Below are 72,089 nucleotides of genomic sequence, written 5' to 3'. Positions count from 1 at the left end.
AAAATACATTTGTGTGCATGAGCCCAAAGAGATACATATGGTGTGAAATGTCGGTATAATGTCCTGCACTATCTAGAGATCTAGCTATACATTTCTATGAATTTACAAGCGGGGATGAATGTATGGTACCTGGTCTTAGAGGAGGGGTGAGGAGGCAAGTTACTGAGAATGTTAGTCCACCACTGAATGCAGAAGAATGTGGACCAGAAGTATTCACAACGGTACAAGTCTACGAGACATGATATTAAATAGTATATTACTGAAATGAAGGAAAACAATTTGCATAATTTAAGAATCACTATGAATAATGTGTTCAATATATTGTACAGCTTATTATGATTGCAGGGATACCAAATACTGGCTTGTAATATTTCATACTAAGAATGTTACAAAACCTGTAATGTAGTGACAACTTTCACCATGAAGATTATTTTACAGGTCTTGGTGAGATTTGAACCCTAGACCTTCTGTATTAGACAGGAGCCCTACTCATTTGTCCATACAACATATCAGGAAAGAAAGGTAGGATTTTTTTATATCTAATAGCATTACTTTTTTTCTTCACAAGCACAAAATTAAACAAATAGTTACACTATGGCTTTTTAACCCTTTCATGACCAAGGGTCATTGATGCCCCAGTGTCCAGGTCAAAATTTACAAATCTGACATGCGTCACTTTATGTGGTAATAGCTTTGGAACACTTTTACTTATCCATGCCATTCTGAGATTGTTTTCTCGTGACACATTGTACTTCATGATAGTCATATATTTGAGTCAATATATTTCACCTTTATTTATGAAAAAAATCCCCAATTTACCAAAAATTTTGAAAAATTCACAATTTTCCAAATTTCTATTTCTCCGCTTCTAAAACAGAAAGTCATACCTAATAAAATATTTATTACTTAACATTCCCCATATGTCTACTTTATGTTGGCATCATTTTTGAAATGTAATTTTATTATTTTAGGACGTTAGAAGGCTTAGAAGTTTAGAATTCTTACAATTTTTAAGAAAATTTCCCAAACCCACTTTTTAAGGACCAGTTCAGGTCTGAAGTCACTTTGTGGGGCTTACATAGTGGAAACCCCCCATAAATGACCCCATTGTAGAAACTACACCCCTCAAGTTACTCAAAACTGATTTTACAAACTTTTGTAAACAAGAGTTAAAGGAAAATGGAGATTAAATTTCAAAATTTCACATTTTTGGCAGATTTTCCATTTTCTAAAAAAAAATTCTTTAACACATTGAGGGTTAACAGCCAAACAAAACTCAATATTTATTACCCTGATTCCGCGGTTTACATAAACACCCCCACATGTGGTCGTAAACTGCTGTACGGGCACACGGCAGGGCGCAGAAGGAAAGGAATGCCATATGGTTTTTGGAAGGCAGATTGTGCTGGATTGGTTTTCTGAACGCCATGTTTTTTATTTTTCAGCCGATCGTCTTGTGCAGGGGCTCGTTTTTTGCAGAAAGTGTGGAGGTTTATATTGGTACCATTTTCGGGTACATAGGATTTTTTGATCATTCATTAATACACTTTATGGGGCAAGGTGACCCAAAATCGGTAGTTAGTCTTACCGGTAACGTTCTTTCCAGGAGTCCAACATGACAGCACATGGGAGGATGTCCAATCCAATCACTGTTGGGACAGGAAGTGAAACAGATTAAAAGCCCCCCCCATCCCTCCAATCTCCAGTGTCTTCTAAATTACTACACCGGATGGATGCAACACAATTTTATTACTAATATGATAAGCAATGTTAACATCACACTGAATCACATAATAGGGAGGGAATTAGTAGTGCTGTCATGTTGGACTCCTGGAAAGAACGTTACCGGTAAGACTAACTACCGATTTCCAGGACGTCCCCCATGACAGCACATGGGAGAGTTACCAACTTAGCCATCAGGGAGGGACCACAGCCTGTAGAACCTTACGCCCAAAGGAAAGCTGGCGATTGGACGGTAGGTTCAACCTGTAATGTTTACAAAAGGTGTTATAACTTGTCCAGGTGGCTGCCTGACAAATCTGATCTATAGAGGCGTTCGCCTTCTCCGCCCAGGAAGCTGCGACTGCCCTAGTAGAATGTGCTCTGATAGAGATAGGACAGGGACTATCCAGAAGACGATATGCTTCCACAATTGTTGACTTGATCCACTGTGTCAGAGTCCTTCTAGTCACTTTCTTCCCTCTTCCTGCTCTACCAAATTGTACAAAGAGGTTTGAGTCCTTCCTATCAGGATCCGTTCGGCGAAGGTATTCAAGGACTGCCCGACGGACGTCCAGGCAATGGAACTTCTCCTCTTCCGGATCTCTAGGAGAGGCGTAAAAGGAAGGTAAGAATATTTCTTGCTCCCTATGGAAAGTAGAGACGACTTTAGGGAGGAACGCTGGGTCTAACTGAAGAATTATTCGATCCGAGCAGACTCTTAAGAAAGGTTCCTTCATGGATAAGGCCTGAAGTTCACCAATTCTGCGTGCTGAAGTGATGGCTACCAAGAAGGCCGTCTTCCAGGAGAGCAATTTTAATGGAATGGTGTCCAAGGGTTCAAAGGGCATCTTACAGAGGGCATCTAGAACTATAGATAAGTCCCAAGGAGGAACAGTCTGTCTCAGAGTGGGTTTTAGTCTGGATATAGCCTTTACGAACCTCTTTATCCAACGATGTTCTGCTAGTGGGTAGTCCAGGAAGGATGATAAGGCAGATATCTGCACCTTGATCGTGCTAGGGCGTAGCCCTAGGTCAAAGCCTCTCTGTAGGAAGTCAAGAATCTGCGCGATGGAAGGAGTTGATCTGGATGGATGTATATCAGCCAACCAGGAATTAAATCTGTTCCAGATTTTCCTATATATAGCGTTTGTAACTGGTTTCCTACTTTTTTGTAGTGTGGAGATTACAGCATGTGACAAGCCCTGCCTGCTCAGCATTCTCCTTTCAGGATCCAGGCTTTCAGATTCCACTTTTCCAGATCCGGGTGGAGAAGGGACCCCTGAGTGAGAAGGTCCGGCTGCAGAGGGAGGGATATTGGTTCTTCTACCTTTAGCCTGTCTAACAGGGGATACCAGCTCCTCTTCGGCCAGGCTGGGCCTATGAAAATGAACTTCCCCGAGCTCTCGCTGATCTTCCTCAAAGTGGCCGGGATAAGCGGGATTGGCGGGAAGGCGTAAGCTAGATCCATGTCCCATGATTTTGACATGGCATCTATCCCCAGAGGATCCCCGCTGGGATCTAGGGAAAAGAACTGAGACGCCTGGGCGTTTTCCTTGGAAGCTAGGAGATCCACCTGGGGGTACCCCCATTTCCTGCAGATCTGGTGAAAGACTTGCCTGTTCAGCATCCATTCTCCCGGATGGAATCTTCTTCTGCTCAGGTAGTCTGCTGTAACATTGTCCTTCCCTCTGATATGGAGGGCTGAGATAGATAGGATATTTTCCTGTGCCCAAAGGAAGATTTTTTCTGCGACCTCCTGAAGGCCTGGGTTCTGAGTTCCCCCTTGATGCCTTATATAGCAGACTGTAGTTATATTGTCTGACAGAACTTGAACGTGGTTCCCCTTTAAGAGAAGTTCTGCTGCTTGGAGAGACCTTAGTACCGCCATTAATTCTCTTATGTTTGAGGAGCGCTGACTCTCTGCCAGGGACCATGAACCCTGAAAGAGATGATCTTCTATGTGTGAACCCCAGCCGGTCATGCTGGCATCGGTCACCACCGTCAAACAAGGTCTTCTCAACCAGTGAACCCCTCTCTGTAGGTTGTCGGGAGTTATCCACCAGTTCAAGGACTCCTTTATGGACATTGGGATCCTGATCTTCTTGTCTAGAGACCTCTGGTCTTTGTCCCACCTGGTGAGGACTAGACCCTGAAGTGGCCTTGAGTGGATCTGGGCCCACTGGACCATCTGTATACAGGATGTCATCAGGCCTAGTATCCGCATAGCCTTCCTGATGGAGCAGAGGTTTTTCCTTTGGAAGGAGGATATTTCTTCTATGAAAGCGTCGCGTTTTGAACCTGGAAGGAAGGACATCTGTCCCTGGGAGTCCAGAAGGGTGCCAAGAAAGATCTTCCTTTCGCTCATGCAAAGATCTGATTTCTCTAGGTTGATAATCCAGCCTAAGTCCTGTAGAACCCGTAACGTCGTCTGCAGATGGTTCCGCAGAAGGACCTCTGAGGATGCTGTCAGGAGGAAGTCGTCTAAGTATGGGACTATTGTTATTGTCTCAGGAACGCCATTATCTCTACTATTAGTTTCGTAAAGATGCGTGGGGCACTTGAAATCCCAAATGGAAGACATTGGAACTGGAAGTGATGCACTATGCCATCTAACGTCACCGCGAACCTGAGGAACTGATGATGGCTTGGATGAATGGGGACATGATAGTAGGCATCTTTGAGATCGATGGTGCACATCAATGCCCCTGCTGGAATCAGTGGAACCGTTGAACGTATTGACTCCATCTTGAATCTGAAATATTGGATCCAATTGTTCAGGAACTTCAGGTTTATGATAGTTCTTAGTGTACCGTCTGTTTTTTTTACCCAGAACAGTTTGGAGTAGTGGCCTCTGCCCTGTTGGGGTCCTGGAACGGGAACTATTGCTTCCATTGCGCAAAGTTTCTCCAAGTCCTGAACCATCTGGTTCTTTAGAGACGGAGACTGGGGAGTGGTAACACAGAATCTTTGAGGGGGAGGACGACGGAACTCTATCTTGTACCCCTCTCGAACCGTCTGCAGTACCCAGGGGTTCTGAGTTACTAAAGGCCACTGATGACTGAAGAACCGAAGTCTCCCCCCCACAGGTCTGTCGTCATTTACTCTGGTAAGAGGAAGTGTTGGGTTTGAGAAGGAACCCCCTCCCCTTCCCACCTTTGGGGTAGCTCCACCTGCCCGATTTGCCTTTCCCTCTACCTGGAAAATTCTGTGACTGACCCTGGCCTGAATCCCTCCGAAAGGACTGAGTCTTCTTAGACCTCTCTTCCGGAAAGCCCTTTTTTCTGTCCGCGGCACTCTCAAGGATTGTATCTAGGACAGGGCCAAACACATGTGAACCTGAGAAAGGGATTGAACAAAGTTTATTCTTTGATGCTACGTCCCCTGACCAACTTCTTAGCCAAAGGGCCCTTCTTGCCGAATTCGCCAGGGTGCTGTTTCTAGCTGAAATCCTGATGGATTCGGCCGAGGAGTCCGCCAGGTAGGCCGTAGCCATTTTAAGAAGGGGAATAGATTCTAGAATGTCTTCCCTTGGGGTTTTTAGTCTAAGGTGGTTCTCTAGCTGATTCAGCCATAACCCCATAGACCTGGCTACCGAGGTGGCAGTGATGTTGGCGTTAATAAGAGCAGATGAACACTCCCAGGCCTTCTTAAGTAGCCCCTCCGCCTTCCTATCCATAGGGTCTTTTAAGTTTGAGGAATCTTCAAAGGGGATGGTGGTCTTCTTTGTGAGTTTCGCCACCTGGATGTCTATCCTGGGAACTTCGTCCCATAGTTTAGTATCCTCAGGATTAAAAATCAGCCGATTTTTAAATTCCCTAGGCATAACTAGCTTCCTTTCGGCCTCCTTCCATTCCTCCAGAATTATCTCCTTCAGATGGGAGTTTACTGGGAATAGGCGAGTCTTTTTTGCCCCTAACCCCCCAAACATCTCGTCCTGAACGGATATGGGAGGGCTAGCTTCCTCTACTTGCATGGTATCTCTAACCGCATGGAGGAGGGCGTCTAAGTCCTCAGTAGAAAATAAAAATCTTTTAGGGTGGTCTGAAGAACCGGAAGCAGAGATGGTGTCGTCTTCAATCTCTCCGTCCGAGACTTCCTGATTATCAGGATCAGAGTCCTCCTGAGTCCTCCTTCTTTTTGGGGGAGGGGAGTCAGGTTGAGAAGGAGGTGGCGGAGGGTTTAGGGAAGAAACCGTAGCCTGTACTTCTTCACGAACGATATTCCTAAGTTCTGTGAGAAAGGACGGCTGCTCCTCCTTCATTAACCTGGCAATGCAATCGGCACATAGCTGCTTCTTGTAAGATATATGCATCTTTTCCCCACAAGTTGCACACTTTCTCGGCTTCCTTCTGGGGTCCTGAGAAGACGACTGCCCAGAACTCTTTTTATCCTAGAAAAAATCCGAGAAACCGCGCTCAATGACTGGGGAGAGTACACCAGGGTATAAGGACAAAGACACTTACATGAGCTGCAGCAGAGGGGTCAGACGCAATCTCAGATTTGGCTGACGCCTGGGGCTCCATGGTGGCTAAGCAAACACACAGCCGCTCACAACTTCCCCACTGGGGCTTACCTCCACCTCTGCTGCCGCGCTGCTCCGTTCTTATAAGGGGAACTCAACCCCCCCGGGGGGAGGGAGTCAACCCCTGAGCGCGAGGCCGGGTTTCCAGGCCTCCAGCGCTTGTGCTGGGCGCCGCCATCTTGTTTCCGGCTGACCCGGAAGTGACGTCATAATGCGACGACGACGCCGCTGGGAGCGCGCCGCTGAGCCGAGAGCTCCCGGAGGAGAAGCGGCATCAGCGTCCCGCCTGCCGCCGTCCCAGGCAGGTCGGGACAAGCTAGAGAACCCCCGGAGGGGGAGCTAGCGGGGCCGTACGGGACGCCGCCCGATCTGGCCTGAGAGGGGAGTACCGGAACCCCCGACCCGACCTGGCCCCCTGGTGCCTAGGTAAGCACCCGATTCTCCTAAAACGATCACCTGCTTCACCCCTATCCCAGTAGGGACAGGAAGACACTGGAGATTGGAGGGATGGGGGGGCTTTTAATCTGTTTCACTTCCTGTCCCAACAGTGATTGGATTGGACATCCTCCCATGTGCTGTCATGGGGGACGTCCTGGAAAATTGGCTGTTTTGGAACAGTTTTCATTTATTTATTTTTACAGCATTCATCTGAGGGGTTAGGTCATGTGATAGTTGTATAGAGAAGATCGTTACGGACGTGGCAATACCTAATATGTATACTTTTTCTTATTTATTTAAGTGTTACACAATAATAGCATTTCTGAAACAAAAAAAAATGATGTTTTAGTGTCTCTATAGTCTGAGAGCCATAGCTTTTTTTTTTTTTTGGGCGATTGTCTTAAATAGGGTATCATTTTTTGCGGGACGAGGTGACGGTTTGATTGGTACTATTTTGGTGATCATACGCCTTTTTGATCGCTTGCTGTTGCACTTTTTGCGATGTAAGGTGACAAAAATAGCTTTTTTTTTACACCGTTTTTATTTTATTTTTTTATGGTGTTTATCGGACGGGGTCTATCATGTGATATCTTTATAGAGACGGTCGTTACGGACGCGGCGATACCTAATATGTGTAGTTTTTTCATTTTTAATAGGAAAAGGCAATTTTTTTAATTTTACATTTTTTATTTATTTATTTTTACTTTTATTTTTTTTCAATTTTTTTTATCAAGTCCCTCTTGGATCATGAAGATCCAGTGGGGCTGATGGCTGTACTATACTTTGCAATGCTCTTGCATTGCAAAGTGTAATACATTCAGATGCCCTGTAGGTGGCAACAGCGGACGCTTTTGCAAAGCGTCCGATTGCCAGGGCAACCATCGGGGCTGCCATCGCAGCGCAGCAGCCCCGATGGTGGAGAGAGGGAGCCCCCTCCCTCTATTAACCCCATGGATGCCGCTGCATCTATGGGATTACAGAATTTACAGCAGAGTGTCAGCATAGAGCTGACACTCTGATGATGGCGGCGGCTCAGGAATGGAGCCGCCGCCATCAAACAGCAGGGGGGCAGACGGGGGTCAGCGCTTGAAGGGGGGGAGGGAGGTATGTCACGGCAGCAGGGGGCGGACTCAAGGAGGGGGCAGCGCCGCAGCACTAGGAACAGACGGGGGGGGGGGCACAGATGGGCAAGCACAGATCGGGGCGGGGGGGTAAGTGTCTGCACGCACAGACGGGGGCGCTGCACAGATGGGGGGGCTGCGAGGACACTGCTTTCAGGCTCTGATCTGCAGAGCGCAGATCAGAGCCTGAAACCGTCATTTTATCACTGCCGCGACCCGATTGGTTAGTCTGCACAGACTAACCAATCGGATCGATTGCCGGCAAGGGGCCACTCTGATTGGTCCCTTGCCGGCATTACTGCACTGTATGCTGTCCGTGACAGCATACAGGGCAGGGCAGAAGCTTTAATCCAAGCGCTTTGCAGCGCTTGGATTAAAGAGCTGCCAGAACGTATATATACGTGGTAGCTGCACGGGGTATGTGCAGCTATCACGTATATATACAGATTGCGGTCGGGAAGGGGTTAAACAAACAAAATTTTACTTTTGCAGAACAGAGCAATCCTACAGACTAGTGGTAAGTCTTTTGCCTGCTATATAAAAGGTCCAGGGTTCGGATCCCACCAAGAACTAAAGTTTACTAAAAGTTATAGCAGAAAAACTTAAATTTTACTTTCCAGTCTTTTTCTTTTATAGTAATAAGTTATGTTGTACTGCAGTTAATATTACTATATACAATAAATGTAATTTTGCACCTACTATTAAATATCACAAAATACTATTTGGTATCCCTGTAATCACATTACCCTGTACAATATATTGAACACAGTATTTATGGTGATTGGTAAATGGTATAAATAAAAATGGCATAATTTTTTGCTTGATTTTACCCAAAATAAAAGATACTAGAATTTAAATCATACTGATGTGTATGGCAAAATGGCCTAATGCGAAAAAAAAAAAAAAAAATGGCTGTGATGACTATGAATGTGAGAAGGGCCAGTATGAGGCCCTAAAATACCTGATGGCAGCCCTGTCTGAGGCAACACTACTGATTGGCTATCCTTAGGATAGGCCATCAATATCAGATGGTTGGGGTTCTTACTCTTGGCATCCACATGTCCGCTGTGCTCGGACACGCACTGTGGCCTCTTCATTGTTCACATCACTCTATACCCAGGAATGCCACCAGAATGACACTCAGTGTGGGTACTGCAGCTTTGTCCTATTTGAATGAATGGGGTGCTGAAAGTTGTACCACTTGATATCGATGGTCTAAGGAGAAACAATCAATATTTTTAACTAGGTAAACCACTTGAAACACAATCTTGAGCAACGGTTGATGGCTTTTCTTTAAATATATTTTATGCATGAATATCAGTGAAACACAGTCATTAAATAAGTAGACGTGAGATTTCTGCAGTATTTCTTTAATACAAGCAGCACCCTCTAGTGGCTTTTGCTGGAAAGTAACGGGAAATAAAATTACGAGAGAAATACAGATTATACAGCGGCATTGTGAAAAGATTATTATGTGATTAAGTAATGGAAACAACATGAACGTTTAACAGTACAGAACATCTGGGAAGTGCACCCCTCAGTCAAGGAGAAGGGCTTCTCCATCAAAAGAAAAAGTCACTTACAGTAGTCACTATGGTGGCAGTGAAGGCAGTAAAGTCTAGAAGACTGGCTTTCTGTGTATTAGCAGGTGGATTACAAGTATTAATGTATTAAGAGATATATTGCTTTACTTACCAACAGCAGGAAGCACAAATCCAGTGCTACACGTAATAGGTGACTATTACAGAGGAGACTCCTCTGCAGAAGAATTATGACACAGCTTGCCTCAAGTAAAACCATATAGGATTGTATCCTACTTGTTATACCTATTTTATACTTGGGCCTCATGCACATGACTGTATCCATTTTGTGGTTTGCAAACCAGGAATCCGCAAAATACTGTGTTCATACCGTATTTTTCTACTAGAACTGGCTATACTTGCGCACAAATCACACAAAATTAGAACATGTTCTATAATTTGCGTAAAGACCACACAGATATGGACAGCACATGGATGCCAACTATGTGCTGTTCAAATTTTTTGGGGACCCATACAAAAGAACGGGTCCAGGAGAGATCAATAGAAAATGCGGACCGGATGCAGACCAAAACTACGGTCGTGTGCGTAAGGCCGTATACATGAAACCTCTCTGAAATTGCATAAGGCCCAGTATCATGAGAATGATTAGATAACTGTAGTAAGGTTTATCTACAGTAATTCAACCTATTATATGCCATCTGCTGGCTCAAATCACATTAACTAACTCTGCAAAACCTACATCTGGAACAAACCTAAGGGAAATAGAAAAGTGATGCAGATTTACCAATGAAAATTCAAGATCCAATCAGCTGACAATGTTTTGGTGGGTTATTAATACAGGCCGATGGCCAACCGAATAAATGTTCCTAGGAATGCTCATTCCTAATCAATGGCACGTGTAAAATGTTGGTTAGACACTACTAGTAAATCTACTCCAGTATGTGTAAAGTATACTGCAATTTAGGGCCCTATAGCATTTATCAAAGTTCTAATACAGAAGCTGTCAACTATCAGTTCTTAGTATGACCTGTCTTGATCATTTTTAAGAGATGACTGTTTGGAGACATAGTATTACAGGTAGTGACTTCTCTCTCTCAGAAAACAAGATATCCTCAAGGGTCCTTTAGACGGGCCAAGAATCTTCATAGAATCACTAGTTAGCGATTATCTGGCGGTGTAAATGTACTGTTGAGTGATCCGATCGTTTGTGCGTATACAAAAATCGTTATTTACTGGCAGCAGATTGTGCTGTGTAAACACAATCTGCTGCCGGCAAACAACAAATCAGTATGGTGAAGAGTGATCGCTTAATGTAAATGCAGCAGTCTCCTCCACCAGCGAGCAGCAGATTGTCGGGAAGGAACGCTTCCCTCCCGACAATCTACTGCTGTGTTATCCCATGTAAAGGGATCTTTAGTGTGAATAAGGTCAATCTCAAACACTAAGGCTGAATAGTAATGATTAGAGAAGAGGTCGGCAACCTACGGAAGCCCAGCTGTTGTGAAACTACAACTCCCAGCATGTACTCTATCTCAGTTATTCCTGTAATAGAGCATGCTAGGAGTTGTAGTTTCACAACAGCTAGCGTGCCAGAGGTTGCTGACCCCTGTCCTAGAATGTGTGGACTCCACTGAGGCTTAGGTCATGTGAAAGGGTCATGTGACTCTGAGATAAGTGTGGTGAACAATAACAATTAGAAAATCGTTGTGTTTTCAGATTATGTGGGAAGTTTTTTCTAGGCATTTTGTATTGTCTCATGTGTGTCAGGATTAGGGCCAAATTCTCATAAAATCCCATGCATGCTAGGCACAACACTGGCTGAATCCTCATTTGGTTGATAGCTATTCCTCTTGACTGTCCTCCTCCATTACACATGCATTCTTAAAGGGAAGAGAGGAATAAGCTTATCTCCTGGGAGAACATAGGATCTGCATGTTGAAATTAAAGGCTATGTACACCTTTGGGGGCATTTTTTTATTTTTTATTATTGCATTGTACTCATTATGAGGTAAAAATCAGTTTTCAATTGGTCTTTATATTAAAATATGGAGTCCTTTTCTCTGTACAGAGCTGAGATGCTCTATTAGCAGGATCTGAATTTTCTCTCTTTCGTCAGGCAGGGAGCTGACGGACTCCTTATCTCTGCTCTCTGACCCTATAAACACTTATTAAAGCTCAATTATCATCTTACTGATAAGAATTTGGCTCAAATAAGTGTTTATGTCTTCTTAGTAATTTAGAGATAAGGGTTATTAGATGACCGGCCAAAGTGAAAGTGGGATTCACACAGCTAGAAAAACTGTTGACCCTTTGTGACAGAATGGCTCAATATTTTTAATAAAGATCAATTGAAAAAAAGATTTTTAGCCCAAAATGAGTAACATGCAATCATGAAAAAAATTGCCTCCGAAGGTGTACATAGCTTTTAAATATGGTGGATCCTTCTTTCTCCTTTCTCCCATTGGCTGATCCTGGCAACTTTAACTAGGTTCCACAATGTACTTGGCAAATATGCGCAAAGGTTACCCTGCAAATATTTTTACCAAACACCCATGCTAAACAGGCATGCTGTTCTGAAAGTACTGCTGAATCCTGCAGTCAGGAAGAAACATTAAGGCACCTGTACCCTGGGCAGCTACTCAATCCCAGCAGATACTTATTAGACAGTTACAATAAAAAAGTGGTTATAAGTTTATATGTGACAACAGGTCCTGTGTAATATTGCTCAGTACAGACCCTGGTAAAATAAGATGGTTGTCATCCATTAAACAAGGATAGGCCATATGCGCACACATATAGTGCTTGCAAAAACATTCATTCCCCTTGACTTTTTTTCATATTTTGTTACATTACAGCCTTAAGTTCAATGTTTTTTTAATCAGAATTTTATGTGATGGATCAGAACACAATAGTCTAAGTTGGTGAAGTGAAATAAGAAAAATATATAAATAAAGCTATTGTTTAGAAATAGAAAACAGAAAATTGGCATGTGTGTATGTATTCACCCCCTTTGTTAGGAAGACCATAAAAAGCTCTGATGCAACCAATTACCTTCAGAGTCACATAATTAGTGAAATGATGTCCACCTATGTGCAATCTAAGTGTCACATGATCTGTCATTACATATATACACCTTTTTTGAAAGGCCCCAAAGGCTGCAACACCTAAGCAAGAGGCATCACTAACAAAACACTGCCATGAAGACCAAGGAACTCTCCAAACAAGTAAGGGACAATGTTGTTGAGAAGTATAAGTCAGGGTTAGGTTATAAAAAAATATCCAAATCTTTGATGATGCCCAGGAGCACCATCAAATCTATCTTAACCAAATGGAAAGAAAATGTCTTAACAGCAAACCTGCCAAGAGACGGCCGCCCACCAAAACTCACGGACCGGGCAAGGAGGGCAGTAATCAGAGAGGCAGCACAGTGACCTAAGGTAACCCTCGTGGAGCTGCAGAGTTCCACAGCAGAGACTGGAGTATCTGTACATAGGACGACAATAAGGCGTACGCTCCATAGAGTTGGGCTTCATGACAGAGTGGCCAGAAGAAAGCAATTACTTTCAGCTAAAAACAAAAAGTCACGTTGTGAGTTTGCAAAAAGGCATGTGGGAGACTCCCAAAATGTACGAAGAAAGGTGCCCTGTCTGATGAGACTAAACTTTTACTTTTTAGCTATCAAAGAAAACGCTATGTCTGGAGCAAACCCAACACACACATCACATCACCCAAAGAACACCATCATGGTGTGGTGGTGGTGGCAGCATCATGCTGTGGGGATGTTTTTTAGCAGCCAGGACTGGGAAACTGGTCAGAGTTGAGGGAAAGATGGATGGTGCTAAATACACGGATATTCTAAAGCAAACCTGTACCACACTGTGCGTGATTTGAGGCTAGGATGAAGGTTCACCATCCAGCAGGGCAATGACCCCAAACACACTGTTAAAGCAACACTTGAGTGGTTTAAGGGGAAACATGTAAATGTGTTGGAATGGCCAAGTCAAAGCCTAGATCTCAATCCAATAGAAAATCTGGGGTCAGGCTTAAAAATTGCGCAAACCATCCAACCTGAAGGAGCTGGAGCAGTTTTGCAAGGAGGAATGGGCAAAAATCCCAGTGGTAAGATCATAGAGACTTATCCAAAGCGTCTTGGAGCTGTGATTGCCGCAAAAGGTGGCTCTACAAAGTATTGACTTTAGGGGGTGAATAGTTATGCACATTGACTTTTTCTGTTATTTTGTCCTATTTGTTGTTTGCTTCACAATAAAAAACATCTTCAAAGTTGTGGGCATGTTCTGTAAATTAAATGATGCAAATCCTCAAACAATCCATGTTAATTCCAGGTTGTGAGGCACCAAAATACGAAAAAAGTCAAGGGGGGCAATTACTTTTGCAAGGCACTGTACATTTACATTCATATGATGACCTATACCTGTTATTTTTGTACTATCCCCAATCGCACTCAACCACACATCATGCCAGTAATTCTTAATCACATTCTTAATTTAGAAATGATAAATCTAGCCTTCCGCTAAATTCACTACCACACACAGGACACAGGTCCTGCTCGGCTCAACATGTGAAGGCACTTTGGTTTCTTGGCAAATATTTCTTGCATATCTCAGATACGTCAGCAGCAGTGGTAGAAGATACAAGAGATGATGCTGGTCCATGCAGGCGTGTAGGCATTGGGTAGTTCTTAGGTAGTCTGGCGACAGCATGAAGATGTGTGGAGTGCTGAATACAGGTTCTCCAAATAACTTTAAATGCTCACTCAGCTGAAGAATCCACCATTGGCGGTACAGTTTGAGTATATCGGCACATAATGGCTATGCATAAAATTTTGTACTTGAGACCTTCTTGCTAAACTGTCCCATAAATAAGGCAGTGTGATTTTGGACAATTGTGTGGGAAAGTCACAGGGTAGAATAGATTTTCCATTCCTAGTTTATATTGTCACAGGCCATCTACCTCATCAATGCTGAAGCTGCTTCGTCGGCTACTGGCCTTTGAAGTGCCGGGAGAAAGGGTTGACAGGAGAGGATCACAGGTCATCATGGGATCAGAACCTAGCATAGTGTCCTCCATCAGCATGAGGTCTAGTTCTGTCCTAGAGAGAGCAGGAAAAGAGTTGTCTGCACAGGCAGTGTTTTGGTAACTGAGCCCTGATGAAAAGTCCATTTGCTGTTGGTATTGTCCCTGCTGTGGGACTGTAAGTTGCTGCTGAACCATAGGCATTGCTTCAGGTTCCTGCTTGACTGGCCCAGCATTCATACTTCGAGGAGAACTTGTGGGAATGCCATGTGCCTGTGCTTGCAATTCTAGCTCCTGAAAGACAGAAGAAAATATTAAAGAATGATTCTGTCTGATGAAGAAGCAGATCCGGCATTGAAACACATTACCAATGAAGATTTCTTGCCATATGAAGAAATACAGCATTGAAACACATTACCAATGAACATTTCTTGCCAAATGAATTTTGTCATTGTTGGTCCGATGAGCACCGTTTCTCCTTGTGGAGAGCAACTAGTAGGTGTGAGGAGTCCTGTAGGCCATAGTTCATAGTTATAAAACCAATTGTATCCCATTTATAATAGTAATGCCCATTGTACCCCCCTAATACTAGTAATTCCCTTTGTAGTAGTATTGCCGTCTGTGCCCTCTTTGTAGTAGTAATGCCCCCTGTGCCCCTTTTTAGTAATAATGCCCTCTGTGCCCCCTTTGTAGTAGTAATAATGCCCTCTGTGCCCCCTTTGTAGTAGTAATAATGCCCTCTTTGTATTAGTAATAATGCCCTCTGTGCACCCTTTGTAGTAGTATTGCCCTCTGTGCCCTCTTTGTAGTCGTATTGCCCTCTATGCCCCCTTTTTAGTAGTAATGTCCTCTATGCCCCCTTTTAAGTAATAATGCCCTCTGTGCCCCTTTGTAGTAATAATAATGCTCTCTGTGCCCCTTTGTAGTAGTATTGCCCTCTGTGCCCCTTTGTAGTAGTATTGCCCTCTGTGCCCCTTTGTAGTAGTATTGCCCTCTGTGCCCCCTTTGTAGTAGTAATGCCCTCTGTGCCCCCTTTGCAGACATTTTGCCCTCTGTGCCCCCTTTGCAGTAATTTTGCCCTCTGTGCCCCTCCATGGTAGAAATACCCTCTGTGCCCCCACCATGGTACAAACCAGATTCCAAAAAAGTTGGGACACTATACAAATCGTGAATAAAAACTGAATGCAATGATGTGGAGGTGCCAACTTCTAATATTTTATTCAGAATAGAACATAAATCACAGAACAAAAGTTTAAACTGAGAAAATGTACCATTGAATCAGAATTTCATGGTGTCAACAAATCCCCCAAAAGTTGGGACAAGGCCATTTTCACCACTGTGTGGCATCTCCCCTTCTTCTTACAACACTCAACAGACGTCTGGGGACCGAGGAGACCAGTTTCTCAAGTTTAGAAATAGGAATGCTCTCCCATTCTTGTCTAATACAGGCCTCTAACTGTTCAATCGTCTTGGGCCTTCTTTGTTGCACCTTCCTCTTTATGATGCGCCAAATGTTCTCTATAGGTGAAAGATCTGGACTGCAGACTGGCCATTTCAGTACCCGGATCCTTCTCCTATGCAGCCATGATGTTGTGATTGATGCAGAATGTGGTCTGGCATTATCTTGTTGAAAAATGCAGGGTCTTCCCTGAAAGAGATGACGTCTGGATGGGAGCATATGTTGTTCTAGAACCTGAATATATTTTTCTGCATTGATGGTGCCTTTCCAGACATGCAAGCTGCCCATGCCACACGCACTCATGCAACCCCATACCATCAGAGATGCAGGCTTCTGAACTGAGCGTTGATAACAACTTGGGTTGTCCTTGTCCTCTTTGTTCCTGATGACATGGCATCCCAGATTTCCAAAAAGAACTTCGAATCGTGACTCGTCTGACCGCAGAACAGTCTTCCATTTTGCCACACTCCATTTTAAATGATCCCTGGCCCAGTGAAAACGCCTGAGGATCTTGCTTAGAAATGGCTTCTTCTTTGCACTGTAGAGTTTCAGCTGGCAACGGCGGATGGCACAGTGGATTGTGTTCACTGACAATGGTTTCTGGAAGTATTCCTGAGTCCATTCTGTGATTTCCTTTACAGTAGCATTCCTGTTTGTGGTGCAGTGTCGTTTAAGGGCCCAGAGATCACGGGCATCCAGTATGGTTTTACGGCCTTGACCCTTACGCACAGAGATTGTTCCAGATTCTCTGAATCTTCGGATGATGTTATGCACAGTTGATGATGATAGATGCAAAGTCTTTGCAATTTTTCGCTGGGTAACACCTTTCTGATATTGCTCCACTATCTTTCTGCGCAACATTGTGGGAATTGGTGATCCTCTACCCATCTTGGCTTCTGAGAGACACTGCCACTCTGAGAAGCTCTTTTTATACCCAATCATGTTGCCAATTGACCTAATTTGTGTTAATTGGTCTTCCAGCTCTTCGTTATGCTCAAATTTACTTTTTCCAGCCTCTTATTGCTACTTGTCCCAACTTTTTGGGGATTTGTTGACACCGTGAAAATTTGCATCAACGTATTTTTCCTTTAAAATGATACATTTACTCGGATTAAACGTTTGATCTGTCATCTACGTTCTATTACAACTAAAATATTGACATTTGCCATCTCCACATCATTGAATTCAGTTTTTATTCACAATTTGTTTAGTGTCCCAACTTTTTGGGAATCCGGTTTGTAGAAATACCCTGTGTTGAATAAAAAACAACAACAGTACCTACTCACCTCGTCCTGTTCCTGAAGCTCACAGTCCTCTCTCCGCTACAGACACAGATCACTCTGCAGCACTGTGTGGGCGGAGCTCATGCCGATTTCTGTGCTGCAGGCTCGGCCTACACAGTCCGGCAGCACGATCTGTGCCTGCAGGCTGAATGGTGGAGCGGGGAGAAATCCTCCTGCTTCACCATTTATTGCGGGAGCTGAGTGACAGGACCACAGCTCCCTGTGCTCCTGCAATGAACGCTTCCATCTATATTGATGGAGGCGCTCATTGCTTTTAGGCTCTGGCACCCCCTGAGATCCGACACTGTGGGCAGAGCGCCCTTCCCCCGGCACGACACTGCTAGAGGCTCAGCTTTTTCTGCAACTGCCACACCCCCTGCACTTTGATTGACTTAAGGAAAAGTCAAGGCCAGGCGTGATGACGTCTAGGCTCCCTGGCCAGGGCCAATTAAATTACAGAGGGTGCGGCAGTTGCAGAGAGAGCAGAGCCTCTAGGTGTAACGGCAATGCCTCATTTGTTCCTAGAGGCTCATTTGCATACTTTAAAACTTCATTTTTCTCAATGATATGGGCACATATGAACGTGGGACCAACACAGATGCCTTCAGCTGCCAAGCGCACAGGCAAAAGGTCAGCCAGTGTCACAGGTACAAATCTGCTGACAGGTGTCCTTTATAGCAATTTATAAAGGCCTTGGTCGAACTTGTCTTTTTTCTACTGTATTAACTATGTAAAGGAGGATGCTGCATTATGAGGGACTGTGCCTTTTTTCCCTTTCTTCTAGCCAAGCTATTAGTGAATGAGACCATTTCAGCTACCACACAAACTACTGTATATATGCAGCAAATGCATGGCTAGCAATTAATGAACAGTCTACGTGTCTATTGCAAAGTGACATAAGACACGCAGAAGTCACCTGGACCCGAAGCCACAGCTGCTTATTCTCTTGTTCCAGTTGTTTGGAGTGGCTTTCCAGTTCACGGCTCCGATGCTGCTCCTTCTGCATGTGTTTGATATATTCCACAGATGCCTTCAGGATGGTGCCTTTATTCCAGCGGGTATCACTGCTAAGAATGGAGGAAAAGCTTAGTAATCGTCAAGATGTTTGCTGGCTGAAACTTATCCTCAAGAATATGTTTATACTAAGCTTCATTTGCTTTTATATTTTATGGATTGTTAATAATATAGGCTTTATGATATGATGCATTATACCCTTCATGGACACTGAAATGGAGGGTCAGTGTATCTACGGTGTATCTCACTTTATTTCAGCCTACAAACTCCAAGTATATTTAGCTATGGTCGTAACCAGTAGCCGAGTTACTGATGTGAGAAGGGAGCAGAAGGGTGAAGTATGGGGCCTGACTCTTCATCAATATGCCTCTTATTCGATAAGTTTTAGTTGAATTCCACACTAATCTAATAGAAAAAATTGCAATTTCTATTAGATGAATAAGTACAAAGTTTTCCTCCCTCATCACATTAGATCATTAGCGGATCACACCAAAATTGGTGGATTTTGACAACTTTTATCCAATGCCAGTTTTTCAAAGCTTTTTAGTTGTCTTAAATTGTTTCCAGTGAAACAAAAATAGTATGGAGCAGTGTCAGAGTGGCTCCCTACTGCTGCCAGTCCGGTACTGTCCAAGTCCCCACTACTCTCTACCTCCAGCTCCTTTCTGTCAGGCAATCGCTAGCAGTGGTGACCCGCCTCAGCCAGTGATTCACTGAGCGGCATTTCAAGGCAGGAATCCAGGCAGTGGCAGAATAGCATGCCACCCTGACCCCGCTGCATACTTTTTTGTTTTGCAGGAAAACACCTTTAAAACCCCCCAGGAAACTGCTAAAGATCCAGCTGATCAGCACACACTTTCACTGCCTCCTTACTTAAGATTTACCAGCTTAAAGGCCTTCCAAACGTTAAGAAATCAGTTTCCACAGAGAAAAATTTTTTATTTAGTTTTTATTACCAGACGTACAGGTCAGTCGTCTTCGGAATTAAAGTGCCCAGCTCCTTTATCCGATCGTTGATGTTAAATCGTCTTCTTCTCTCAACTGAAAACAGAAAAGAGTGAATAAATATTACAGCATATAATAATGAATAACTGAGGCTTTTCAGCCCTTTTTTTTATTACAAATGTTAAACAGTACTTGAAATAATGTGTAAGCTAAATGCTCAGCAAATGGCATGCCGCAGAAGGAAGGAGTTTTCAGTGCTATGACTCACTCATGTTGTGTGTGTCCTTCTTCTGACGTTCACGTACAAGGGCGCGATTCTCAGCATCTGTAAACACAGGACATTCAGCACAAACACAAAAAGAGTCAATTATGAAGCTAAAGACGTTTGGTTCAACAGCAATGCAATGTGCTTAAAATAAAAGCGCATCTACCTGCATGATGCAAAACACATCCCTCTGGCTTTTCCAACTCTCCATAGACAGTAGCTGACATGAGACGCCGTAGGTTTTACATTTGCCTTTCAGCGGCCCTTCTCTATCACTTTCTTTCTACCACATTAGAGGACTTTTACCTTTAATCCTGTGCTAGGCCCAGAGCCATTAGTATAAAACTGTTAGCCCAGGCGGTTTTATGTAGTAGCTGTCAGGAGAATGTCAAATAGAGCTGATTCTTTTTGTCAGAGCTTTAGAGGGTAAACAGCTGGGATCAACGTTTTCTCCAATCCCGGCTGTTAGTAGAAGAGGGAGATGTCAATAATGGCTGTACACCCCTTGGCAACTGCGAGGCACATGTAGAATGGGTTAACACAAATTTATCTGTATAAGGGCTCATTCCCACGACCATGGTTTGGTTCCAAATCCGAGACACATTTTTTGAGGCTTGGGTGTGGACCCATTCACTTCAAAGGGGCCACAAAGATGCAGATAGCACTCTGTGTGCTGTCCGCATCCGTTGCACCGTTCCGTGGCCCCGCAAAAATTATAAGTCATGTCCTATTCTTGTCCGTTTTGCGGACAATAATAGGCATTTCTATGAAGGGCCGTTTGTTCCGTTCCGCAAATTCCGGAAGGCACATCTGTTCGTTCCGTTCCGCAAATTCCGGAAGGCACATGGGCGGCATCTGTGTTTTGTGAATTCGCAATTTGCGGACCACAAAACACAGCACGGTCGTGTGAACAAGCCCTAACAGTTACAAAAAGTAGTGCTCAGGTGAAGTGATTCTTATTATTTTCATTTCCTTTCATACTTGCCCATACTTATCTGCAAACTCATTAAAGGGCTTCTGTCACCCCATTAAACCGTTTTTTTTTTTTTTCTTTACTAATAATCCCTACACTGCGATCTCATCATACATAAGCTAATTAATGATTTTCGTTCAGTAGAATTTGTTAAAAATCGATTTTTGAAATATGTAAATTACCTTGCTACCAGCAAGTAGGGCGGCTACTTGCTGGTAGCAGCCGCATCTTCCGATGGTAATGACACCCCCTCTGCTTGTTGATTGACAGATCCCGTCCGCTGGCCCTTTCTCTGCTGGCCCTGCCTGTTTTGATTCAATATCTGGCGCCTGCGCCGCGGCCGTACCTCTCTTCAATCTGCGCAGGCGCACTGAGAGGCGGCCACTCGCTCAGCCGCTCCATCCTCAATGCGCCTGCGCCGATGACGTCACAAAGCCAGTGCGCCTGCGCAGATTGAAGAGAGGTACGGCCGCGGCGCAGGCGCCAGATATTGAATCAAAACAGGCAGGGCCAGCAGAGAAAGGGCCAGCGGACGGGATCTGTCAATCAACAAGCTGAGGGGGCGTCATTACCATCGGAGGATGCGGCTGCTACCAGCAAGTAGCCGCCCTACTTGCTGGTAGCAAGGTAATTTACATATTTCAAAAATCGATTTTTAACAAATTCTACTGAACGAAAATCATTAATTAGCTTATGTATGATGAGATCGCAGTGTAGGGATTATTAGTAAAGAAAAAAAAAAAAACGGTTTAATGGGGTGACAGAAGCCCTTTAATCATGTGCCAATTTTTTTTTTACAGTTTAATCATACCTCTGCTTGCATCCAAAACTGTAATCTGCATATGTTCAGAATTTCTATGGGTCTGCTAAATAATTCTGCACAGTATTAGATTACATACTGGTGTAAAGTACCTGTTAGCTCTCTCTTGATAGGTAGGTCTGCTGGGCAGGAATTGCTAGTGACCCCTACTACAGTATCACTGAGGCGTGAATTATCACTGTACAGCCCCAAGTGACTACTGGAAAATGGCAACTGCAAGCAAAAAGAATGATGAGAATACATACATGTAGAAAAAATGTACAGCAAATAACTTTCAGAATGACTCATGCATACCGTGTTTGGCATGGAAAGGGCAGGTTCTGTGTACACAAACATGTCATCTAGACCTATGATGTTATCAAGGACGTCATCCATCTGAAAAGAAGCAGCAGGGATTGTCACCCACTCTGGTTTTAGTCATATTTATGTATATAAGCAACCATAGAAGCAATGTAGTCCATGCACACACTATCCATCCCCTCATATGATGGAGACTGGGAAATTAGCAAGACATGATAAACACAGAGGTACCAGGCTCTGGTATGCCCGATTATGAAATTCTGAGGGGTCAAAATTATCTCACTGTACAACTGGCAGTGATTCTTGTTGGGGAGTACTATGCAGGAATGTACCCTGTTTCCTACGGGATTCAACCTATGATTTTTGACTTTTTATTATGGCTATGAACCTAAATATACTTAGGCTATTGAGATGGCCAGACCCCTGCGAATAACTCAATAGATTCCACCACTTTTTCAGCCTTCTCCCTTACTTGGCCCCCTATTTAGTAGTTCACCTGAATTTGCAGACAATATCAATTAGATATGTTTCATTACTGCCCTCTTCCTTTTTATTTAATTTTAACATCCTAAAAGACTAATAGCACACATTCATATCTGTGCCTTTTTGTTCTGTGGGGTCATAACGAGCACCCATCAACTACAGAACAAGTTGATTTTGCCCATTTAAAAGGCCATCACTCGGGGTGATGCAAAGTTCATGGGAGAAGTTAGTTAGTCCATGACTGTTAGTACAATCTTTCTTCCCCCAAACTTTTTGCTTATTGTTAGCAGCATATCTCCATTTCCATTGGGAGATGTGTTACAGACAAAAGATGATTTTTGCATCTGCATAAAAGATCTGATGGGTCAACAATAAAGCATCGGCTGAATGCCAAGTTGTTCAGACAGACTGATTATTGGCCAAATTAATGTTCCTATGAAAGTTCCTTCCCGCTCACTGGCCTGTGTAAATAGGCCTTAACTTAGGATAAGTAATGGTATGTATTTAAAAGGCTCTTCGTCATATAGTGCTAAAAGGTAAAAATCTGCCCTATGCATACACTATCGAATAGACTTCAAAGACCTTCTTAAATCACTCACTTCTCTTTCTGTGTTGGAGCACAGGTTCATTCTGGCCATGGGACTGTTGGGTGCACTGTTTCCTGCTGAAGATGAAAGGCGTGCTGGACGGTGTGCAGGAGAAGATGGAGCAGGAGGGGGTTTTGGAGACAGTCTAAGTGGGTTTATTTGGGAGGCAAATTTGTTCCCGTAGGTGTCAGACAGGTAATCCTGAACCTTCTTGTCTCTAGACTTCTGCAAATGGTACGAGGTTGGATTCTCCAGGTAGGTTTGAACCTATGGTAGAAAAAAAGCTTTAGATGTAAAGCAAAATACAATCAATGGAGCATATTTATCTGTTGTTGGGAAGATATTGGACACTACATAAAACACTTCCATCTGGGTGTTTTTTTTTTTATATATCTCATGGCTTTGTCTTAAATATTAGGCTATTAACCAAGTTCTTTACCATGTCTCTAAAAACAATTGTCTTTGAACATGATAAATAAGCTTTTATACAGGAGGACAAAAAGCTGGCTCTCTAGTGCCACTTATTGGATGGCTACCCTGTAAGTCAATCTCCACCCTTTCAAACAGGCCTTGGAACAATGACTTTGGACATAAGACACCCAACTGCTGACAGCTGTTTCTGGGTTTTTGCTCCTCATGATTTAGCTGGGTAAGACACCTTTGATATGGAACTGGGGCAATTAATTTACTCCTTTTGGAGAACGCTAAGTTGGCAGAGGAGTCTTATAAGCCAAGGACTGCTTCTTGAGAAAAGAGAAATGAAATGTATTGTAATTAGGGATGAGCGAACTTCTGTTTTCAAGTACGGCGTATGGCGGTGGAAATATACAAAAAGAACAGTTCAATACAAATGGCAGGTTTTCTAAATCCCACTCACATGCGCTGTAGCAGATTTTTCTGCTGTGGATTTGAAAGTGGAAGCAGATTTTTGCAATGGATGTCACCCCTGCATAGAATCTCACTTAGACAAATGTTACCTTCAAGACTTCCATGGGAACTGGTGGTGGAGGCTGAAAAGATGCAGGCGTGTTGATGGCAGGCGTGGCAGTGGAAGGCATTATGTGATGCTGCATGAAGTGCTGTTGTTGCAGCTGTATTCGTTCACGTTGCTCTTCCTGCTGAGCCTGTTCTTTCATCAGCTGCATACGAAGTCCGATTCTAGATGCCATGGTGGAAGTTCACGTGTCTCTCTGTCCCCTACAAGAAATATTCACAGCATATCAGTAAAATAAATGAAGCGGATCTGTGATTAGTAACCCTAAAATCCCAAATAATCAACATTGAGAGTTGGGAAGGTGGATGAAGTAGTGGTGTATCGCTTCAGTGCATCCAATATTGTACAGACATGACCTATATGCAAGAGCCAGCAGAAAACCCAAATGTCTCACTTCAGGGAATATCCTGAATGAAGTGTTGTGGTACAAAGAAACCGAGATCGAACAACTGCTAAAAATGAAAAACGGAGAAGCATTTCAAGAAAAGATCATAGTTGTGCTGAGGGGTTATGTGACACTGGAAATAAAGAAGTGTGGATACAGGGAAAATGGATTCTGCTTGATATCAACATCTCCAAGTCCCACAGTCAGATAATATACTGAAACTGAAAACAGGCCAGTTATTGCAAGAAGCTCCAAAACATACTTCAAACTCAACCTTGAACTACAAAATAAACCACAGATTAAGGCTTGGAACAGCCTTCACATCCTTCAGGTCCTCCAAGTCATTCAGGTGACTTTTCAGAATAAGCTATCATATGTGCGATATGTGCGTACATGAGAAACAATGCTATATCAGGCCATCATGTGACTTGTATTCTGCAGTATTAGAATTTTCCCATCTGCAGACTCCATATCTAATTCAGTTGCAATAGTGGAAGGCATCCAGCACACAGGAATAAAATCTAAAAATGTATTTATTTATGAAATATCTAATTGTCAGTTTTCCCTGAGGGCAGTTTCTGAGGGGCTGGAGACTAGCTGTTATAATGTCCACATACACAACACACAGATAAGGGAAGAGCCTTCTCCCCGTCTCTCTGTAGCACATGTTCAGGAGCTGCAGCATGGAGGACATTATACAGCAGTACTGGGCAGTGTAGCTGTGAATCCAGCACTGGATTTCTGGAGCCCAAAAAACTCACTAGATGCTGCTGTAGCATCTCTATGTGTCACATAGCTGTCTCTCTCTAGCAGCTACCCCATCCACAGAGTTGCATGCTGCACTATGTTGTCCAGTAAAATGCGGGCTCCCAGACAGAATCTCAATGGACCCCATTGCGGTCATTTGGGTTTGTCGGGCACTGTTAGTGGCCACCATGTGACTGATCCAAGGCTTTTGTTCCTATAACAGAAAGAGCTGAGCTCCAGTGAGAGCCGTGGTCTCCTCACAGCTTATCAAGCACAACGCCGTCCACTGTATGTCGCCTGTGCTTGGTATCACAGCTCAGCCCCATTCACTTGACTGGGGCTGCACTGTGCCTAGACCAAGAGACCTATGAACGTGACATTACTAGCCTAGGATAAGCTGCGAGAATGCTGTGGTGCTCCCGACCTCCACTGATTAGATACCGATGACCTATACAAAGTATGGGTCACCAGTATGAAACAGTCAGAAAAACTCTTTAAAGGGGAAGGGGAGAGAGAAAAAGCAAACATTTTAAAATAAATAAAAAAAGGGGAGAAAGTCCTAGAAGACCTAATATACCAACCTTCAGGGTAATTGCAGCAACTTTGATTTGGGTAGAATAAATGCAGACCTGAATCAAACTTTTGACCAATTTGGCGAATAGGACACAAAACGAATTTCAACAAGTTCACGCAAATATTGCATCTTCTTTCCACTCCAACATCTTTACATCTGTATATAATCTATTCTTACTATACCATGCCAGACTGGAAATTCACCACTAGATGTCACCAAATCAGAACTAAAGAGTAAATTGGTTATTTGTATTGGATATTTTATTTTGGTTACATTGGCTCTTCAGACCAGCAATTTATAAATGTTTTTTTTCTTTCACTGGTTTATGAGGAGCTTCTGAAGTCAAACACTGTAGTATTGGACAGGGAAAACAATTTGCCTACTATGGAGTGACACATTTAGAGTATTTCACACCTAGAAGACAATGTAGCCTGAAAGACTTTACTATAGATTTTAATTTCAGACCCTTTTTCTTACATAAGGGACAAATTGCTGCATAATTGTAAATTTGCCTATCTGCAAAATAATTTTCTCAGATGCATTTCTACTGGAGAACAATAAATTAAGAGCATCTATAGGAAATGATATAGTAGTAGGTTCATCTGCACCATCTAAATGCCCCATTCAAGATTCAAAGATTTGGTGATTTAGGTAAATTGCTTATTTGCTATAAGAGTTGAAATACCTCACATTATTGATGGAGATTACAAATGAGAACTGTCTCACAACAAGAACCCCCTTCTCTACACTTTGTGCCAGAGTGTTGCTCTATAAAACCAATCATCGTTTGGGCACACCTAACACATTTTATGGCTCGTCATTCATTCCAGTAGCCGCCATGTAATGTTATATTTCCCCTGCAGCTGCCATTACAGCTGATACTCCAGCAATAACTACTCATTTCTCAGTGATAATAAATGATCCTCCAGTGATATCAGCTGATTCCCCAGTGATAATGAATGATCCCAAGTGATAACAGCTGATCCCCCAGTTATAACAGCAGACCTCCTAGTGATAACAACTGATCCACCAGTAATAACAACTGATTCTGAGTGATAACAGTTGATCCCCCAGAGATAACAACTGATCCCTGAGTTACAGCCAATCCTCCAGTAGTAACAGCTGATCCCCCATAACAGTTTATATTTCAGAGATAACAGCCGATCCTCCAGAGATAACAGACGATTGCCTTAGGGATAGAGAAGCCATCCAGTCTTCATTTTAAAAACCGGTTGCTTAGTGAGATAACCCCTTTAACTGAGATTGCCCTAGTTTGGTACTCCAAACCAAATCTCTCATGGATGGTCTAAAACAAAATGAAAAGATTTGGCAAAAAGTTGCACATCCAGAATACCAGTATAGTAGAACTCTTACTAGAAAATAACCAAACAATATTCCATATATTCAGCTTCTTAAACCAGTTATGGATCTGAAATGGGAAACGCAGACTGTCCAACTATACTTCGTGCTAGAAGTAAAGGAAAAAAACAATGAAGCATTCCACATCCAGTCAGATGCTTCAGATTACAACAAATTACTGCGAAAACATCCTAAAACAGTTTCATGAACTACAGAATGCTTCCAATATATGGCTGGAGGACTGGAGATACAGCTGAATTGTTTGTCTCCAAGTTAGTGGAGGCCTTAATGACTCATGTGAATTTGGTGACATCTAGTGGTAAAAATCCAGTATATCACATCACACAGAGAACAGAATATATGCATAATTTAGACAAACTGAGGGAATTAATCCCAGGGGCACAATAATCTCACTGATGTTGGCATAACTAGATCATAAAAAAATGGATGGATAATATTTAGATACATAAGAAAAGTGTATGTGTGCCCAAATGCACGTGTGTGTGTACTGTATTTCCAAACTTCTGTTTTCACTTTCTCATGAGCACAGATTGAGGGGGAAAACTAGATTATATGGAACAATTATAGGAACAAGGCCTAAGCTACATTGCTCAGCATGCCAGGTTGCCTGACAATTCAATGTCTGGTGATACAGGATATCATAGGTATATCCACCACCATGCACCTTCATCCTTTTGGGGTCCTAGGCATGCACCCTTATTCTGAACATAGGAAGCACATGGTAGAGACGGTGTGCATGTAAGGCTCGAATATGGGTACAGCCTTTAAATGATCACTTAATTTATTGACAGGAAAAAAACACCCATGTTGCTAAATATGAAAGAAGCCTTTACGTTCTCTTATGTAACAGTGGTTTTCACCTTGAATCTCCTTGGGATTTCTTGACCAGTCATTTTCTAAAAGTTAAATCATGAATGCAGACCTTACCTGGGGCTATTTGGTTACATAACATTCATTTTCACCCCTTCAAGAACAGTCATTTTGGTAATATGGTCACAGACAGGGAAGGTGTTAAAATACCAAAGGAAGTTATATATTCATCAGTTCAAATGTCCTCGGCTCCAATGCCCACCACCCCTATCCTCCCAGCCAGGATGTCTGCCGCATGTGAGGACTGCGGCCAATCACTGGTCTCTGCAATCTCGTGCCATATTTTATTATATTTTTTAAGTCTTACATTTTCAGTGATGTATGTAATGAGGATGAGCTAACATGTAATATAGCGGGGCTTTGCAAAAAGCTTCTGCATGCCTCCTGGGGGGGGAAGCATGCTGGGAGTTGTAGTTTCACAACAGTTGGCGTCCTGAAGGCTGCTGATCCTTGGTACATTATTATTATATATATATATATATATATATATATATATATATATATATATATATATATATACACACACACACACACACACACACACAGTTGCAAGAAAAAGTATGTGAACCCTTTGGAATTATATGGATTTCTGCACAAATTGGTCATAAAATGTGATCTGATCTCAGTGGCGGATCCAGAGCCTGGTCTCGGGAGGGGCACTTTCAGATTATTTTCTGTCCGCCGCCACAAAACAATGGTACTTATAGAACAGACTACACAGTGTAGCGCTATACTGTATATTGTCGGGCACAGTGTAGGCTATATGTGTATAACAAACATATTTCACATGAAAACTTACAATTACTTGACTTGACCCTTGGGGATCTCGGACGCCACTTCCACACTTTGGCCGGGGGCTCGGCGGAGCTGATGTTGTGTTTTATCCTAATGAGAAAGATTTCATAATAAGGATTTGGAGAAGGGGATAGGCCGGTGCTGCTACTAGGGGGTCATACCATGGGGGAGTAATAAAGCCCACCATAATGCCCCCCAGTAGAAATAATTTGCCTTATAATGTGACAGTGCAAAAAATACCCCCTTGTAATGCCCCCAGTTGAGCTAATGTCCCCATAGTGCCCCCATAATGTGCCAGTATAAAATACCCCTATATAGTGCCCCTAGTAAATGACCCCATAGTGCTCCACACCCAGTAATAAGAGCCCCCCTGTGCCAGTAATAACAGCCCCCAGTGATAACAGCCCCTCTGTGCCAGTAATAACAGCCCCCAGTAATAACAGCCCTCCTTTGCCAGTGATAACAGCCCCCAGTGATAACAGCCCCTCTGTGCCAGTAATAACATCCCCCAGTAATAACAGCCCCCCTGTGCCAGTAATAACAGCCCCCTGTGCCAGTAATAACAGCCCCCAGTGATAACAGCCCCCTGTGCCAGTAATAAGAGCCCCCAGTGATAACAGCCCCCCTGTGCCAGTAATAAGAGCCCCCAGTGATAACAGCCCCCCTGTGCCAGTAATAAGAGCCCCCAGTAATAACAGCCCCCCTGTGCCAGTAATAACAGCCCCCTGTGCCAGTAATAACAGCCCCCTGTGCCAGTAATAACAGCCCCCAGTGATAACAGCCCCCTGTGCCAGTAATAAGAGCCCCCAGTGATAACAGCCCCCCTGTGCCAGTAATAAGAGCCCCCAGTGATAACAGCCCCCCTGTGCCAGTAATAAGAGCCCCCAGTGATAACAGCCCCCCTGTGCCAGTAATAAGTGCCCCCAGTAAAAGTATTGTATATAATAAAAAATAAAAAAAACACATACTTACCTCCATGTCAGCGATGCGATGCAGCCTCTTCTGGCCTGTGTCTCACGCTGTATGGCGCAGGCAGCGCGATGACGTCATCGCGCCGCCTGCGCCGGCCTCTCATAGGCTGCAGGCACTTGGCCGGCAGCCTATCAGAGGAAGAGAAAGGGACACGCCTCTCCCTCCCTGCCGCAGCACAGGCAGGCATCTGTATTGCTGTCCTGAGGACAGCGATACAGATGACTGGAGATGAGCGCTTCCACAATGGAAGCGCTCATCTCCCTGTGCCCCGCTGCCGCCGCCCGCCGCCAGCTCGGGGGGGGGGGGGGGGGGGCAATTGCCCTGTTGCCCCCCCCCCCTGGATCCGCCACTGTCTGATCTTCATCTAAGTCACAACAATAGACAATCACAGTCTGCGTAAACTAATAACACACAAATAATTTAATGTTACCATGTTTTTATTGAACACACCATGAAAACATTCACAGTGCAGGTGGAAAAAGTATGTGAACCCTTGGATTTAATAACTGGTTGAACCTCCTTTGGCAGCAATAACTTCAACCAAACGTTTCGTGTAGTTGCAGATTAGACATGCACGACGGTCAGGGGTAATTCTTGACCATTCCTCTTTACAGTTTCAGTTCAGCAATATTCTTGGGATGTCTGGTGTAAATCGCTTTCTTGAGGTCATGCCACAGCATCTCAATCGGGTTGAGGTCAGGACTCTGACTGGGACACTCCAGAAGGCGCATTTTCTTCTGTTTAAGCCATTCTGTTGTTGATTTACTTCTATGCATTGGGTCTTGTCCTGTTGCAACACCCATCTTCTGTTGAGCTTCAGCTGGTGGACAGATGGCCTTAAGTTCTCCTGCAAACTGTCTTGATAAACTTGGAAATTCATTTTTCCTTCGATGATAGCAATCCGTCCAGGCCCTGACGCAGCAAAGCAGCCCCAAACCATGATGCCCCCACCACCATACTTCACAGTTGGGATGAGGTTTTGATGTTGGTGTGCTGTGCCTCTTTTTCTCCACACAACTCAACTTTGGTTTCATCTGTCCACAGAATATTTTGCCAGTACTGCTGTGGAACATCCAGGTGCTCTTGTGCAAACTGTAAGCGTGCAGCAATGTTATTTTTGGACAGCAGTGGCTTCCTCTGTGGTATCCTCCCATGAAATCCATTCTTGTTCAGTGTTTTATGTATCATAGATTCGCTAACAGGGATGTTAGCATATGCCAGAGACTTTTGTAATTCTTTAGCTGACACTCTAGGATTCTTCTTCACCTCATTGAGCAGTCTGTGCTGTGCTCTTGCAGTCATCTTTACAGGACGACCACTCCTAGGGAGAGTAGCAGCAGTGCTGAACTTTATCCATTTAGACAATTTGTCTTACCGTGGACTGATGAACAGCAAGGCTTTTGGAGATACTTTTATAACCCTTAACAGCTTTATGCAAGTCAACAATTCTTAATCGTAGGTCTTCTGAGAGCTCTTTTGTGCAGGCATCATTCACATCAGGCAATGCTTATTGTGAAAAGCAAACCCAGAACTGGTGTGTGTTTTTAATAGGGCAGGGCAGTTGTAACCAACAGCTCCAATGTCATCTCAGTGATTGGACTCGTTGACTGACACCTCACTCCAATTAGCTCTTGGAGATGTCATTAGTCTGGGGGTTCACATACTTTTCCCACCTGCACTGTGAAAGTTTACATGGCGTGTTCAATAAAAACATGGTAACATTTAATTATTTGTGTTATTAGTTTAAGCAGACTGTGATTGTCTATTGTTGCGACTTAGATGAAGATCAGATCACATTTTATGACTAATTTGTGCAGAAATCCAAATTATTCCAAAGGGTTCACATATTTTTTCTTGCAACTGTATATAATATATATATATATATATATATATATATATATATATATATATATATACATATACAGTACAGACCAAAAGTTTGGACACACCTTCTCATTCAAAGAGTTTTCTTTATTTTCATGACTATGAAAATTGTAGATTCACACTGAAGTCATCAAAACTATGATTTAACACATATGGAATTATATACATAACAAAAAAGTGTGAAACAGCTGAAAATATGTCATATTCTAGGTTCTTCAAAGTAGCCACCTTTTGCTTTGATTACTGCTTTGCACACTCTTGGCATTCTCTTGATGAGCTTCAAGAGGTAGTCACCTGATATGGTTTTCACTTCACAGGTATGCCCTGTCAGGTTTAATAAGTGGGATTTCTTGCCTTATAAATGGGGTTGAGACCATCAGTTATGTTGTGGAGAAGTCAGGTGGATACACAGCTGATAGTCCTACTGAATAGACTGTGAGAATTTGTATTATGGCAAGAAAAAAGCAGCTAAGTAAAGAAAAGCGAGTGGCCATCATTACTTTAAGAAATGAAGGTCAGTCGGTCCAAAAAAATTGGGAAAACTTTGAAAGTGTCCCCAAGTGCAGTCACAAAAACCATCACGCACTACAAAGAAACTGGCTCACATGCGGACTGCCCCAGGAAAGGAAGACCAAGAGTCACCTCTGCTGCGGAGGATAAGTTCATCTGAGTCACCAGCCTCAGAAACCGCAGGTTAACGGCAGCTCAGATTAGAGACCAGGTCACTGCTACACAGAGTTCTAGCAGCAGACACATCTCTAGAACAACTGTTAAGAGGAGACCGTGTGAATCAGGCCTTCATGGTAGAATATCTGCTAGGAAACCACTGCTAAGGACAGGCAACAAGCAGAAGAGACTTGTTTGGGCTAAAGAACACAAAGAATGGACATTAGACCAGTGGAAATCTGTGCTTTGGTCTGATGAGTCCAAATTTGAGATCTTTGGTTCCAACCACCGTGTCTTTGTGCGACGCAGAAAAGGTGAACGGATGGACTCTACATGCCTGGTTCCCACCGTGAAGCATGGAGGAGGAGGTGTGATGGTGTGGGGGTGCTTTGCTGGTGACACTGTTGGGGATTTTTTCAAAATTGAAGGCATACTGAACCAGCATGGCTACCACAGCATCTTGCAGCGGCATGCTATTCCATCCGGTTTGCGTTTAGTTGGACCATCATTTATTTTTCAACAGGACAATGACCCCAAACACACCTCCAGGCTGTGTAAGGGCTAATTGACCATGAAGGAGAGTGATGGGGTGCTGCGCCAGATGACCTGGCCTCCACAGTCACCGGACCTAAACCCAATCGAGATGGTTTGGGGTGAGCTGGACCGCAGAGTGAAGGCAAAAGGGCCAACAAGTGCTAAGCGTCTCTGGGAACGCCTTCAAGACTGTTGGAAGACCATTTCAGGTGACTACCTCTTGAAGCTCATCAAGAGAATGCCAAGCAGTAATCAAAGCAAAAGGTGGCTACTTTGAAGAACCTCGAATATGACATATTTTCAGTTGTTTCACACTTTTTTGTTATGTATATAATTCCACATGTGTTAATTCATAGTTTTGATGACTTCAGTGTGAATCTACAATTTTCATAGTCATGAAAATAAAGAAAGCTCTTTGAATGAGAAGGTGTGTCCAAACTTTTGGTCTGTACTGTACATATATATATATAAATAAATATAAATAAAAAGGACGTATATATAAGTGTATGTATGTATGTTCCGCAAAAACTCAACCATCCATCAATGAAACTTGGTATACACATCCCTTGCTACCTGGAAATAAATCTTGTGGGGTCACAGCTCTCTAGGACATATCGTTCCTGAGATATTCCCAAAAAAGGACCTGCATTAGCCAATAGAAGCCAGCAAGCCTTTCACTGCCATATACACGGTCACATGTCCCTCATCAGCCAATAGAAGCTCGCAGGCCCTTAGTCTCCGCATACACACAGTTTTACTCCAGCTTTCCATAACAACCCAGCCTACCCAAGTCGCAAGACACATAGTGTACAACTACGCTGCTACATGCATCCACCTTGGATGTATTTTATGCGACTGTCATGTCACAGTCGCAACATGTCGCAGTGCAACACCATAGCCTACCTATCATTATAATTGTTGAGACAAAATGTTGCATAAGACATGTTGTCGTGTAGCCCTAGCCTTAAAGGGGCAGGGCCCTGTGCAGGTCACTGTTAAAGGGGTGGGCACTATGGAGGTCACTGTTAAAGGGACAGGCACTGTGGAGGTCACAGTTAAAGGGGCAGACACTGTGAAGTTCACTGTTAAAGGGGCAGACACTGTGAAGTTCACTGTTAAAGGGGCGGGGTGCTGTATAGGTCACGGTTAAGGGGGAATGCCCCTGAGAAGGTCAATGTCAAGGCAGCGAGGTGCTGTGAAACTCACTGTTAAAGGGGTGGGCTGCTGTGAGGCTCAAAGTTAAGGGGATGCGCTGCTGTGATGCTCCATTGTAAGGAGGCGGGGCACTGTGGGGGGGTCAGTGTTAAGGAGTGAGCGTCAGTGGAGTTCACTGTAAGGGGGCAGAGTACTGTAGAGGTCACTGTTATGGGGGATACTGTTGATATCTTTTAACGCCACACAGAAACATTAAATGAAATAGATTAAATATACCCTAGCGAAGCAGTGTCCTTCTGCTGGTCAAGAGATAAAGGGTAGCCCTACATCTGTTCACAGGTTGCATGTAGTATTACAGTTTTCCTTCTAATGGAGCTGAGCAGCAATACCAGAGGCTACCCATGGACAGGTCAGGTGCTATTTTTGGAATAAAGAAGCCATGTTTTTCTAAGGCCTCAATACAACACAAACGCAGTTCTGTCCGCATCCGATCCGCATTTTTTGTGGATAGAATGCAGACCCATTAATTTCAAAAGAGGCAGACACCACACCATGTGCTTTCCTCATCTGCAGCCCGACAAAAAAAATTAAAAAAAAAATATCTGTCCTATCCTTGCCCGTTTTGAGAACAGGGACAGGACAATTCTACAGAAGTAAAAATAAATTAAAATGGTGGCATGCACTCGTCCGGTATTCGTGTTTTGCGGACCGCAAATCACATATGGTTGTGTGCATGAGCCCTAATCCTGCAATCCCTTTAAGCAATATCTACACGAGTTGCTTTTTATGCAGATTTGGCTGTGGATTTTCTATAGATTTCACTCCTAGCACTTCAAAGGATGAAATCCATGGCAGAAATCAGAAGCACTAATTGACATGATGCCAGATTTAAAATCTGCACCACGTGTCAAGTTATGTGCAGGTTTTTCACATGCAATTCTGCTTCAGAAAATACAGTGCACACGCTGTGTGCGGGCGTAACCTAAGTAAAAAAAAGTATTTCACTCAAATTCTCACTCAAATCCAAAGTTTTTCTGATTGAAGGGGTTTTTAGCTCCCAGGCATATGCCCACATGTCTGACTACACTCTTTCCATGGTTTCGGATATCCGAAGTTATGGAAATAGCATAGGTCACTGTGGTACGCTGTGTCCAAGTAATTTGTTTAGGAGTCACAAAAACAGCATAGTACAACATACTCAGAAGTTTCCAGTCCTGACCACCTCTGGTTATCAAATCCAGACTGGAGGAGGTCTGTTCGGAATGAGGGTGGGAAGATTAGACTATTGCTTCAAATAATAAGAGCTACCAAAAATTTGGGCTTTTTTGGGGGGTACTTGTGGTGCACTCACTACTTGTCACATAAGTGAGCAAGCAATGGGTGGTGCAGGACATAATTTATATCTAAAACCCACATAGATTTCAGCTCAGGTGTGCGCATCTGGTACCACTACCATTACAGTGCTCATTGCTGTCACCCAGCTTTCCAAAGACCTGCCCAGCAGGGTTACATAGCTCAGTAATACTAGTATTATATCCAATGATCCCTTGGTTGACCTGGTAACATGTTCTGTTTCATAAAAAAGAAATGAACACGGGATATCGCCAATACCTTGCGAGTAACATGCAATAGAAGAATGTAGCATAGCCACACATTAGCAAGTCTTAGAACACAGTGTGCCCGCACCGCACAGAACACGCCTGGCCGGTTACATTTTATCCAGAAGGCTCTGTCCCTGCTTTAAACAAGGGGGGGGAAAAAACGAACTCTTGTTTGCTCAATGAAGCAGAACATCTGCACCTGAAAGTTTATTACTAAAGAGATCTGAGGTGGACTATATTTACTCAAACTTTGCTGCGTGCGCACATTGTGAGGGGGGATAATATGTTTATCTGGGACTAGTGCCCTCTCCTTTTGCATTGGTGGCCATAACCTGTGACAATTCCACAAGTCAATCCTTCCTGGAAAAGACGAAGCCTGATGCAGGAGACACGGGGACAGCCACCCAGTGGCTGACCTTGCTGTTAGATGTAGGTGAGAGTGCACCTATATATTCTTGTCTGTGTGCCAGTGTCAGTCCCCCTGCGTAGGAGGGGGCTTGTAGCTATGGGTGGAGAGGCGATGGCCAGGAATAGCTCTCTTCTGCTTCAGCTCAGCTTGTTTGTGTGTAACTTCTGCTTTCTGTCTGACTCAGTATGACACCAGCGTACTGATAGACACAGCGTCAGCTTCTAAAAAAGTGCAAATACTGGAAGTCCGACCACCGCCAAATGTTTCTTCAGGTCTCCTCACACAAACCTCTGATCATAGGGGGCTCTATCACTTGATAGAAACTTATACAGGGCGGCCATACAGTCAGGTTTCCTGAAGCCAAAACCAGAAGTGAACTTAAAAAGGGGAAGTTGTATCCATTCTTTATGCTTTTTTCCCCCTTTTCTGATCCACTCCTGATTATGGTTTCCGAAACTGCATCAGGATACCTGACTGTGTGGCCGTACCCTTAATCTTTGCCACTGCATATCCGTACTGCTCATGATCAGGTTCAATAGGCTGATATATTACATGCTCAGGAATATCTACTGTACATCATAGGGCGTACATTGCTCTCATGAGAAGGAGATGCCAGATATCAGCGCAGGCGTCCCAATGTTAACGTTCTGAGGTCCGGTTGGAGCAGTAAGGGTCCATTCACACGTCCGTAAGTGTTTTGCGGATCCACAAAACACGGACACCGGCAATGTGCAGTCCGCATTTTGCGGACTGCACATCACCGGCACTTAATAGAAAATGCCTATTCTTGTCTGCAATTGCGGATCCGGGCAGCACATTGTGTGGCCCCATAGAAATAAATGGGTCCGCAATTCCATTCCGCAAAATGTGGAACAGATTTGCGGACGTGTGAATGGACCCTAAGACGGTACAAGGTTGCACATTTTTTCCGGAAGAGTAAAAATAAACTTTTGAGGAGTGATTTTAGCTGAGAAGGAGTATGAAAGTTGCAGTAATTCAAATAAACAATATGTAGGCCTACATGATTTTCTGTGTTGGAGTCTCCGTTTGGGGCCTCTGTCACAGATTCTGTCAAAAAGACATGCCTCTGGTAAGGCTAGTTTCATACTACCATTGAAGAGATCCACGGGCTGTTCAGGCAAGGAACAGCCAGCCAGAGCTCTCTGGATCTGGCACTGCCAGACGCTACCTGAATGCCCACCAGCCCCATTAACTATAATGGCGTCTGGAGGAGATCTGGCTGTAACTTAGTTGATGGGGCCGGTGGGCATCAGCTAGCGTCCGGCAATGAACAGAAACTGAATGTATCCCATTATAGTGAATGAAGTCTGTTAGTTCTGTTGCCGTCAGAAACGTGCCCTATCCTGCACTTTCGTCGGTTTCTTTATTCTGCTTATCTAAGAGAGCAGAACAACATAAATAAATAGCAGTGGTGTGAATGTTCCCTAAGAGGTTGGTACTTATGCATGCAGAGAAGCTATTACTGGTCTAAATAACATCCCCCCCCACTGTTCAGCCCCCCCAACATACAGTCCCATGTAAATAACATCACTCCCTCCAACATACAGTCCCATGTAAATAACAAGGCCCTTCCTCCAGCCCTTCCAACATACAGTCCCATGTAAATACCAGCACTCCTGTCCTGGGAGGGGTCAGGGGTAAATGCAGAGCATGCAATTATAGCCAAGTGATAACATACAGTCCAGTATACTGTAACTTCCCTGTACTTTATCACTTGGCTATAATTGCCCTGACCAACATTAAGTAAAGCCCACCAGGAGGCTGATTACCCTGCCAGGCTGGCACTCTGCTAGCAGCACTGAAGATTGAGGTGCTGCTGCACGTGTCCCTTCGCCGCTAAAGAGCGGAGCGCCAAATAGTCCGGCAGCCTTCCCAAACCAGACAATAACAAAGCTCCTTGCTGTAAGGAGCTTTGTTATTGGATACTTCAGGCGCCAGCAGTATCGGTGTGCTGACTGTGCTGTCCCAAGTGCCCGGCGCTCATGAGCAGAAAATACTTTTTTTAGAAAGTAAAATGGCTTGCACAGGCATCTATGATGCTTGTACAGGCCTTTAGTTTTTAAAAATGAACAAGGATTTGTAGAGCTTTTTTAACCAAACAAGGGGGGAGATTTATCAAAGTGGCTTAAAGTAGAACTGGCTTAGTTGCCCATAGCAACCAATTATATTCCACCTTTCATTTTTCACAGCTCCTCTGAAAAATTAAAGGTGGAATCTGATTGGTTGCTATGGGCAACTAAGCCAGTTCTACTTTACACCAGTTTGATAAATGTCCCCCAAGGTTCTTAACAGTTGAAGAGACTATTTTAGTAGCTTAATGTCTAGCTGAATATTGATTCTTAAGATCACTACACACAAGGGGAACCCACTCATATAGCACTGTGCCCATATGGTCAAACAGCGCCTATAGGTGCACCCCCACAACCACTGACTGTATTGAAGATACTCGCCCTGTGTAGTGCCGCTCTGTCCATTTATTAGGGGAGAGAATGGGGTAGCATGATGTCAGCTTAGGGATGGGCGATATGGGCGATATAGACAATATAGGCGATATGTGATATAAATTTGTGCCACAATGTGGATTTTGTGCATATCGCCTATATCGCCGGACCGCGATATGATCGCGCTCTCTGTGCGCACTATGTTCTCCTGAGCCGGCACACTGGGCACAGTGGAGAAGGAGGGAGTCCCTCCCTCCCCACTGTGCGCAGCTGCCGCTGACCACCAATGAGAACAGAGGAGGAGGAGGGGGAGGGACTGACAGTAAATCATTGAGTTTTCACTATCTCAGTGAGCTCGTGAAAACTCAAATCCGATGGTATATTCTAACCCCCAGGCGTTCCCATGGTGACAGGGACGCTTGCCTGGGGGTTAGACTATACAGGGCCACGCCGCTCACAGTAGAACATTTATTAACTAATCAGTAACTTTAACTTTAATCATTGGTGATCTCTTTACTGGATACCTTACTCTGTCTTAGCTCCGGTAACAGCAGGCAGCGTGACGTCAGTGAGTGAGCGCCGCCCGCCCGCACTGCCTGCTGTTACCGGAGCTAAGACATAGTAAGGTATCCAGTAAAGAGATCACCAATGAATAAAGTTAAAGTTACTGATTAGTTTATAAATGTATTCCTGTGAGCGTCTGGGGGGGATCTGTGGATGGCACCGTTTGGGGAGGATCTGTGGATGGCACCGTTTAGGGGCGGGGGGGATCTGTGGATGGCACCGTTTAGGGGAGGGGGGATCTGTGGATGGCACCGTTTAGGGGAGGGGGGATCTGTGGATGGCACCGTTTAGGGGAGGGGATCTGTGGATGGCACCGTTTAGAGGAGGGGGGGGGATCTGTGGATGGCACCGTTTAGAGGAGGGGGGGGGGGATCTGTGGATGGCACCGTTTAGAGGAGGGGGGGGGGGTCTGTGGATGGCACCGTTTAGAGGAGGGGGGGGGGATCTGTGGATGGCACCGTTTAGGGGAGGGGGGGGATCTGTGGATGGCACCGTTTAGGGGAGGGGGGGGATCTGTGGATGGCACCGTTTAGGGGAGGGGGGGGATCTGTGGATGGCACCGTTTAGGGGAGGGGGATCTGTGGATGGCACTGTTTAGGGGAGGGGACTCAGCTCCCTGCTGTTGTGTGCACAAAGTACAGGGCAGCAGGGAGAGTGTAAAGTCCTATTCACCCTAATATAGCTCTATTAGGGTGAATATGACAAGGGTTCTAGCCCTTAAGGCCTCTTTCACACTTGCGTTCTCCGGATCCAGCGTGTACTCCACTTGCCGGAATTACACGCCGGATCCGGAAAAACGCAAGTGTACTGAAAGCATTTGAAAACGGATCCGTCTTCTAAATGCTTTCAGTGTTACTATGCCATAGTAGGAGCGGGGAGCGGCATACTTACAGTCCGCGCGGCTCCTGGGGCGCTCCAGAATGACGTCAGAGCGCCCCATGCGCATGGATGACATGCCATGCGATCACGTGATCCATGCGCTTGGGGCGCCCTGACGTCACTCTGGAGCGCCCCGGGAGCCGCACGGACGGTAAGTATGCTGGTCCCCCGCTCCACTTTACCATGGCTGCCAGGACTTTAGCGTCCCGGCAGCCATGGTAACCAATGAGAAAAAGCTAAACGTCGGATCCGGCAATGTGCCGAAACGACGTTTAGCTTAAGGTCGGATCCGGATCAATGCCTTTCAATGGGCATTCATTCCGGATCCGGCCTTGCGGCAAGTCTTCAGGATTTTTGGCCGGAGCAAAGAGCGCCGCATGCTGCGGTATTTTCTCCGGCCAAAATACTTTCCGTTTCGGAACTGAAGACATCCTGATGCATCCTGAACAGATTTCACTCCATTCAGAATGCATTAGGATAAAACTGATCAGGATTCTTCCGGCATAGAGCCCCGACGACGGAACTCTATGCCGGAAGAAGAGAACGCAGATGTGAAAGAGCCCTAAGGAGGCTAATAGTTATTAAATAAAAAGTAAAAAAATAAATAAAATAAATTTAAACACGCCCCCCCCCCCCCCAAATATAGAAAACAATATATCGCGATATATATCGCATATGCTTAAAATTATATCGCAATATAGATTTTAGGCCACATCGCCCACCCCTATGTCAGCTATGCCAAATGTATTCTCTAGCATGATACTGGTGGCACATTTTAAATCTTAGGCTGTGGCATTACAATAAACATGCGTATTTTTGTCATGACTTTTATGTGATACCCCAAATAAATGGATTTTGCACAAATTGCTGCCAAAAACAAACTATTTGACCACACTGTGACTGATCCTTCAAGTGACTCATAAAACTGCACAATGGACATTGCACCAGACCTTCTTTGGAATTGGACCAGTTCTGACTTCTGCCCCCTACGGACTAACATGTGGTGGCTTTCCACCTAGTGAACATGGCATTTGCTGTCGCCAAGCCCTGAAATGTTGTGCGTTATTCTACTTGATTGCTATGCACATCTCTGGGCAATCCCCACGTCACACACAGCTCTGCTTCCTCAATTTGTATTACCAGGAAGTTACTCACACATACACACCCAAATCTGCACAAAATCAAAGAACTAACATTTCACATGAAATAATCTAAAAGGATACTGGAAGAAATACAAAACTAGGTTAAAGGGGTTGTCAGAAATCATTACAAATCTTAGACAAGCCACTCAATAGCCTAAAATAAAAGTAAACGTAGCTTTATTTTCCATGCTGAAAAAAAATGAATGGCAAAAAGAGGCAGCATGCTTTATCTTGGAGCGGAATCCCGACACAATCCGTTTGTGTGCAAGAGGCCTTAGCCATAAGAAACGTGTGCAATGGAAACCCTCTTAGATCACATGTATCTCACTGATTACACTTCATATCATTAAAGGGGTTATCCCATCTTAGACAATGGGGGCATATCGCTAGGATATACCCCCATTGTCCGATAGGTGCGGATTCCACCTCTGGGACCCACACCTACAAGGAGAACAGAGCCGGGGAGAGTTGTGGCTGAAGGACACCAGGTTTTCCGGGGTCCGTCCACCACCAGGCGCAGCTCCTCGCCTCTCCCACTGAAGTGAATGGGAGCGCACCGCGCATGTGCGGCCACCGCTCCCATTCATTTCTATGGGGCTGACAGAAATAGCCAAGCCAGCACTCGGCTATTTTCGACGGCTCCATAGAAATGAATAGAGGACGGCTGTGCACGAACACGGATGGCATCCATGGGGCGTATGTTTTTCACTGAAGACTAATAGATGCTCTGGAAATTAATTTATAACTGAGCAATGTCTGTGGATTACGGATGACACAGAGGGCAAAAAAGGACACAGGGACCAACCACGGATCCTTCATGGACATCTTCACGGATGAAACAAGGGCCCTTTTTTCGCGGAAATGTACAAGAGGCCTAATACTGTTGCTGTGCATCAATGGAGTTCTGGAGTCAAATCCAACCAAAGGCAACATCTCCATAGAGTTTGCATGCTCTCCTGTGTTTCTGAGATAGAAACATTAGAATGGGAGCCCCAAAGGGTACAGAGGCTGATTGTAATGGTGACACCCAGCTCTGCGGAACATGTTGGTGCTATATTGTATAAGCTGTGGGGAGTAAATGAATGAGAGTGGAGTTCTGATATACAGAGGGTTAAGGGGGCCTAACCGTCCCTGTGTCTGGGTTGTTGTATTCCTTCTAATATATCCTTGGTAGCCGTTTGGCGCCGGTGGTGTTGTGGAGTGGGCCTGCTGTGTAACCTGCACTCCCTGAATTTAGTGTTAGGAACCCGTCTAACAGAGATCGCCTTGACGCTCGGCAGACGGGCTCAAATAATTATGTACAAAACGATTTGCCAAGTATCTCGCACTTATAGTGTAGCACTTGTTATTATTATGCAATTTTGTACTCTATATTGCAGTTTATTGTCGCATTGCATGTTTTGTCTTTTAATGTTGTTCCCTGCCATAGCAATGTGCTCCTGCGGTTTGGTATGTACTGACTGACCCCTTTTTTGGCTTTTCCTTGTAATATATGCAGCATTGTTCTTATAATCCTGTTATATCATTCCCCCTAGAAATGTATGAATACATTGATAATTGGGTGCTACCAGCAAGGGGGGGGGGGGGGGGGGGGTGTCCCTGCACATACTGACCTGTCCAATCAGTGACAAAAGGAACGGCAACATAAGCATAATTTCTAGGAGGAATAACACAGGAGCAGCACAATGTGGAGCTCTAAGAAAAGATTCTCCAAAATGAGTTACTAAGTGCCAGCAGAGGGTAGAGGTCTTCTTTAACTTTTCATAGAATTAAACAGAAGATGGGAAATTACATGACCGCTCACAACGTGAACCTCACATTTTTCTAAAAATGCAGTTTCAGCCCTTCGTAAGAGTAAGGCTACATCCACAAACAGTGAAAAATGTGAAGGGAAGTTTTGTTTAATGGCCGTCACACGTCCGCTTAAGAACAATGGTATTCTGTGGGGTTATTCACACTGCCGTCATTTTAACAGCCAGTGAACAACGGATGTCAAACAATAGGACATGTCCGTTTTCACGGAACAACAGCCGCCATACAATTACGTTTTTAAGAGCCATTTCTGAAATGCATCAGTGGAAAAAACAGCCAGTTTTTAGTGCCATTTTTTTTTTTATGGATGTTTCTGTTTTATGTTTTCTAAGAAATGCCCCCTTTCCCCCCCCCCCTTAAATTGTCTGGGCGCTGTTGGTCTGTGAAAAAGGCCAAAATAGGACATGTCCTATTTTTAGGCGGCTGTTAAAAAAAAAAAAAACTGCCGTGTGGATGACCCCATAGACTCCCATTGTTCTGGAAATGGCCTAAGACCAGGAAATCAGGGTCTATGTGTCTCCCCAGGCCTCTGTGGCACTGATATCACAGGCATGCCATCCAGTCTGTGAAAGACGGGGCAGTAGCTGTGACTCACAGGCCCAATTTAGCTCGGAGGATACAGAAGTGAGGGGGTTGTGTTTACATGGGGGTGGCAGAGTGTACCCGGCTTAGCTGTGATATTTAAGCGTTTTGACAGCTGAAGGCAAGTGTTATGTGCAGCATGGTGGTGCCTAACAATGTGACATACGCAATAAAGGTGCTGCACGAAATGATCCTTGTTATCAGCATTAAAGGCTAAAGAAAACCATCCAGTCCGGCCTGATATCCTGCAAAGGAAGGCAAAAAAAACTGTGACGTAGAAGCCAATTTTCCATTGAAAGAAATTCTCTGGAACAATGACCCTTCTCTAGAAATCTAGTAACTATAACCTGTAATATTATTACACTCCAGAAATACCTCCAGGCCCCTCTTGAACTCTTTTAGTGAACTCTTCATCACCACCTCCTCAGGCAGAGAGTTCCATAGTCTCACTGCTGTTAGGACCAATTCACATGGCGCGGACAACTACACTGAAATTCCTCCAGCAGCCGTGTGTGTTCTGCCTCTCATTGCTGAAGATCACAGAGCAGCGGATTAAAGCCATTCCCTCTTGGCGCAATGTGTGGACAACAGCCACAGTGGCTGTCTGCTCGCGGCTTAGCTCCACTGAATTGGAACTAAGCCAAGCCGCGAATAGGTCCATGGCATTCAGGGAGAACAACTGGGGCAGAAACAGCTATTTATTTTACTATTTACTAAAGTACACAACTTAGTGAAGTATCGACAAACTAGCTTATACTCACCTTGCCAAATCCCACAGCGCTGTGCTCTACTTTCTGCTTTTGTCTTGACACGACAGGAAGTGGCTAATAATGCCTTTCCGCCAATCACAGGCTGAGATGGGTCATGACTGGAGCCAGTGATTGGCTGAGTAGTATTCACAGCCATCTCATGCTGTGTCAAGACAGGAGCTGGAAGTGGAGCACAGCAGGGCACCCTGCCAGCGGACTGGCGAGTATTAGCTAGTTTGCTCCTTTTAACCATTCTTGGCAATCCACAATTTTTTTGTTATAATGGAATAACCGTCTGAAGTCTAAGGACACCTTTGACATTGAATACCAACTTTTACATACACTATATGGACAAAGTACATAGACACACCTCTTAATCATTGAATTCAGATGTTTTATTCAGTCCCATTGCTACAGGTGTATAAAATCCAGCACCCAGCCATACAATCTGCCTTTACAAACATTTGTGAAAGAATGGGTCTGAACTCAGAATTTCAGCACAGTAGTGTAATAGCATATCACCGTTGCAACAAGTCAGCTTGTGAACATTCTTTACTCCTCGATATTCCACTATCAACTGTGAGTGTAAAAGTGGAAAGTCACACACAAAGCAGCAGACCACGTAAAGTTACAGGGCGGGGTTGCTGAGTGGTGAGGCACATAGTGCAAATCACAACACTCTACTGAACCGCTAACTAAAGGAGTCCAAACCTCCTCTAACATTAACATCAGCACAAAAACTGTGCGTCGGGAGCTTCATGACATGAGGTTCCATGGGCGACCATCTGCATGCAAGCCTGACATCCCCAAGTAAAATGCCAGGTGTTAGATGGAGTGGTGTAAAGCACACCACCACTGGACTCTGGACCCGTGAAAATATGATCTGTGGGCTTAAGAATTACGCTTTTTTATCTGGCTGTCTAATGGAAGAGTCTAGGTTTGGTGAATGCCAGGGCAAATTGTCTGATATCTGACTGTATTGTGCCAACCAGGGTTGTTTCAGGTATTGAATTTTCGATACCCAATCAATACTTTTGTCTGGTATTGACCCCGATACCAGGATTTGCCTTTTTTTATACTAGGCTTTGCTATTGCACAGTCTGGTATCAGAGAACATGGAGCACTCCATGTTCTCCTCAGCAGCACAGGGGAGAAGGAAGCACTCTCTCCCTCCCCCTGTGCCGCTGCCACCAATGAGGAGAGAGGGGTGGGCACACTGCGCCACCAATGAAAGTAAACATTTAATACAAATCCAGGAGGCAGGTGCTGGCGGGGAGCTGTGATCAGTGGCAATTAACCCCTCAGGTGCCGCACCCGCCTCCTGCATTAAATGTTTATTATCATTGGTGGTGCAGTGCGCCCTCCTCCCAGTATTAAAATCATTGGTGGTGCAGTGCGCCCCCTCCCCTCAACCCCCCCAGTATTAATATCATTGTGAGCGCAGTGCGCCCCCTCCCCCCCCCACCGCCCAGTATTAAAATCATTGGCGGCAGTGGCCACAGGGTCCCCTTCCCTCCTCTTCATTGGTGGTACAGTGGCAGTTGTGATCGGAGCCCCAGCAGTGTAATCCTGGGGATCCGATTGGTTACCATGGCAGCCAGGATGCTACTGAAGCCCTGGCTACCATGGTAATCCCCCTGCTCCTGTGTGCAAAAAGCACAGGGCAGCAGGGAGAGTGCGAGATCCTATTCACCCTGACAGAGCTCTATCAGGGTGAATAGGACAAGGGATTAAGAGATCGCAGGCTCTAGCCCCTAAGGGGGAAATAGTTATTAAATAAAAAGTGAAAATATATAAATAAACATATTACATATCGCTACGTCTGAAAAGTCCAAACTATTCAAATATTTGGCGTTTTATTTTTTCCGTGTGGTATCGAATAGTATCAAGTATCGCAATACTTTTTTATGGTATTGAAACCAAATCAAAATGTTGGTATCGAAACAACCCTAGCACTGCCAACTACAGTATAAACTTTGGTGGAGTTTGGCTTAGGCCCTTTAGTTCCAGTCTTGAAGGAGGACCTGTAACCTCTCCTGAAACGTCTGTTTTAGTAACTACTTGAATGCTTATGTAATAACAATTCTGGAGCATCAGCTCTTATGACTCTACGTTGTGTGATTTCTTTATTATTCTTAGGCTACTTTCACCCTTGCGGCAGTGTGATGCGGCGGGCAGTTCCGTCGTCGGAACTGCCCGCCGGATCCGCTGATTTGGATTTGACTGAAAGCATTTGTCTCACAAATGCATTGCAAGAACAGATCCGTCTCTCCGCTTGTCATGCGGACAGACGGACCAGTCTTGTATTTTATTTCACATTTTTACTGGTCTGCGCATGCGCAGCCCGCAAGGACGGATCAGGCATTCTAGTATTTTGAATGCCGGATCCGTCACTAATACATTCCTATGGGGAAAAATGCTGGATCCGGCATTCAGGCAAGTCTTCAGTTTTTTTTTTTGCCACGGTTTTATCTTTTGCCTGATCAGTCAAAACGACTGAACTGAAGACATCCTGATGCATCCTGAACGGATTACTCTCCATTCAGAATGCATGGGGATATACCTGATCAGTTCTTTTCTGGTATAGAGCCCCTAGGACGGAACTCAATGCCGGAAAAGAAAAACGCTAGTGTGAAAGTACCCTTACTAGAAGTTCTGAATAAATTGCTAGCAGCCTGCAGTAAGGGTACAGAGGGGAGGAAAGAAGTTGGGGGGGGATGTCCTGCACAGTCTGACACTGGCAGCGCCAATTGGTTAGTGTCTAGCAGGGACACACCCAACTAGTAACAACAGTCTGGGTCTTCATTGCAAACGGCTAGTAATTCATTCATAACGTCTAGAAGAAATAATAAACAAAACGGTACAAGAGTCATAAGAACTGATGCTCCAGAATGGTTATTACAAGGGGGATGCAGGTAGTTGCTTATACAGACATGTCAGGAGTGGTCACAGGTCCTCTTTAATGCTTCAGCACACCAAGACATTTCGGACAATTGCATGCTTCCAACTTTGTGGGAACAGTTTGGGGAAGACCCTTTCCTGTTCCAGCATGACAGTCCCCAGCGGACAAAGCAAGGTCCATAAAGGCAAGGCCAGATGAGTTGGGTGTGGAAGAACTTGACTGGTCCACAGAGAGCCATGACCTCAACCATACTGAATACCTGTGGGATGAACTAGGATGGAGATTGTGAGCCAAACCCTTTCATCTAACACCAAAATTCCCAGACACACTCAAATCTTGTAGAAAGCCTTCCCAGAAGAGTAGAAGCTGTCTTAGCTGCAGAGGGGATCGACTCCATATTAATGCCCATGGATTTAGAATTGGATGTCATGTAGGTGTTCATACAGTGTACATTGTGTAAAGCCTTAAAACATTGTTGGTTAATAGTCAAATTTGCCTTTAACCAGAGGTAGGAAATCAACGACCTAAAGGCAACATGGCCCATTACTCCAGTCACCCAAGAGCCTCTCCCTACAGAATTCAGACAATAAATGGACGGTTAAAGGGGCTGTCTGGCAGGATAACTAGTTTTACAGAAGGGGTAAAATGGGTTAAAAAAGAAAAGAAGCATTACTCACCTCATCAATCCCCCATTACTGCCATTTTGGTGCTTACCAGGTCCTCACTGGTCACTGCTTCCTTGGACCAACTTAACACACAGGAAATGGCAGGGGATGTTGGCTTGGCCAGTCACTGGCTGAGGTGGGTCATCGCTGCAGCCATTAACTGGCATCTTATGCTATTTACGGGAGAAGTCGAGTGCATGCACCAGCTTTTGTCCAGCCAAAACCCGTTGCTCATGCCGGAAACCAGCTGGATCCTCGCAGGATGCCATTATAGTCAATGAGCTCCCACAGCGAACAGCGGTGTCCAGTTAGGCTGGATAGGATGAACTCCGGTAGGCTGGCGGATACCTTTGGCATATGTGAAACTACACTAAGGCTCAGTGTGTCTATAGGTCCACAGAGTATAATCTGCTCCAGGCTTCGACTATAAAAACTGCATAAGGCCCCTTTCACACGCAATGCGTGACGTGAATGCATAGCACCCGCACTGAATCCTGACCCATTCATTCAAATGGGGCTGTGTACATGAGCGTTATTTTTCACGCATCAGTTCTGCGTTGTGTGAAAATCGCAGCATGTTCTATATTCAGCGTTTTTCACGCAGCCCTGGCCCCATAGAAGTGAATGGGGCTGCGTGAAAAACGCATTGCATCCGCAAGCAAGTGCGGTGCGATGCGTTTTTCACTGATGGTTGCTAGATGTTGTTTGTAAACCTTCAGTTTTTTATCACGCGCGTGAAAAACGCATCAAAGCGCATTGCACCTGCGCGGAAAAAACTGAACGCAATTGCAGACAAAACTGACTGAACTTGCTTGCAAAATAGTGCGAGTCTCACTGACTGCACCCTGAAGGCATCCGGACCTAATCCGTCACGCTCGTGTGAAAGGGGCCTTAAAGAACCTGGACATGGAAACCCCCAGATGTATGACTTCTCCAAGAGCTAACTGGCAAAAACATTTAAAGGGGTTGTCCAGGCTTTACGCAGTGATGATCTATTCTCAATAGCTGATAGGTGGGGGTCTGACACCCAGCCCCTTGCTTATTAGCTGTTCATGTGTAGCTCCAGCACCTTGTACTGTACACCACTTGTCACTGCAGCCCTTCTCCCATGGAAGTCAATGCAAGCAGCGGTGCAAGGACAGTCAATCTTAAACCCTTTTGGTTGCTTTACCTAATAAAATAAAGGCACATAAAGCATGGCTACCGACAAATCTGTTTCTCTCAAGACAGGCTGGTCAGTGTGAACCAAACCTCAATGCATACAGCTTTCAGAAGAACTCAAGACGTGTTATATAAGCACATGAAAGTGGAAAAGGCTTCCAAAGCATTGCTCAAGACCTGGGTGTACATCCATCCATGGTTACACAAACTAGACACAGTCAGTCCTCATGCACAGAAATGGATTTTCTTTCCTTGTCTGTTACAGTTTTTTTTTGCGGACTGTATACGGAACCATTCATTTCAATGGGTCTGCAAAAAAAATGGAAGTCACTCCATATGCATTCCGTTTCCATGTGTCCGTATGTCTGTTCCACAAAAAATAGAAGATATCTTATTATTGTCTGCATTACGGACAAGGATGGTACTGTTCTATTAGGGGCTGGCTGTTCCACTCCGCAAAATATGGAATGCACACGGACATCATCTGGATTTTTTGCAGACCTCAAAATACATACGGTCGTGTGAATGAGCCCTTAGACAAATTACCTACAAATGGAGAAAAGGAATATTGCTCTCTCTCTAATATTGGACATTCACCCAGAAATCACAACACGCAATCCTGAAAGAGGTGAGAAAGGACCTTCGGATAACAGCAAAATACCAACAGAAGACTGTTCATGTGTTCACTATGAGAAACACACTGGAGAAGATTTATCAAAAACAGCAACCAATCGGATTTCACCTCTCATTTTTCAGAGCTCCTCTGGAATCTGATTGGCTGCTATGGGGACGCAACCAAATGAATCAGAATGCGGTTTATGGAAGAAAACCACAATAAATCCACTCTTGTGCAAAAAGAAAAGAGTGCGGCCTATCTCAGATTTGCCAAAGACCACCTGGATATTCAACAGCGCTTCTGAGGACATATTCTATGGACAGATGAGACAAAAGTGGAGCTTTTACCACAAATGCACAACGCTTTTATGTTTGGTGGAAGAAGAACACTGCACACCAAAACCTCATTCCATCTGTGAACCACGGTGGAGGAAATGTCACGGTTTGGGACAGCTTTCTTGCCATAGTGCCTGATTTCTTGTGATCATTGATGGAGCAATGAATTCTGAAGGTGTATCAGAAGATTTTATAGGAGAATGTAAGTACAGCAGTCCATGTCATCCAGCAGCTGAGGAGACATTGGGTGATGCAACAAGACACACACGATATTCACTGAAGAACAGGTGAAAGAAGAATTGTCTTTTGGATTGGCCAAGTGAGAGGCCGTTCTCCCGGGATGGATAATGATGACCTATCCTCATGATTATCAGATCAGCCAATCAGCTGTATGTCTCCCAGCACAGAGCCCTACATAGTACATCAGCTCTGCTCAGCAACACTCAGTTCTATTGGGCTGAGCTGCAACTGGGGCATGTGACTGATGTACGGTGAGGTCACATGGCCTACGAAGAGGCCGTGGTGTTCATGGAGTGCCAACCTCTTCAAACGAGCTGATATTGATGACCTATCCTGAGGATAGGTCATCAATAATAATGGATAACCCCTTTAACCCCAAGATGCTATGACATTGAAGAGGGCGGGGCTTGCATGGCATTCAGAAAATACACCTGCAGGGAAGAACGGTCCACAATTCCTCCATGATAGTGTGCACATTTGTGTACGTTACTCAATGTGCTCAATAAGGGGGTCTTCACACACAGCAAATTTTGTGGCAAAAAATTGTGCAACTGAAAAACAGTTCCATTCACCTTAATGGGGCTTGCAGAAATCCATGCGCTTGCTGCGCCATCCAAAAGAATGGAGCTGATTTTCAGCCACAAACTCTACAGTGTGTGACGGCGCCCTAAAAGACAAACAGTACAACTAGTAGTTTACTTACTTTGTGTTGGTCTATGTATCCTGGGACCACAATGTAGAAATCCAGATTAATACAAAGGGTTCACTTACTCTCACTGGCAACTGTACTTACACCTAATAGAAGTGGAGTATGCCCCTATGTTTAGCATATGTACCAGGCAAGCTTCCAGCACACATTTCTGTGATACAAAGATACATAGCAGATGCTTACTATGAACGTATCCCACTGTGGGCCCTATAGACCGGGATGGGCTGGAGCCTTCACACTGACCATATATTGTATAGATATGGTACACATATCTGGGCCATTTGCTCCATGTTCGCAGCCTTACACTTGTTAGGTGTGGTCGACAGTAGGGTTGATACTTTTTCAATACCCGTTTTGTTTCAATATCAGGATTACCTGTTTTTTTAATACTAATTTGCAGGGAACATGGTGCATGCGCAGCGCACGCCCACCGCACAGTGAAGAAGGAGGGAAGATTTTCCTCCACAATGTGATGAAACGCTGAGTGGTCTGAGGGCGAAGTGTCAGGGAGGGATTGGGTGGAATAGGAGTGCAAGGGACATATACACTCACTGCTACATACAGGAGGGGTCCGCACTCCTCACGGCGCTGTATGCTGGTAGGGAAAAGTACCTGTGATGACGTCATTGCCTATTTTCATGCATATGGAGATTGAAGAGAGAAACGGGTACTTGGTGGCAGGTGGTCCTTCTGGTGTGCCTTCCCTTTAAGTAGCCCTCAGCAGCCCTCCCAGTGACTGGCCGGTGAGGGGGTTCACACAGTGATTCCAGGTCTGTCGCAATCACAGAACAGACATTGCACAATCCTGTTCTGCAAATGTTTCCCACATCTCTATAAACACATGCCTCAATTTCTTTCATTTCAACTTAAAAATACAAATATACGGCAGCAGGACCCCCGAAGCGCACGCCACCAACACAGAGCACAGAGCAAGCCCCCAATATCTCCTCAGGTCAGGACTTTCTCAAGGCCAGAGGTGCCAGTCTTTTAGGGTAGTCCAAGCCACAGCTCAATGTATTTCTATAGACCCTGATGTCACTGCCTGGGGCTGCCACGTGACTGTCACATGTCCCCACGCCTCTCGTGAGAAAATACACCAGGGGAGATTTATCAAAACTGGTGCAAAGGAAAACTGGCTTAGGCTACTTTCACACTGCCGTTTCTGGGTCCGCCTGTGAGATCCGTTTCAGGGCTCTCACAAGCGGCCCCAAACAGATCAGTTCTGCCCCAATGCATTCTGAATGGATAAGGATCCGTTCAGAATGCATCAGTTTGGCTCCGTTCAGCCTCCAGTCCACTCTGGAGACGGACACCAAAACGCTGCTTGCAGCGTTTTGGTGTCCACCTGAGGATGCAGAGCCAAACGGATCCATCCTGACTTACAATGTAAGTCAATGGGGTCGGATCCGTTTTCACTGACACAATATGGTGCAATTGAAAACGGATCCGCCTCCCATTGACTTTCCGTGTAAGTCAGGACGGATCCGTTTGCATTATCATGAACAGAAAAAATTGTTCATGGTAGTGAAAAAGGATCCGTTCTGAACGGATACAAGCGTTTGCATTATAGGTGCGGATCCGTCTGTGATATCACCTAACGCAGATGTGAAAGTAGCCCCTACTGACCAATCAGACTGAACAATGAAAGAGGGAAGCTGATTGGTTGCCACAAACTAAGCCAGTTCTACTTTACACCAGTTTTGATCAATCTCCCCATATTTTACAAAAAAAGAAAAGGTTCCTGTGTGTAAGTCCTATGACAGCAATGGTCACCCAATTAAATTTAAAGGGGTTGTTCATGGGGGAAACTCTTTAGGCTCAAAGTGGGGTAAAAAAAGATAAAAGAATAGATCCTGCTATCCACCCATCTGCCACCAGTACATACTGGCACGTTCCAGGTCAGCTGGCAAAGTACCTGGACAGTCCTGCTCAGCCAATCACTAGCTGGGACACTGTGGTCTGTGATTGGCTGAGCAGGCGGCACCAGAAGTAGTGGGGGCGGTGGGGCCACTATCTCAATTTCATCCCTGGACAACCCCTTTAAGGTGGTTTCGGTTACAACCATTATCCAGCCTTAAAGGTGTTGAGCCCAATGTCCCAGGCTGCATGCTAGGTGGGACACGACATCCATCAGACGCCCCGTGTCTAGGCGATGATACGGCGCAGCATGCAGTGCACCCCTCCACACCTGAGGTAAGAGCCGATTCCTGCACAAACCCTGTAAGGCTTCTGCTGTCACAGCCCCATGGATGATGGGAGTCACATCCTCCCTGCCCACTTCTCTCTCCTCGTTCCAGCGATCAGTGGGGGTCTCAGCACTCACACCCCTCACTGGTTAAAGCCTTTCAGATGTGGCTATGACCTGTTAACGGCATTTTGAGGGTCAGAGACTTTTGAAAGTGGATGAGGTGTCAGTTGGTCACCCAAATCAGATATTGGGGAGGGGGTGAGCACAGATTGGCTGATGTCTGCAGATTGTATCTAGTCCTCGTCTGATACCTAACAGATCCATCACAAGCCCTTTGGCACTGCTGGTTAGAATGTTGTGGGAGCAGTGGCACAGGGCACCAGTCTCCTGGGCATCCATCGAGCCCCGGATGTGTCCTTGGTACAGCGCTGACAGGTGTCACCGGAGCTCCTCCCCCTCGGGCACTCCCCGGGTGACTCCCGTACACTGTGCCCAGTGCCAGTCACGTCTATACACCATACCCCACGGTGGCGGCACTCTCCCCTCTGCCGCCGGCTTGTCGCTCGGGGCGCCGCTGCTGTGCCCCCTGAAGGTCACTCGGATAAGGTTACCTGACGAACCGTCCTCTTCTTGATATGGCGACAAATTTCCAATGCGATCGGTGACTTTGCCCGGTGTCGGCCTCAAGTCCCCGTTTTCTGCTCCCCTCCGACTCTCCCGCCCCCTGTCACCGGCTTCTGTCAAAGCGGAGTTAGCTTTGATCAGCAGGGGGAGCCCACGAGTCGCGGAGGAGCATGGGACGGAGTTCCCCATCCTGGTGGATGATGGGAAATGAAGTTTTGGCCTGCCAGAGCCCGCCATATTTGTTAAGGGCACATGTAGCGTCTAATTAGCTCCCGTCCTGCGTGCATCTTATAGGTGGCATTCCCATGTAGATGATGATCTCTTTTACCTCAGCAGCAGCTAAGGAACATAGTGTTACAAGGTGTAAAAACCGCACGAATCTTCTGTCTGTGGATGTTCGCTGGCAGGGCACGCCCCCTAGAGGTTGCTGAGGGCTATAACAGCTGTCTGTTACTGGATAGAAAGTTTTCTACAAATATTGGGCAAGTCGGGTGGCCAAAAGCAGGAGCTTGTACACAAAATGCTGCCCGATATCATAAACAAGCAAAAGCTGGTCTTTTAAAAATGCAGATCAGATATACTTTATCATTTAATTTTTTTGTAGACTTTTCCTTTAACCCCTTCTACCCCAAGCCAGTTTTCACCTTCCTGCCCAGGCCATTTTTTGCAAATCTGAGATGCGTCACTTTAGCCTACTTTCACACCTGTGTTCGATCGGATCCGTTCTGAACGGATCTGCTCATATTAATGCAGACGGTGGCTCCGTTCAGAACGGATCCGTCTGCATTATAACTTAGAAAAATTTTCTAAGTGTAAAAGTAGCCTGAGCGGATCCGTTCAGACTTTACATTGAAAGTCAATGGGGGACGGATCCGCTTGAAGATTGAGCTATATGGTGTCATCTTCAAGCGGATCCGTCCCCATTGACTTACATTGTAAGTCGGAACGGCTCCGCTCGCCTCCGCACGGCCAGGCGGACACCCGAACGCTGCTTGCAGCGTTCAGGTATCCGCTCACTGAGCGGAGCGGAGGCTGAGCGCTGGCAGGCGGATGCATTCTCAGTGGATCCACCTCCACTGAGAATGCATTAGGGCCAGACGGCTGCGTTCAGGGCCGCTCATGAGCCCCTTCAAACGGAGCTCACGAGCGGACACCTGAACGCAGGTGTCCTTATGTGGTAATAACTTTGGACCACTTTTACTTATCCAAGCAATTCTGAGACTGTTTTCTCGTGACACATTGTACTTCATGACAGTCATAAAGTTGAGTCAATATATTTCACCTTTATTTATGAAAAAATCCCAAATTTATAAAAAAAAAATAAGAATTCTCAATTTTCAAAATTTATATTTCTCTGCTCTGCATAAAATAGTTATTACTTTACATTCCCCATACGTCTACTTTATGTTGGCATCATTTTGTAAGTGTAAGTTTATTTTTTGGGGACGTTAGAAGGCTTAGAATTTTATGAAAATTTCCAAAACCCACTTTTTAAGGACCAGTTCAAGTCTGAAGTCACTTTGTGGGGTTTACATCGGATTTTGCAGGCCATTTTTTACACATTTTGATTGCAAACTACTTCTCACACATATGGGCCCCTAAATTGCCAGGGCAGTATAACTACCCACAAGTGACCCCATTTTGGAAAGAAGACACCCCAAGGTATTCCGTGAGGGGCATGGCGAGTTCCTAGAATTTTTAATTTTTTGTCACAAGTTAGTGGAAAATGATGATTTTTTTTTTTTTTCCTTACAATGTCTCATATTCCACTAACTTGCGACAAAAATAAATAAATTCTAGGAACTCGCCATGCCCCTCACGGAATACCTTGGGGTGTCTTCTTTCCAAAATGGAGTCACTTGTGGCGTAGTTATACTGCCCTGGCAATTTAGGGGCCCAAATGTGTGAGAAGTACTTTGCAATCAAAATCTGTAAAAAATGGCCTGCGAAATCCGAAAGGTGCACTTTGGAATGTGGGTCCCTTTGCCCACCTAGGCTGCAAAAAAGTGTCACACATCTGGTATCGCCGTACTCAGGAGAAGTTGGGCAATGTGTTTTGGGGTGTCATTTTACATATACCCATGCTGGGTGAGAGAAATATCTTGGCAAACGACAACTTTTCCCATTTTTTTATACAAAGTTGGCATTTGACCAAGATATTTTTCTCACCCAGCATGGGTATATGTAAAATGACACCCCAAAACACATTCCCCAACTTCTCCTGAGTACAGCGATACCAGATGTGTGACACTTTTTTGCAGCCAAGGTGGGCAAAGGGGCACATATTCCAAAGTGCACCTTTCGGATTTCGCAGGCCATTTTTTACACATTTTGATTGCAAAGTACTTCTCACACATTTGGGCCCCTAAATTGCCAGGGCAGTATAACTACGCCACAAGTGACCCCATTTTGGAAAGAAGACACCCCAAGGTATTCCGTGAGGGGCATGGCGAGTTCCTAGAATTTTTAATTTTTTGTCACAAGTTAGCGGAAAATGATGATTTTTTAATTTATTTTTTTCCTTACAATGTCTCATATTCCACTAACTTGCGACAAAAAATTCTAGGAACTCGCCATGCCCCTCACGGAATACCTTGGGGTGTCTTCTTTCCAAAATGGGGTCACTTGTGGCGTAGTTATACTGCCCTGGCAATTTAGGGGCCCAAATGTTTGAGAAGTACTTTGCAATCAAAATCTGTAAAAAATGACCGGTGAAATCCGAAAGGTGCACTTTGGAATATGTGCCCCTTTGCCCACCTTGGCATCAAAAAAGTGTCACACATCTGGTATCGCCGTACTCAGGAGAAGTTGGGGAATGTGTTTTGGGGTGTCATTTTACATATACCCATGCTGGGTGAGAGAAATATCTTGGCAAAAGACAACTTTTCCCATTTTTTTATACAAAGTTGGCATTTGACCAAGATATTTTTCTCACCCAGCATGGGTATATGTAAGATGACACCCCAAAACACATTGCCCAACTTCTACTCAGTACGGCGATACCAGATGTGTCACACTTTTTTGCTGCCAAGGTGGGCAAAGGGGCACATATTCCAAAGTGCACCTTTCAGATTTTGCAGGCCATTTTTTACACATTTTGATTGCAAGGTACTTCTTACACATTTGGGCCCCTAAATTGCCAGGGCAGTATAACTACGCCACAAGTGACCCCATTTTGGAAAGAAGACACCCCAAGGTATTCCGTGAGGGGCATGGCGAGTTCCTAGAATTTTTAATTTTTTGTCACAAGTTAGTGGAAAATGATGATTTATTTTTTTTTTCCTTACAATGTCTCATATTCCACTAACTTGCGACAAAAATTAAAAATTCTAGGAACTCGCCATGCCCCTCACGGAATACCTTGGGTTGTCTTCTTTCCAAAATGGGGTCACTTGTGGCGTAGTTATACTGCCCTGGCAATTTAGGGGCCCATATGTGTGAGAAGTACTTTGCAATCAAAATCTGTAAAAAATGGCCTGCGAAATCCGAAAGGTGCACTTTGGAATGTGGGTCCCTTTGCCCACCTAGGCTGCAAAAAAGTGTCACACATCTGGTATCGCCGTACTCAGGAGAAGTTGGGCAATGTGTTTTGGGGTGTCATTTTACATATACCCATGCTGGGTGAGAGAAATATCTTGGCAAACGACAACTTTTCCCATTTTTTTATACAAAGTTGGCATTTGACCAAGATATTTTTCTAGCGGAAAATGATGATTTTTTAATTTATTTTTTTCCTTACAATGTCTCATATTCCACTAACTTGCGACAAAAAATTCTAGGAACTCGCCATGCCCCTCACGGAATACCTTGGGGTGTCTTCTTTCCAAAATGGGGTCACTTGTGGGGTAGTTATACTGCCCTGGCAATTTAGGGGCCCAAATGTGTGAGAAGTACTTTGCAATCAAAATGTGTAAAAAATGGCCTGCGAAATCCGAAAGGTGCACTTTAGAATATGTGCCCCTTTGCCCACCTTGGCTGCAAAAAAGTGTCACACATCTGGTATCGCTGTACTCAGGAGAAGTTGGGGAATGTGTTTTGGGGTGTCATTTTACATATACCCATGCTGGGTGAGAGAAATATCTTGGCAAAAGACAACTTTTCCCATTATTTTATACAAAGTTGGCATTTGACCAAGATATTTATCTCACCCAGCATGGGTATATGTAAAATGACACCCCAAAACACATTTCCCAGATTCTCCTGAGTACGTCGATACCAGATGTGTGACACTTTTGCTCATCTAGGCTGCAAAAGTGCCCAAATTCCTTTTAGGAGGGCATTTTTAGACATTTGGATCCCAGACTTCTTCTCACGCTTTAGGGCCCCTAAAAAGCCAGGGCAGTATAAATACCCCACATGTGACCCCACTTTGGAAAGAAGACACCCCAAGGTATTCAATGAGGGGCATGGCGAGTTCATAGAAATGTATTTTTTGGGCATAAGTTAGCGGAAATTGTTTTTTTTTTTGTTTTTTCTCACAAAGTCTCACTTTCTGCTAACTTAGGACAAAAATTTAAATCTTTCATGGACTCAATATGTCCCTCAGCGAATACCTTGGGGTGTCTTCTTTCCAAAATGGGGTCAGTTGTGGGGTGTTTGTACTGCCCTGGCATTTGAGGGTCTCCGCAATCATTACATGTATGGCCAGCATTAGGAGTTTCTGCTATTCTCCTTATAATGAGCATACAGGTAATGAGATTTTTTTTTCCGTTCAGCCTCTGGGCTGAAAGAAAAGAATGAACGGCACAGATTTCTTCATTCGCATCGATCAATGTGGATGAAAAAATCTCTGCCAAAAAAAAAGGAGGGGAAAGGCGTCTGCCAGGACATAGGAGCTCCGCCCAACATCCATACCCACAATCGATGTGGATGAATAAATCATTGCAGGGATTTTTTTGATTTTTTTTTACATACAAAGTGTTTGCCAAAGCATAGGAACGCCGCCTCCTCCTCAGCTCGTATGTCTTGGCAAACGTATCTGTTACTGCAGAGTAGAAATCTCGTCTTGCAGCGCCGCATACACAGACTTTTGTGTAATCTGACAGCAGCGCAATGCTTCTGTCAGAATGCACATCAGTGCTGCAGCTAGTCGATCGGTTGGTCCACCTGGAAGGTAAAAAAAGAAAAAGAAAAAACCAGGCCGCAACGCAATAATTTTATTAACTTTGGAACAGAACATATAAACTTTAACTTTTTGAACTAAACATTAACCTTTTTGCTTACTGGTGTTTTTTTTTTTTTTTTACCTTTATAGAACAAACCTCTCCTTCCCCATGGGTCAATGTGCAAAGCGCAAATCGCCCAAAGATGTGGCGAAGTGCGTTATGCACTTTGTCCCAGGTGAAAGGAGAGGTTTGCAGCAGCTGTATGTAAATGGGCCCTAATAGCCCTGTGTGCCTGTCCTGGTGAGATGATCCCTATGCTAGGTGTACCTGTGTGTGGTACTTCCGGAAACACTCTCCAAAGCATAGGGCAGGGTGGTCAGGACAGAAATAGCGGGTGTCACGCCTTATTCCACTCCTGCTACAGACACAACATTTTTTTCGGAGTGGCGGTCGGTTTGAGGTACCAGGAACGACACTGGGGAAATGTCGCTCGTGTAGACGGCTAACTACACTGGTGGATGGGGCCACGGAACCTCCTGGGTACAGGAGGTTCGCGATGATCTCTTCCTGAAATTTGAGGAAGGATCCAGTTCTCCCAGCCTTACTGTAGAGAACAAAACTATTATACAGAGCCAATTGAATTAAATATACAGACACCTTCTTATACCAGCGTCTGGTTCTGCGGGACACTAAATACGGAGCCAACATCTGGTCATTGAAGTCCACCCCTCCCATCAGCAAATTATAGTCGTGGACTGAGAGGGGCTTTTCAATGACACTGGTTGCTCGCTCAATTTGGATTGTCGTGTCTGTGTGAATGGAGGAGAGCATGTAAACGTCACGCTTGTCTCTCCATTTCACTGCGAGCAGTTCTTCGTTACACAGTGCGGCCCTCTGCCCCCTTGCAAGACGGGTGGTAACGAGCCGTTGGGGGAAGCCCGCGCGACTAGTTCGCGCAGTGCCACAGGCGCCAATCCGTTCTAGAATCCGTTCTACTGTCTTCCCACTGCTCCCCAGGTAGTCAGGGCAACCGACCGGCTCTAGGGTCTGATCTTTTCCCTCATAGATCCCAAATTTGTGGGTATAGCCTGTGGCCCTTTCACAGAGTTTATACAATTTGACCCCATACCGGGCGCGCTTGCTTGGGATGTATTGTTTGAAGCCAAGGCGCCCGGTAAAATGTATCAGGGACTCGTCTACGCAGATGTTTTGCTCAGGGGTATACAAATCTGCAAATTTCAGGTTGAAATGGTCTATGAGGGGCCGAATTTTGTGGAGCCGGTCAAAAGCAGGGTGGCCTCTGGGACGGGAGGTGCTGTTATCACTAAAGTGCAGGAAACGCAGGATGGTCTCAAATAGTGTCTTGGACATAGCAGCAGAGAACATGGGCATGTGATGAATTGGGTTCGTGGACCAATATGACTGCAATTTATGCTTTTTAGTTAGACCCATGTTGAGGAGGAGGCCCAGAAAAGTTTTTATTTCGGAAACTTGGACTGGTTTCCACCGGAAAGACTGGGCATAAGAGCTTCCCGGGTTGGCGGATATAAATTGTGTGGCATACCGATTTGTTTCGGCCACGACTAAGTCCAAGAGCTCCGCAGTCAAGAACAGCTCAAAAAATCCCAGGGCCGAACCGATCTGAGCTGTCTCAACACGAACTCCAGACTGGGCAGTGAAAGGGAAAACTACAGGTGCGGCTGAAGTTGGGGACTGCCAATCAGGGTTTGCCAGCACCTCAGGGATTCTAGGGGCTCTACGGGCACGTCTTTGCGGTGGCTGCGACGGGGTCACTACTGCTCGTGCCACCGTACCAGCTTCAACTGCCCTTCTGGTGCTCGCCACTTCACCAGGTTGTACGGCAGTGCTGGTACTAGGTCCAGGAAGGGCTGCGCTGCTGGTGTATGCCTCACCACGTAATCCGACAGCACCAGCCCCACTCTGCTGCTCTTGAAGCGGATCCTGTGCAACCTGCGGTCTAGCGACACGGGGCCGGGTACGCCTGGTGCTATCAGGGACCTCAGCCTCCTCGTCCGAACTTTGGGTCAGACTGCCACTGCTTTCTACAGGTTCGTATTCTGACCCGCTAGATTCGTCAGATGAGGGTTCCCATTCCTCATCCGACTGGGTCAGAAGCCTGTAGGCCTCTTCAGAAGAATACCCCCTGTTTGATATTTGGGCAACTAAATTTAGGGGTATTCCCTGAGACTACCCAAGAAAAAAAGCAAGCCTGTCTTACAAAGGGGAGGCTAGCGAAGTACCGGAGGCCGCTGCGGTTGATATCAAAACAGATTTTTTTATCGCCGCAGTTCGTGTAAAGTAAATGTGCAGTGATCAAAAAAAATTATAATTTTTGTCACTGCGGTGGGGCGGGTGTGGGCGAACGCACGTGTGGGCGACCGATCAGGCCTGATCGGGCAAACACTGCGTTTTGGGTGGAGGGCGAACTAAAGTGACACTAATACAATTATAGATCTGACCGTGATCAGTTTTGATCAATTCCAGATACTATAAAAGTACAAATGCTGATTAGCGATACGCTAATCAGCGAATAAGGGACTGCGGTGCAGTGGGCTGGGCGCTAACTGATCGCTAAACTACCTAACCAAGGGGCCTAAACTATACCTAAAACCTAACGGTCAATACCAGTGGAAAAAAAAAAGTGACAGTTTGCACTGATCACTTTTTTCCTTTTCACTAGTGATTGACAGGGGCAAGAAGGGGTGATCAAAGGGTTAATTGGGTGCTGGGAGGTGATCTGGGGCTAGTATGTGGTGTTGGTGGGAACTCACAGTGATGTGTGCTCCTCTGCTGGAACCAACCGACCAAAAGAAGGAGCAGAGGAGCACAGCAGCCATATAACCACATCATATTTACTAATATGATGTGGTATCTGGCTGCTGATTTGTTTTTTTGAAAATCATCAACCTGCTAGCCGCGATCATTGGCTGGCAGGTTGATGACGAACTTGTCCTTTGAATTTTGCCGGCCCGCCATGCGCATGCGCGAGCCGGCTTTCCCCGAAATCTCGCGTCTCGCGAGAGGACGCACCGGCGCGTCTACCCAGAACAGCACGACCGCCGCGAAGACACAATCCTGCGTACGGCGGTCGTGAGCAGGTTAACCTTTTAGGTGTACCACAAGAATTAAAGGAAAAAGGAGATAAAATGTCTAGATTTCACTTTTTGGGCAGATTTTCCATTTTAATCAATTTTCTTCTTTAGCACATCGAGGGTTACACAGCCAAACAAAACTCAACATTTATTACCCTGATTCTGCGGTTTACATGCACACCCCACTTGTGGTTGTAAACTGATGTACGGGCACATGGCAGGGCGCAGAAGGAAAGGAGCGCCATATGGTTTTTGGAAGGCAAATTTTGCTGAACTGGTTTTCAGACACCCATTTGAAGCCCCCTTGATGCACCCCTACAGTAGAAACTCCCAAAAGTGACCCCATTTTGGAAACTAGGGGATAAGATGACAGTTTTATTAGTACTAATTTGGGGTACATATGATTTTTTAATCGCTCTATATTAAGTTTTTTGTGAGGCAAGGTAACCAAAAAAAGGCACTGTTTTTATTTTCTACAGCGTTCACCTGAGGGGTTAGGTCATGTGATATTTTTATAGAGCAGGTCATTACAGATGTGGCAATACCTAATATGTATACTTTTCTTATTTATTTAAGTTTTACACAATAATAGCATTTTTGAAACAAAAAAATCTCCATAGTCTCCATAGTCTCCATAGTCTGAAAGCCATAGCATTTATTTTTTTTTTTTTTTGACCGATTGCCTTAGGTAGGGGCTCATTTTTTGCAGGATGAGATGACGGTTTGATTGGTTCTATTTTGGGAGGCATAGCCTTTTTGATCGCTTGGTGTTGCACTTTAAATGATGTTAGGTGACAAAAATGACTTTTTGGGGACTGTTTTTATGTTTACATATTTTTATAGCAGGTTGTTACGAACACGGCGATATCTAACATATCTACTTTTTTAAATTCATTTCACTTTAACACAATAATTGCATTTTCTAAACAAAATGTTTTAGTGTCTCCATGTTTTGAGAGCTATAGATTTTTTTATTTTTTTGGCGATTGTCTTAGGAAGGGTCCAATGATGGGTTGATTGGTACCATTTTTGGGGGCATACACCTTTTTGATCGCTTGGTGTTGCACTTTTTGTGATGTAAGGTGACAAAAATAACAGTTTTTATTTTTTTACCGTGTTTATTGGACGGGGTGGCTCATGTGATATATTTATAGAGCCGGTCATTACGGATGCGGCAATACATAATATGTATGAGTTTTCTTTTTTTCTTCTTTTTTTAAAAATATAAAATAATGAGAAGGGGCGTTTTTTTCTTTTTTAACTTGAAACGTAATTATTTTTTAATTAAAAACTCTTATTTTCATTTTTTTTTTTACTTTATTTCTGTCCCACCCTGGGACTTTACTTTCGGGGGTCTGATCCCCTCTGCAATGCATTACAATACATCTGTATTGTAATGCATTGCCTGTTAGTGTATTACACTGAGTAATACACTAACAGGTTGCCTAGGAGACCAAGCCTGTGGTTGGATCTCCTGGACACCCGTGGAAGGCAGGTCCCCATGCCGTGCAAAGCATTGGGCAGCCTCTGCACGGCATCGGGCTGCCTTCTCACCCATCGGATCCCCGCCACAGCAGCGCGGGGACTCGAAGAGCTCCCTCACCTACCTCAAATCCCTTCTATGTCGCAGTCAGTGCTGATCGCGGCATAGAAGAGGTTAATCTGCCGGCATCGGCTTGTAAAGTGATGCAGGCGAATACAGAAGGGGCCCGGTTATCAGGGACTGCCAGACACCTGCCCGTCCGATCACCATGATGAAATAATACATCAAAATGCAGGAACGCACATGCCGCCATGACGTACTATTACGTCATATTTTGGGAAGGGGTTTCTGGGATTTTAAATTTTTTTCCTAAGAGCATAAAATGGTATAAAATTAAAAAACAAAACAAAAAACATGTTAAATCATCCAACACTTTGGTGTTGCCCATTGTCTTGCCACTGTGATATCACATACACATAGTTGGCAACCGTTCCCAATTTTCAGAGAAAAGTTTCCTAAATCCATGTACCTCCCTCTCAGACCCTGTCATGGTGTTAGAATGTCAGTTTTGTCCATCATTTTCCTTTAAATGGTCACTGTTGTTTAAAGTAATAGTACTGCTGAATCTAAGAAACTTTGTAATATGTCTTATCAGAGAAAAATGTCTCATTCTCCCATCCCCTCCAAAACTAGCAGTCTGTCAAGTCACTGAAGGATCAAATATTACATGCAATCCATAGAAGACTACAGAGATGGAAGGGGTGAAGAAAAGTCTGCAGTGAGAGAGAAGAGACACAAAAAAAGAGATGCACACATCGGCCATAGATGTCTATGTAGTGGAGAGGAAGAATGCTGCTAGAGGGAGAAAAAGGCATTATTCTCTGACATTACAAGGTTTGTTATATTCACCTCTATGGATTTATGCAAAGTTTTTTTTAAATGACAGGGACCATTTAAGAGCCGTGTGCTGTGGGCCTTGTGACAACCTTTTTGTCCACCATTCATCCTGCATCACTGTTACAACTATTATTAGGTGAAGAGGTTTGAAAGTAGGAGCTTTATTTTGGTATGTGATGGATTGTGGCATTTATTCATACCATTGTACGTGTGCAGTGAACATTCACCAGACATTTTTTCTGGCTGGAGTGGCTGGAACAAGGTAAAGTCTCGGTAAGGCAGGGTTCCGTGTTCACATGGACATTTAGAGGCGTATTCCCATCCGGAAAATATTGATGGCATATTGCTAGGATATGCCATCTGTGTCAGATAGGTTCAAATCCCATGCCTCCAGAGCAGGACCCCCACAGTGAACAGAGAGCGCCTGCGCATCCGCGTCCTTTCTCTGTTCACCGTTACGGTAGTTCCGAAAATAGCCGAGTGCACTTGCTTGTCTATTTTCGAAACTCTAATAGCGATGAATGAAAATCATGCTGCACATTTCGGGGGTGTGCTGGCTCTCTTTTCTAGATAGGAGTGGGTCTCAGAGGTGGGACCCACATCCATCTGAGGTTGATGGCATATAGTCTGAAAAATCCATTCCATACATATGGATAAGGTTGTTCCTGTACCACAGGGATCAGCAACCTCCAGCACTCCAGCTGTTCTGACACTACAACTCCCAGAATCCTCCTTTCACTTCTATGGGAGTAAAAAAATAAAACTGCCAAGCAAGTGTGCATGCTGGGAGTTGTAGTTTCACAGTAGCTGGAGTGCCGAAGGTTGCTGACCACTGCTGTAGCAGATGCATGGATTTCCTCAAACCCCCATAAAGATTAGTGTTGTAGAAATGTTTCCAACCAAGCTGCCATGTGTGAACATACCCTCATTGGACTTCTGTTAGGCTGGGTTCAGACCTGAGCGTTTTACAGCGCGTTCCTACGTGCTGTAAAACGCTCAACAAGGAGAAACCAATGCTTCCCTAACGGCATGGTTCTCATCTGGGCGTTCTACAGCACGTACGATCGCACTGTAAAAAGCCCGACGCCCCAAGAAGTACATGAGCTTCTTTGGGGCGTCTTGTCGCGCGTTCCCGTACATAGACTTCAGCGAGAACGCGCGACAATGGGCGTTCGCTTGTCTCTGTATGCGCGATATACATGTTTTCCATGTATAGCACATATAACCTTTCTCCGTGTTTAAATACGGAAACATTTTAGAACACGTTTCAATAAAGCGATTTATTTGCAGTTGTTTGGTGAAAGATGGTATCTTCTAATCCATTTCCTCTCAGGAATGACCTTTCCTGGTCCTTTTATGCAGCCTGAGCAAAGCCCACCCTGTTGTTGCTCATGTCATAGACAGAGTAGTACTGCCTCAGGAATACATCTCCCAGGATCCACAAGGGCTGACCATTCTGAGATGGGAGGTAGGTTTCTTCAACACCAACTGTACAATACCCATTATTCTAGAAGAAAAAAAATAAATACAATGTGAACATCTGTGAATGAGGCTGACCAGGAACTATGAGGACCGACCTTTCACTACACCTGTGACCAGACACCATTAGGCCTTCAGACACACCTTTGTGGGGCATGTTAACATTTCATTAATGTCATTTTTGCAGGAGTTTCTAGTGGCATTTTTTTCTGTTCACACGGTTTTGACATGCATTTTTTCAGGTGTATCTATTTTTAAAACAATAGGTCTATAAAGCCATACCCAGAGCATACTGCCTTTTTCTAACACACTTTTATTATTCCCTATCAACTTACATCTTGTTTTTTTGCAAAAAAAAATAAAAGAAGAAAAAGTGCAGAAAAGATGCTACGTGTGAAACCACAATTAAAGGGGACTTTCACCTTAAATAAAATGACAATGTTTTTTCTTTTTTTTTATCTCTTATTTTTGCATGTCCTTGTCCCCCAATACTATCTCTGCTCCATACAGAAATAAAACACTTGTTTTTTTACTAAAGTTTGTGAAATTTGACTATACGTTTTTATATTTAATGGCACTTACTAGAACGTTCAGCCAGTATTTCACTGTAGTTCTGGATTCTGGTATGTACCCAGTGGCATAACTAGAAATGACTAGGCTCTATAGCAAATCTTTAAACGGGGCCCCCCACCCATCAACCTCTTCACAACCCCCTCCTCCTGTGCAACCTGCACTCCTTTGGCTAGTCAATATCACTCTCTTAGGCCTCATGCTCACGGAAGCAGACCCATTCACTTTCACTTGAACGTTCGAGTTGAATGGGTTGCCCGTGCATAGGGGACAGCAAATTGCGGTCCCCAATGCAAGGAACGGCCGCGTGCATGAGGCTTTAGAAAATGTCGAGTGTCTCTGAATATAATGTCATTGTATAATACTATTGAGGGTACCTGACAATACATTTTTTCTGCCTTTTACTGGGTGGGCTTTCCCTGCTTCTGCTATAGCTACACTTCTGTATGTACCATATATTCTAACGCTAATTAAACATGCTAAAATAGGCATTTCAGTATGGAGGCTTTTCACTTCTTGAAGCATCTGTGAAATATCCTCCAAAATTACCAGTTCTGGGAAGGCTGGAAAAATAGTTCAGTGATTTCAGCAAACGGTATTATAATGACCAATTTATCTGTGAATGTAGCATAAGACATCATGCACATGACCATATTTATTCCCTTTCGTCCTAACCAGCAGCACAAGTGGGGTATTCGCCCCTGTGAAGCTGGTCAGGACAGGCGGAATTTTTGCTGAATAAAATTCTGCATCCCTAGTAATTAATTAATTAATTAACTCCCCCCTCCTTATATAGGCCGCCCTCCACAGGGCTAGTTGCTTTTATTTTGTCCTGTGTGTTGGTTTGACAGGCTTGACTCTATTCAGAGTCTCTCCCTTGGTAGTTGGGGGAGAAATTTGCTGAATTTCTGCAGATTTATGTTGCCCTTATGTTATAATTTTCTTTTACAGGTTCAGGCAGAGAACGGCTGTCTCCTGCCTGTCTGGGAGTGTAAGTATGTGGACGTTCTGGCTGCAGGTAGCCGGTAAGTTAGACAGGGAAGTACACAGTAAGCGGAGCTGTGGAGCTCCCTTCCCCCTGTCTCCTCTCCGCTCCGCTCCTGTCCGCTCCCCTCCTACCTCCTCTGTAGTCTGCGGCCGGCCCTGAGATCGCGTCTCAGCTCCGGTGAGTCGGACGCGAGACCGGAAGTGCGTCACGGTCACTTCCGGTCCGCAACTTAATCGGCGCCGCGATAAAATACAGCTTAAATTAGCTGGATTATGCTTGCGGAGGAGGGGGGAGGAGGGAATAGGATTAAGTTTTAGTGAAACTTCTATTTTTATAAGTTGGTCCCTCAGTGGGGAGCCTGGAGATTGTTGGGGGGGGAGCTGTTGCATTACCGCCTGGAGAATAGGCGTTCAGAGGGAACAGCCTTTGGACGGTCCGTGTTAAATGCTGCTCGTCCATAGGTCAGCTCTCTAACTCCTGTGGGATAATTCAGCTACTTAGTAGTAGTCATTTAGCCCTCCCAAAATTTGTGCGAGGTTCCTTGCTACTTCCCCACTTGTGCTGCTGGTTAGGACGAAAGGGAAGCGTCAATTTTGACGTAAATTTGTTTTCCCTTAGTCCTAACAGCAGCACACAAATATCCCTGCCTCTATGCTGTTATGATTACTTGTTAAAAAAGCAACTAGCCCTGTGGAGGGCGGCCTATATAAGGAGGGGGGAGTTAATTAATTAATTAATTACTAGGGATGCAGAATTTTATTCAGCAAAAATTCCGCCTGTCCTGACCAGCTTCACAGGGGCGAATACCCCACTTGTGCTGCTGTTAGGACTAAGGGAAAACAAATTTACGTCAAAATTGACGCTAATTTACCATCCGTGTGGCATCTGCATTAATTTCTGTGTGGTCATGCACACATTCATATATTTTGTGATTATTGTCGCTGTTCCACAAATTATAGAACATGTCCTATTCTTGTCCATATTGTTTGCGAATAGTGCTTTAAATTAATGGGAGTCAGAAAAATGCGTAATGCACATGGAAGGCATCCATATTTTGCAGATTCATTGTTTGTGGACTGAAATTGACATGGCCATGTGCATGAAGCCTAAGCTTTATATAACACATATCATACAAAGAAAAGCCTCTTATTAATTTAAAATTGTTCTTCTATCCTATCAAAAGACCTAAATTTCCAATCTTCAGACAACACCAATTGGATACTGTTCTTTCCCAGAATTCTATTCTGTGAAAAGAAGGAAATTCTTTAAAATTATAATTTGCCAAATCGTTGTAATGACTAAGCATGAGCAAATTTTTTTAAATTAATTTAGAGTCTGATTAGTTCCAATTGACCATCGAATTTGATTTAATCCAATAAACTCAACCTCAATCAAAATGCCCCAAGTTGCCCTGAAAAGTTGTGACACTCTGAGGACTGTGTCCAACCCCTTTCAAGCTCTTTAATGCCAAGATAGCATTAGGAATGACACTAGGCTGTCTGAAAATTATTATTTTTTATTCAAAAATGCTCCAAAAATGATCCCTGCTTGGTGGCAGATGTCTTCTGAACCGTAAAATAACAGCCACCAATTTGTTTGGAACAAATCCCCCAAAAATTCTAATTCGTAACAAATTTATAACACATTTAATTTGTCAGTAAGCTCAGGTCTAGTAATGACAATTTTAATACTACAAAACATGGCAGACTTTATAACTCCCATCATATTAATGCACATGTGCATCCTGCTCTCCTCCAGCAGACTGGTCTAAAACTAGTAGTTTCACAGTCCCCGTGTAAGCAATATAGAACAATGTAAGCAAGATAGAAAAAAAAATAAAAAATCTTCATTATGTCCTCTTAGAGTTGGAGAATTGTATCTCTTGGATTGGGAACGTCAAAATTACTTTTTCACAGAAGTTCTACAGCAGGGCTTTTTTTATCTCTACTTTTTCAGTAAGTAAATTAGTTCTAAAGAGGCACATCACAATATTTATTTGTATAACATATATTTAAAAGTGACCGTTTACCTGGATAATGTATTCAGAAGGTGGGATAGGAAACTGGTTTCCATTTATGGTGAAGGTGATAGGTGGCAGGTTCTGCACATTGTTGCAATTGACCAGGAACTGAAGAGAAAACAGATGGGTTCAGGGTCAATCCTGTTATTTTAAAATGTCAAAAAGCTATAAATATTTTTTTCCAAAAGGTTATGAACATATTTTGCAAGTATAAAATTTGTTAACACTTGGCTCCAATGGGGATGTCCCTCCCAGTAATACAAGCTGGGTCCAGGTTGCTGATGCCTTCACTAGTTCTCATGTGGTAACAGAGCTTAATTCCTGTAATTACTTTCTCCTTCTGATACAATCCATAAGGATCTCCTCTCCCCTGTGCAGACATGAGGACATTATGCTGATAACTGTGTTAGATCTTTTCTCTCTCTCTGGTTCTGCCTGTGTGATCTCTCCCCTACCTCTGCAGATTTTGTCATAAGTTCTACTTTTCTACTACACAACCTCTATGGTCTCTCCTCTGTATCAGATAATTTGCTCTGCCCTGTATGGCTTCTGATATAAAGAAAAAGAATAGCAGAGAGAGCAGATGATGTCTTATGCTGACAGCAGCCATGTGCTCTATGCTGATGGTTCTAAGTCATAAGCAGCAGCACTGCTAGCTATGTGCAGGAGTTCTGCAGACTCTGCAACAGCTGAATTTTTTATGAAAACTATTTAGAAACTGCCTAAAGGGGTTGTCTAACATTTTGATATTGATGACCTATCCGTCTTAGGATAGGTCATCAGTAGCTGATCGGTGGTTCTCCAACTCCCAGGACCCCACTGATCAGCTGTTTGAAGAGGCCCCGGCACTCCAGTGAGAGCTGCGGCCTTCTCACAGCTTACCAAGCGCGGCACTGTCTATTGTATAGCAGCAGTGCTTGGTGCTGCAGCTCAGGCCCATTTACTTCTATGGGACTGAGCTGTGCCTAGACCGTGTGACATGATGTGACACTCAGTGGAGTGCCGTGGCCTCTTCAAACAGCTGACTGTCAGACCAACTGATCAGATATTGATCACTCCTGTGCCAATATCTCCCTGTGTAACCACGCCTGTGCTGGCATTCTCCGGAGGTGGCAAATAGTAGCCTGGTATTATGGTAGGTATGTCTTTGTGATTATGCATCAGATTTGATCTGTTTGTTTCATTGGTTGATACTGGGTATATCTAGGGGCATCTGGTTCAATACTTTTAACTCCTGTAAGGAAGCTGACACAAAACACGTGTCAGGGTGTTTTGGAGGTGCCATTTTGGGTCTGTATTTCACTAACGGGCAAGGCCCTCTCTCCTTCTGTACCAGTTTGTAACTTGTCTTGTTTATGATTAGTGCAATTGTCTGTGTTATGTATGTGCACCCCTTATTATATGTACAGCGCTATGGAATGAATGGCTCTTTAACAATAAATAATATGAATAATAATTCCTGTGGTGTGTGTCAGTGCCAATTTATATATGTGTTTTATTATGTCAATTTTAAATTCTAATAGAGACTATATCTTTGAATATCTTGTATATTTGTGGTCACAGTGTGCTTTAGGTATCTCATATAGGAGGTAATGTCCTGCCTTTGTACCTACAAGTCATCTCCAGATGCATCTTTAAAAATAAACAGAATAATTTGTCACATAATCTACCCAGTTTTTCATATGAACATAGACTGATTGGGATGCTGTGTGCTGCATATCTACAGTATATGTAGTGCAGTTAGTCTATGATGCCATTTGTGCAGGGTATGGGGTCTAGGGGTCCACCTTGCTGAGGGGCCCACTGGTGGATTCACCTGTTCCCCTGTGGGCCAGTCTATGCCTGTTAATGACCTATCCTGAGAAAAGGCCATCAATATCAAAATCTCAGACACTTTAAATTTTGCATTTATCAAGCAAATGAGCAATACAAAAACCACTGCAAAGGTGTCTATAGCTTTTAAGAAAACTGTGATCTCAAAAACATTTACATAAAAATATTAATTTAAAGGGTACTTTGCTTGTTTAGTTATGACATGCTAGAATACAGACATGATCTATGTGAAAGTTCAGGACTTTTTTGTGCTACTTCTATGTCCAATGTCTTAAATAATGAAAGGCATTTTCTCCCAAATGTGAGGAATTGGCTTCACTACCTTCTTTAAAATAAATTCTGTTCTGCTTTTGTAATATAAGCTGTTGTCTCCAGAGTTAGTTTATTTTTATAATTGTGTCACAGCTCTAAAAAAATCCATTATCCTGCTGAAACCCATACCAAGACTTCCAGGGCGCGGTTTGTACTATGGATGCATTGTAGGAAATGACATTGCAGGTCTTCCGTTATGGGGATAATTGAGGAAGACTGCTGGCAAATTTGGCACAATAGGCAGCAAGGGACATTCACACCTTATTAGGTGCTCATTTATATGCTCATACGGTTGTTATTCATACAGAGACCATATGGCTCATTGACATATGAAACATTTCTATCACAATCTCTGTGAGAGCAATTGGGCTTACAACATCTGCCTAGAGTAAGAAAGCTATAAGAGATAGCAGCTATTCCACCTTCAGAACTAAAACTTTCCTGCATGTTTTTCTATGAAATTAACTGAGAAAAGGTAAAAGAAAAATGTAAGCTTGAATAAAGCCAATAAGGACAGTTCATGTTTCCTATTTGTTTAGCATTATTTGCGCTGAAAAGCAGCACGTTATAGGTGGCAAAAATCTTTTCTCAAAAATGCAAATTGTAGAAATAATACTAGGTTCATTCATTTGGTAATAAAGACATATGCTAAACCCGCTCACCTCTCCATTTCCTCCCTGTTGGGCTCCAAGATATTGGAGCAGACTGCCCATGTATTGTTGGGGAACTGTCAGTGGAGAAGTTCCAGTGTCCACAATAGCCTGACAGCCTTGACTACACCATCCTGTTGCTTGTCCATTGATTGAGAACCTGTAAAGTACAAGGGTGAAGAACAACAGTGTAAAATCTCTAATACACAAATCTATGTATGTTATTTCCTATTATTTGTGGTTATCTGGCAATAGACATAACAATTGTCATTAATGATACAAACTTTCAACTAAAAAATATATTCAGTTTTAACCAATAATGATCTGCTCTTTCAGTCAGAAGATGGACTTCATGCTTCAACACTTTTTATGGTTGCTGGTAGTAAATGTTAATTATTGTGCCTATTATTGTCTAAGAAAAATGCTGCAATGCAAATGCGCAACATGAACTATTTCCCAGGGAAAAAACTGTATGTATCATGGGACTCTCTATTTATTCCAACTTCCAGATACATGTTCTGACTTAAGAATGCCAT

At 44.2% G+C, this 72,089-nt stretch overlaps 2 protein-coding genes across 4 annotated transcripts in view; both read right to left on the bottom strand.

Annotated features, from left to right (window-relative positions):
- Positions 1–13,627: 13,627 nt before the first annotated feature.
- Positions 13,628–53,275, bottom strand: TFEB (transcription factor EB). Of its 3 annotated transcripts, none has more exons than XM_044273320.1 (9): positions 53,091–53,275; positions 23,485–23,704; positions 22,520–22,774; positions 21,432–21,512; positions 21,230–21,350; positions 19,348–19,404; positions 19,091–19,175; positions 18,037–18,184; positions 13,628–14,672 (listed from the first exon to the last, which is right to left on the bottom strand). In XM_044273320.1, exons 2-9 carry the CDS (start codon positions 23,674–23,676, stop codon positions 14,301–14,303), a joined length of 1,311 nt encoding a protein of 436 aa, XP_044129255.1. In that variant the 5' UTR covers positions 23,677–23,704; positions 53,091–53,275; the 3' UTR covers positions 13,628–14,300. The 3 variants fall into 3 exon arrangements, with proteins under 3 accessions (XP_044129255.1, XP_044129254.1, XP_044129256.1); XM_044273319.1 differs by having other exon boundaries at positions 18,037–18,187; positions 53,091–53,274; XM_044273321.1 differs by having other exon boundaries at positions 18,037–18,187; positions 19,100–19,175; positions 53,091–53,274.
- Positions 53,276–65,055: 11,780 nt separating this feature from the next.
- The window catches only part of LOC122922648 (gastricsin-like), a 19,874-nt gene continuing 12,840 nt past the window's right edge, over positions 65,056–72,089 (bottom strand). The window contains exons 7-9 of the mRNA XM_044273329.1: positions 71,566–71,713; positions 68,768–68,866; positions 65,056–65,208 (exon numbers count right to left, since the gene is read on the bottom strand). Coding sequence (XP_044129264.1) covers positions 65,056–65,208; positions 68,768–68,866; positions 71,566–71,713 — 400 coding nt within the window. The remainder of the gene's footprint in view (positions 65,209–68,767; positions 68,867–71,565; positions 71,714–72,089) is intronic.

The sequence above is a fragment of the Bufo gargarizans genome, unplaced genomic scaffold, assembly GCF_014858855.1.
Source record: "Bufo gargarizans isolate SCDJY-AF-19 unplaced genomic scaffold, ASM1485885v1 fragScaff_scaffold_585_pilon:::fragment_2:::debris, whole genome shotgun sequence".
NCBI lineage: Eukaryota > Metazoa > Chordata > Amphibia > Anura > Bufonidae > Bufo > Bufo gargarizans.
This window is presented reverse-complemented; position numbering and strand designations above follow the sequence as displayed.

Coding starts and splice junctions, on each gene's coding strand:
- TFEB (XM_044273319.1), bottom strand. CDS start 23,676: ATGGCATCTAGAATCGGACTTCGTATGCAGCTGATGAAAGAACAGGCT. Junction 21,513..22,519: donor GCTCCAACACAGAAAGAGAA/GTGAGTGATTTA, acceptor GCTTCTTTTCAG/ATGGATGACGTCCTTGATAA. Junction 19,405..21,229: donor TATCAAGAGAGAGCTAACAG/GTACTTTACACC, acceptor CTGTGTTTACAG/ATGCTGAGAATCGCGCCCTT.